Source organism: Papaver somniferum, unplaced genomic scaffold, assembly GCF_003573695.1.
Source record: "Papaver somniferum cultivar HN1 unplaced genomic scaffold, ASM357369v1 unplaced-scaffold_107, whole genome shotgun sequence".
NCBI lineage: Eukaryota > Viridiplantae > Streptophyta > Magnoliopsida > Ranunculales > Papaveraceae > Papaver > Papaver somniferum.
The window spans coordinates 9,008,296-9,080,384 of record NW_020619603.1 but is presented as its reverse complement, the minus strand read 5'-3'; the positions used below and the strand labels follow the sequence as shown (position 1 = coordinate 9,080,384).

General features: G+C 37.4%; 5 protein-coding genes and 1 pseudogene across 5 annotated transcripts; 1 reads left to right on the top strand and 5 right to left on the bottom strand.

Moving 5' to 3' along the window:
- Positions 1-3,757: 3,757 nt before the first annotated feature.
- On the bottom strand, positions 3,758-4,447 carry LOC113328014. The gene has a single exon (XM_026575112.1). It carries the CDS (start codon positions 4,445-4,447, stop codon positions 3,758-3,760), a length of 690 nt encoding a protein of 229 aa, XP_026430897.1.
- A 19,041-nt stretch (positions 4,448-23,488) lies between these two features.
- LOC113328248 lies at positions 23,489-26,856 on the bottom strand. Its single transcript, XM_026575358.1, has 3 exons — positions 26,491-26,856; positions 25,010-25,198; positions 23,489-23,905 (listed from the first exon to the last, which is right to left on the bottom strand). The coding sequence occupies exons 1-3, from the start codon at positions 26,743-26,745 to the stop codon at positions 23,825-23,827; spliced, it is 525 nt and encodes a 174-aa protein (XP_026431143.1). The 5' UTR covers positions 26,746-26,856; the 3' UTR covers positions 23,489-23,824.
- Positions 26,857-35,691: 8,835 nt separating this feature from the next.
- On the top strand, positions 35,692-36,996 carry LOC113328013 (putative F-box protein At1g46984). The gene has a single exon (XM_026575111.1). The coding sequence runs from the start codon at positions 35,692-35,694 to the stop codon at positions 36,994-36,996; it is 1,305 nt and encodes a 434-aa protein (XP_026430896.1).
- Positions 36,997-38,598: 1,602 nt separating this feature from the next.
- Positions 38,599-41,948, bottom strand: LOC113328012 (annotated as a pseudogene).
- Positions 41,949-42,434: 486 nt separating this feature from the next.
- Positions 42,435-42,941, bottom strand: LOC113328011 (fructokinase-2-like). Its single transcript, XM_026575110.1, has 2 exons — positions 42,925-42,941; positions 42,435-42,861 (listed from the first exon to the last, which is right to left on the bottom strand). Exons 1-2 carry the CDS (start codon positions 42,939-42,941, stop codon positions 42,435-42,437), a joined length of 444 nt encoding a protein of 147 aa, XP_026430895.1.
- Positions 42,942-44,221: 1,280 nt separating this feature from the next.
- On the bottom strand, positions 44,222-45,493 carry LOC113327820 (BTB/POZ domain-containing protein At2g24240-like). The gene has a single exon (XM_026574940.1). The coding sequence runs from the start codon at positions 45,491-45,493 to the stop codon at positions 44,222-44,224; it is 1,272 nt and encodes a 423-aa protein (XP_026430725.1).
- Positions 45,494-72,089: the final 26,596 nt, after the last annotated feature.

Here is a 72,089-nt window from a genome sequence, read left to right as displayed (position 1 = left end):
GTCGTCGATCCCGATCCCGAGCCTGAGCAATAGCAATAAGCTCCCGATACCAAGGACCAGGTGGACACTGATCAGGGCGCTCCTGGTGATGGGTAGGCTTGAGCTTGTCTTCTTTCTTTAAAGGCTTTAGATTTTCTCCTTTTGGCCTCTGGGCATTGCCCGAGGGTATAGTAGTAAACATTGTTTAATGGGTTCTCGTGCTTCTTGCGAGACAAAAATATAGCTTTGGAAAGTCCTCAAGTGTGGGAGGCATTATTTTGATATTTCGCATTAACTTCTCTTCCTTCTACATTATGATCTTGGATTGCTTGTCTTTTTTGTTGTTGTTGTATTAAAGGTTTTGGTGTATATTCTTGGTCCAACCATGGGTGACATATCCATGGAGTGGTCAATTCCTTAACTAGATATGTCATCTCTGACAACATTGTGCTTCAAATATAGCAGACCTTCCTTTATTTTTCTTGCTTTTGGGAGTGTTTTAATAGTGTCTGGTTTAGGTTACACTTGCCCTGTAATTGAGTGATCATATGTTTGAGTCACCGACTGTATGTTTGACACAGGTTTTTGGAGGGAGATATCTCGGTCAAGTGATTCTTGCCTTGGCCAAAGGTAAGTACCTTTATGTTGGATATCTCCTATTATGTTAGGACATCATCCGATGTTATGATCGTGATGACATTACCTTAGGGCTTAAATCCGTGCAAGGTAGCTTAGGTTTTTTACCCGCATCATTCTTTGTAGAATGGAATGTGTGGCTAGAACCATGTCATAATCTTGATGGGCTTTTGTTGTAATGAAAAAGATGATGGGATGCACATATGAAGTGAGAAAAGAAAGCGAAAACACGAAATAAAATTTGAAAAAAAAAAATGAAAAATAATATAAAAAAAAAGTAAAATCGGCTAAAAATACACAAAAGGAGTAATTTTATTATCTTCAAAAGAGGGTTTGGTAAAACCCTTAGTACATTTGAGTAAGGTCTGATGACATGTTTTGAAGTAGGGATTAGGCCCTATTCTCATATGTTGACTTTCTGAGCACCAGCCTTCATGGGCTCTGTATTACTCTGGGTTTTTAGCGTGCTATGGGTGCGTTATGGCTTCCCTATTAAGTTTGGGCAGCTTGTGTGCTTCATCGGTGGCCTCGGCGATGGTCACTCGGGTTTGTTCTTGGGTGGGGGTTGGTTCTTCCGACTTTTGATCGCATGGTAGGGTCTCATGCATAGTTTTGCTGCTAAGGTTAGATCGCGTCTGGTGGATCTGTTTGTTGTGTCCACGAGTATTCCTCCTGTGGTGGTTGTTAACCTTTTGAGGGACCAAATCTTGGTTCTCGCTAGGAGTAGCAGGCTTAAGGAGTGCCATCTCATAGGTGAGTTTCCTTCCTCGCGTTGAGGTTTCATTTGTTCGGACTGTTGTCCCAAATGTTGTGATTGCTTCTGTAGCTATGGTAAAAACGATTGGGTTTGTTTCAACCATCGCTCTATGGAGGATCGAACTGGCCCATTGTCGTGTCCATCGTGTGTGGTGTATCCGGTCATGCCTACCGGATATTTGTGCATCTTTGTTTATCCGAGTCATGCAGGTGATTTCTTCGTTGGTGACTCTCCGAATGTGGTTTCTTCGGGTTGTGCTTTCAACCCATTTTTCGAAGTGGTCTCGTATAATGATCCACTGTCCCGTGCCAGTCCAAGGGGGCTCGACGATGTTGAATTCCCTCTTGGTTAAAGGCCAGGGGCTCGGTATGAATCTTGGGAATTCCGAGGGGGTACGCCTTTGTTTGTCGATCTCGTGTTGACCTAGGATTTTTTCTTGGTATAGCCAAAGATGTCTTTGCATTCTAGTCTTGCTAGTTGGGGGGCTGTAGCCCGAGTATCTATCCATTAGGGATAGTAATTCATTCGCGGATGCAATATCTGTGAGTTAGTTGGGTACTCGTGGGATGTTTCGTGAACAAGCCCTCACAAGTTCCTTGGTGTTAATGCTGATTTTTCCGCCTTTATTTGTCTTTGGTTATGCCACATGTCGTTGGGTGCATTAATGTCACCTTCTGCTCATGGTTAGTTCTCAGTTGGCTTTGGTGTTTTCCCATGTTTTTTCATCGGTGCCTTTTTTTGTGTTTTTAGGGGTGGTTCCGACCCCTGATTGCAGGCTAGGTTCGCTGATAGACGCATTTATGTGTCTAATTTGTCCTCAATGTTTCGTATTGTTGGTACTTGTTTTCGTCCTTATTTTGGTGTTTTGTGTATTTTTGGAAAATAAATATTGTTGGAAAAATCGGCTCAAAAAATCACTCGGAACACCCCCGGAAAACACTTGCTATACGGAGCCCAGATTTGGTTAAGGGGCACCCCAAAAAGGCAGCTGCTATTCGCACCCCACAGATGGTTAGGGGGACACCATCTTCTTCATTTGAAACTTAAAAATTGGCGGGAAAAATGTGGCAGCTCTCTGAGAATGTTTCGATCGAAATTTGAAGATGTTCTAGGTGGACTAAAGGGCTAAAACTTCATGGGTAGTTGTGATATGTCATAAAAGAGCTGGTATGGGTGTTTGTTTCGATCAAATTTGGCTGGAAAATCCGTGACAAGGAATCAGGGCAGCCCGTGCATGAGAAGAATAGTTCACGGGTTTTGGAAGATTTATGCGTGTTCTGCTCGTGTTTGATGACTCTAGCAATACTCTGGACCGTGAAGAAGATAAATGAGGAGATTTTGCAGCTGTAGAAACACGTGAGAAGCTAAAACAGGGAAGAAAATATTCCCAAAATATTTTTCTTCACTGCCGAGTTTAATGAAAATTTGTGAGAGTTATGGCGTGATATTTTGATGATGTTGAGTATATATAGGGTGAGGGGATCATAGAGAAGGAGGTCGAGAGTTTGGGGGGCTGAGGAGAGCCAGAGAAGAAGAAAAAATCAAGTTACAGAGCTGCCATTTTTCTGCTGCTGCTGAAGAACGCGAAGAACATAGGACCCACACTGAGCAGTCTTATTTTGCTACAGTTCCAAAGACTGTCGAGGGACAGTCTTATTTTGCTACAGTTTCAGCGACTGTCGCCAGACAGTCTTATTTGTTATAGTGACAGTCTTATTTGTTACTGTCGCAGGACAGTCTTATTTTCCGAGGGTCGTAGTTCTCTGGTTTGTAACAAATATAATTGTTACAAACCCGGTTTTGAATTATTTCTCCCTTTTCATCATTTGTAAACACCCTTTGAGCAATAATAATGATTTTTCAGCGTGTTTCCAACATGATGAGCGGTTAATTCTCCCACAACCAAGGCAATGAGGAAGTTATTTACGCATGAATAATTGGTAACTATTTTATTTTCTCTAATATTTAATTATAATTCACTCAATCACTGCTTTTGCAGAGTTTTAAATTGTTTGCGTAATTTTCTTAATCAGATGTGATTCAATTAGATAGGTTATGCTTTATTTAGATAATCTATGCTTAAGGGATACAATTGATGTTTGAGAATTTGCTTGATTATTAGTGAGTTAAGATATAAAGGACTTAAAAGATAATTAGAGTTTTGGATTATTTATCATCATCATTAATTCATGTGTAATAGTGGAATCAGTGTCTTGGTTGTTTTCTCATACCTCTCGCCCACTTTGTTAATATTTCTGTATATAATTTTATTAAATCTTTAAATTTAATCTTCACAAGTCCGAGAGTTTTAACCTAATTACTACAACATCATTCAAAAAAATATTATCATTCGCATACTCCCTCATCGGGAAGGTTCTGTGATTGTTATAACGGACATGTAAGCGACCCCGAAGTTACTGTGCCACACGAAGCTGGGACGTCACTCGAGCGTTTTGGCTCAGTAGGTATTGCTATGTAGTCGTCGACTTCAGCTAGATTATTGGCATTTCTGGCCCTCCTTGCTTGTGCCTTTGGGTAGTTTACCTTGTTTTCACCATTTTGTACGTCCATATTGTAGCAGTATTTTTCTTCTCCGGAGTCTCCAATAATTTCTGCGACTCCATCTGGCGTGGGGAATCTTAGCCTTTGATGGTAGGTTGAGGCTACTCTTTTGATCCCATGGACCCAAGATCGCCCGATGATAGCTGTGTAAGGTGATAGTACATCCACTACACAGAAAGTAGTTAAGGTGAGGGTTTTTCCCACCCGAATTTCTAATGTTACCTCGCCCCTTGGGCGAGTCGACAAGACGTTAAAGCCAAATATGTTGTAGGTAGAGGGTTTGAGACATTCATCCCTAAGACCCATATGTTTGAATGTTTCATAAAACAAGATTTTAACAGAACTACCTCCGTCAATTAAGATTTTTGCCATTGCCCAAGGAAATGTATTTGGTCTCTCTTCTTTTCCTTCATGTTCGGAAAGTGCAATGGCCTTCGTGACCACTAGTAGGTCGTTGTGGATTTGTCCTCCCTCAGGTGCCTCCGAGGCTGAGAAGCTGATAGGTAATCTCATCCACTCCTCGATCGGGGGTTCTTTAGCTATGCTGAAAACTTCATCACTTTGAAGTTTCGCTTGTGAATTCTTCCTGTAATATTTCCTCCAGATGTGGGGGCTACGATTGTCGAGTGCGATATTGTATTGCACCCTAGATATTGAGCCTCACGAGGGATTTCCACCCGATGTACGGGTGTCCCGGCTGCAAGTGGCACCACCGGTTGCGTAATGTACTCTTGAAGTTTTCCTTCGTCGATCATATATTGCACCATCTTCTTTAAGTCCCGACATGAGTCTGTCGTGTGGCTATGGAATTGATGGAACTCGCAGAAGTCAATTCTGTTTTTAGCCCGCTCCGGCTGCTGACCTATGTTCCATGGATAAGTGATTTTATGTTTTCCGTCAATATGTTTGAGGATTTCGGATATGGGAGTGTTCAGCTTTGTGTAGACTGGGTCTACGAACTTTCCCTTCTTTTGTTGGGCCTGGTCTCGCCCCTTCCATCCCCCAGTCCGATGTTTATCAAATAGAGTTGATCCGTTATTAGATCGCCCCGCTCCTTGGGATGGCACCCGAGGGTTCTGCGGGTCTACCATATTTGCCCCTCTACTAGTTCCTTTCACCGACTTATCGTAAGTACCGTCTTGAAGTTCTTCCAGGGCTATGTAGTCCTCCTGGATTTCTCTTAGCTTCCCCAAATTATTTGGCATGGTTTCGTACATGCGTACGAATATCGGATATGTCTTCCTAAGACTATTTTTGAAGCCCAAAATTGCGTAGGCTTCGGGGACTTTCCCGATCTCAGCACATAGTTTTCTCCATCGGTTTAATAGGGATCGGAGTGACTCATTTGGCCCTCGGGATATTTGGAATAGCGCGTCAACTTCGGGTCGGACTCTGTTATTGTGAATATATCACTAGTGGAAAACAGAAGTTCCGCGACCGTCAGAACAAGTCATATATACGTATTATACGACTACTTCCAACCGTCTCTGTTGGGGTCTCTGATAAAGCGTCGCTGTCTCGTACGACCTTAAGCCGTGGGTCTCAAAATAACGACGTATTTTAATGGTAACGAGGTACAGACCCTTAACCGTGGGTCACATATTTAAATTATAATATAAAAAAAATATAGATTCAGATTTGCTGAAATGGCTGAATGGCTAAATCTGAAAAATCTGACTGCATCAAAGTCAAGTCAGGTCAAATTGAACTCAAGTCAAAGTCAAATCAAATGGAAGTCAAAGTCACAGCAAAGTCAAGTCGAAGTCAAACTGAAATTCAAATTTAACTCAAATTTAAACTCCAATTTAGAATTCAACTTCCATTCTTTCATTCATTGGGTTTAAATTACACATAAGAATGAAATTCTTAGTTCAGAACAACACATGTCCAAGCTAGCTAGTAAGTTCTAACGACATGCTCAACTAATAGACGACGTTCCGACAATGTGTGATAGGCAAGAATCGAAATTTTAAAGCTGCAGAGCTAATTCCAAACCAAAAGAAACATATAAAACATGCCTTGAGAATACCATGCCTCTCACTATGGTGTAAGCTCCAAAGTAACCAGGATATCAATAGAACCTACATATCAAAACACAAGAGTGAAAACATAAATGGAGAAAGCTGGGAATGGAAAAGAAAAGGACTATAAGGGAATTACTTTTGTGGAATGCTTTTGGTATGCAAATACTAATATCAAAGGGGAATAATGTTCAAGCTCGTATCAACAGGCAACAGGTCAATTGGAAGTCTTTCAAGCATACTTTCCTTTTCCAATTCGCACTGTAACCAATTGGAACTTTAAGTGTGCTAAGAGTTTTACATATGACTTCCCTTTCTGCCTTAGACAAAGAATAAGGTGCATGAGGCATCTCTACTTTTCCATTCTAAGGCTGCCTTATCTGTTTGGTATTCCTTTGGTTAAAAAATACAGTGATGTAAACAGAAATAGAATGTCACAATGACATCAAAAGCTAAGCGTAATATTATCAAGAAAGGTTGCATCGAAATACATTTTCCAAGAAAACATTTCATAATGAAGTTCAGAATTTAAGTATGAACACTAAAGTAACCATTGCAAGACAAACACACAACGAAACTCATGTAAGTAATTATCAATCGAAAAAATGCCAACACTCGGGTACCTCTAAGGACTAAAGATTCGCATTCTAACAGAATTATGAACTCACAAAACTTTAATATAATAAAATATGCTTCATAGAATACACCAAACTTGTGCTATTTAGAGCACCAGGTGGGTTGAATAAGGCTACATTGACTAACAAGATGATCAAGTCTAAGTAAGCACCAATAAGGCTCTAGCTAGGTAAAGATGAAGAGGGTCTTTTAGGGACAGAACTTACTGTTTATCATTGAGATTTCTGCTGCTTATGTAGTCTGTTGTCACTTGTCACTCCACAATGTCCGAGTGTCTTCTCCTATTATGAATGCAGATAAAGGTATTATGTGTCCACACTTGTTTATAAATGACAATCTCATGACTCAAATATAATTTCATGAAACATTTTATAATCAATAATCAGATTAAAAACACCAAGTTATTAACATTTCACCTGGCTGTGCCACCATAGACGACAACCATACACACATACATACCAAATTCAGAATGGATAAGTCAGGTACGCAAAGTAAACCAAACTCAAGGATTTATAATCTTCTTAGACTAAATAAAATGCTTGCAAAATAAGAATTATTTGGAATTTCTTCCCTACTCACACAGTATATCAAGAGCCATTTACATGTTAAAAACATCTACCTTAATGCAATATAAAGTCTCTTAATTACTTTCTTCACGGAAAATTTCTCATAAATATCTAAAAGTTCTTGGTTTAAGTCCCGAGCTAATTCATGCTCTAAGTTGTTCAAAAATGTGGGAACGTATCATGAGAAAAATCCCAACAGAGCCGTTTTTCAGAAATTTCAGCACCAACATGCTGTTTTTGCAATGCGATAACTCCTAAATTAATGACCTGAATCAAGCATGATACACCTTTCCCGAAAGCTCTCACAACCCTTTACAACTTCCTAGAAGGAACTCATGCCAAATTAAAAGTGTCAATGCTTCAAAATCACAAGACAAGACTGTGTCAGGTGCTGCCTTCAGGAAAACTCAACTGTGACTACATGTACGTTTCAAGCTATAACTTCTAATTTATAAGTCCAAACATCATGCTGTTTTAACAGATTATAGAGGATATCTAGATAAACATTTCTCGTGAAGAAAGCATTGACAAAATCCCAATAAAAATGTACTGAATCATTTTTGTTCACGCAATTGTAGGTATTAATCATTTTTGTTGCTTTTCACTGCATATAAAAGCATGTATATTTTCCTAGGCGCTCATCCAAAATCGACGAAATATCTTCCGAAAGTTGTTGGATAATTACCTATAACTATCTAGTTCAATTTGAGGCTAACCCATGTCATGATGGAACCTTTATACTTGTTTAAAGACACCATGACATGAGGATAACCCATTTATACAATCATGCTTTTAATAGTAATTCTTTGTGACATTTCAACAAACAATTATAGGACACAGTAGAAATGCGTTTCAGAAATCACACCATCTATAAACCCATATAAGAAAAGTGTCTCTAACTATGTATATAAGCAACTAAACTAGCCTATGTTGCCAAGCCATTCAAGTTAGTTCGAAAAAGGAACCAAGACAAGAAGATTCCATAAAAACCATCTGCACACACAATTCAAGTTAATAATTCTAAAATATATCAAAGAAAACAATAGAGAACAGTTACCTTTATTTTTTTAATATCTTTTAGGCTTTGTATCAAGCACGAGTGACAATATTTGGTGCTTGAGAAGAAGAGCTTACACAATTCAAGTTATTAATTTCGCAGAAGCACCTTCCTAAGATTGTGCTCCCTGAAACCAACAACATGATTGAATAGTTATGATTCGACATGAACCTATAGCACATAACTAGTACAGTAACCACATAGTATAATGACTAAAGAAATTACCTACACAAACATATGACATGAATTTAATTGCTTTCTAATACATGTGACTTCATTCCATATTCTACAAGGCAAAAACATTACAAGAGCTCAACAATTTTGCTTCTTAAGGAGTTCGTGATCTACTACATAACTACCTTGTTCTTTGTTCCACTCATCTTCTCCTCGAACTGTGGTTCGTAGTGAGAGCTTCAGCCACACCACTTCTACGCAGAATAGCCCTGCATTCCCACAAGTTTGAGATACTGACGTCCTTCTCCTCGACAAGGAAAGTGACATAGCAAGAGCCACTGCTTAAACCCTGTGATTAATCTCATTCACATAAGGAACTTCCTCAATAAATGTACGATAAATTGAAGCGACATTACAATCACCATTTAGTGGATCCATTTGCATATAACTCAAACTAAAATTGAAAATTAATCCTTCTCAAGAACAGAAACAAACCCAAAGAATAAAAAATGTATGCATTCCTAATGTATCGATATTACCTTAGCACCTGGATGTTCAACTTCTAGCATCTTCATAAGCAAACTACAGAGAAAATGTTCAGCAACACTAGTATCCAGTACTACACAAACCTAAGTCCTGTAAAATACACAAACTCATTTCAATATTCCACTCCATAAACAAAATCAATTAGCATAATTTTAGTATCAATGAAAATTTGAACTTACCTTAATTTGTAAGACATATAATATATGGCTGGAGCGACTCAGAAAATTTTCTCTCCTACCCGAAAGACTTCCTAGAGAGAATCTAAATATGAATCAAATACAACAGATCCTGAAATTGATACAACAACAGCTCCTAAAAATAATCCACTTTAAGTTTGTTGCCATGGCATCTAAGAATGACCCAACTGCAATCAACAGAAAACAAAACAAAAACAATTCAAAGTCGATTAAAACAACCAAACAGGGGACATTTCAATACACAAACTCATTTCAATATTCAACAACAAAACTCACCCATTTTTAACATGATTATTCTTCCATCATTATAACTAAAAATTGAAATCAAAAACAACAATTAGAAGAAGAAAGAGAGCGATTGCTAAAGAAAATAGACAGGATTGTTCTAGAAACACAATTTATAGATACCCTAACAGTACTCTCAAATAGAAACCCTAATTGCATTTCAAATCTGAATAAAAGTTGTACAAAACGAAACCCACCGAACAAAAAAAAGTAGATCGGTTAGTTACAACCTTAACACAAAGATGAAAAGAAGAAGATGGTTCAAGAACAATTGTTTTCTTCCTATTTGCTTACGTCTGTGGTTCTAAGTTTTATTGGAGAATTCGATGATTTTTTTTGTAAGAGATGAAAAAGATGGTGAAACGGGTTGGGTTTAAGAGAAATGATTTAATTGATTTCTTATGTTTTTTTTTTCAGTTTCGATTTGGTGGTGAGGATAAAGAAGATGGATTAGAGAGGCGCATGAGGAGGAGACCGAGAGAGCAGAAGAAGAAAGAGAAAGTGAGATGAGAAATGGGAGAGAGAGAAAGAGGTATTGATATCCTCGATCAAGTAATAAATATTATCATATGTGAATCTATTTTAATGGGTCGCGGGATCGGCCGCATATTTAGGGCAAAATAGTAATTATTTAGAGACCGCTATTAGTCATCTCGAAATTTTTCCATTTTTTTATCATATCAGAGACCGCTATGTTTGGTCAAGGGTCCAACTACCGTTACTGAGGGTCTCGGATGTGGGTCCTAGAAACCTCATTTTCCACTAGTGTATATTTCTAGAAATAGTTCGGATAGGTGAGCAAACGACTTAACCGATCCTTTAGGTAAGTTGTTGAACCACATCAGGACTTCGTCTCTTAGACTAACCGGAAAACATTTACACAACACCAAACCATAATGATCCCATTAGGTTAGTGTCACGCGATACATCCTCAGAGGCTCGACCGCATCTCCAGTTCCAGTGAACAGGGTTCTGAACGTCGGTAGGGAGCACATCCTTGGAAATGACAATCTCAATAGGTTTTCAGACAAGAGGGATTGTCCCGCTTCTTGCATGAGCTCCGCCAGCTTCTTGTTTTCTAGCTTTCCTGTGGCTTCTTTGTACATAGCCTCGAGCCTACTGAATCGGTCCTGCAACTGATCATCGTTTCGCCTCATTTCGGCCTTCTTCTTTCTTCCCTGAGCCCTCTCGGGAGAGAAAGACAGTTCATGGTTGTGATACCTTGATCGCCCTGAGTCCTTGTCCGATTGTTCAGTATATGATACAATCTTAGAACGAGTTGACTTCGAGGTCTCCCCTCACTTGGGATTAACGGCTGCGAGATTCTCGGCCTCGCGGTTGGTTTTGACTTCGGAGATTCTATTCTTATCCTGTCTGTGCTTGGGATCAACGTCTGACGACCCCTCAGACGGGATATCCTCCTGGTCGAGGACGCCCCTACTTCCCTTGGGAAATCGATCCACCGTATCCTCGTTTGAGGTGTCAAGGATTTTGATTCGCTCATCATCCTGCAAGTTCTCTAAAGGGTTCTCCTCTTCGGGGACCTCCTCAATGGTATCGAGTAGCACCTTCTTATTTGCTTTGCGTTTCAGCCTGCGGTTTCTCCTTTCTAGCCTCCTGTTTCGTTTCTCTAATATTTTTATTCTCTCATCCTGAGCATCTTGTGCTTTCAGGATAGCTACGATGGTAGCCTTGGCATCGCCTAGGTCGGGAGGGTCATCCTTCCTGGTCTCATTATTTGTTGTTTGCCTTGGCAAACGGTCCAACCCTCCTGGTTGGGTTAGATGGACATCATCATTCCTTTCGAAGGGGTCTCCCTCGCCTTCGTAGCTAGAATTGTCAGTTAGTCCTTCCCGATACTGGTCATCGGGCTGTCCCTCTGCTGGGATCTCACTGTTTAGCTGGTCTTTCCTGACTCCATGTCATCTAGTCCCTCTGGATGGGCTCCACCATTTCCTCCTTGGCTCGTGCGAGCAGATCGTCGCGTCACCATTACCTTCCCTGCAGTATATGCAATAATATTTAATTTTTCTTTTTTTTTTCCAGAAAAGTGGGACCCTAGATTTGCAGGTCACGTGCAATTACTAAGTCATAGTTCAGACTGGACAGTTTAGTACAGGAAGACTTTGCAGTAAATTTTGGAGACATGTGAAAATGTCAAAACATTCTCTACTTGCACAAGACGTTAATGATGAAGGAAAGGTGTTTTATCAGTTCCCCTTTTTTCGATAAACATACCTCCCTCATTACGTCATACCTTTTATAGAGAAGAGGCCAAATTATGATGATTTGAGTATATCTTCCTATTTTAGGAAATATTTCTCATCATCTATTAACTTGGATCTTGGGAAAACTTTTGAGTTTGATGGATGATTATGTACTCATTAACCTTTTTTCTTGACTTAAGAGTTAGGTTTCTAAGAAGAAATCTGGGGGTTATTTTGAGTTCATTTAAGGATAAAGGACAAATAGCTCTTTCAACTCTCACATGAAGATATTTTCTTCCATGAAGTCTACTGATTAGCATTCCTCTTTCCGACTCTTTCATGGAGGAGATCTCTTAAGTGCCAAAGTATCAAAAACCCCTCATTTCACTCTGATCTTTAACTCTCCTGAGTACCTTGAGAAAGATATTGGAAGCTGCTGCTAGACGAAAAATTTAAAGGAAAACTAGCAAAAAACTGTAGATCTGTTGATTTTGAGGTTCTTCTAGACTTCTCAGATCGTGTAGACCATATTTGAGTCCGATCTCTACTCATACATCTTAACAGAATTCTACTCAGTAGTATGAAAACCACTTCTCTCATGGAGGTTATGAAATCAATATAGAGTTGTTACTAGGGAGGTAGAATAAATCTTCATACCTCCCTGTTTCTAGCGCCAAAATGTAGTTGCATCTTTTCTGATGACTACACCCAAGTAAGATTTAAGACTAAAAACTACTAAAACATATAAGATTCAAGATGAACAAGATGTAAAGAGCATGAAAAGTAAAGATTAACACGAGCATATAACGTGGTTCGGCCATGAAGACCTATACCCACGGGAAAGAAGATGTTTTCTTTATTGATTATAAGGTCTTACCCTTGAAAGAGCTACAAATCTCACTTGGATTCACTACACCAAAACCATGATTTTCTAACAGTGCAACCTATCACAGTTTATTTTTCAGTCATAAATACACCTGTGATAAGTCCTGCAACAGTTATAACTATTATTAAATTTTGTAATCATGATAATAATTAGGAATATTAAATTCTTTTATTAGTCACAATAATATTTGTTAACAATTTTACAGACAATCACAATTATAATTCAAAGTGATGGTTCCACCCAAATATTTCACCACATCTAAACACAACCCCAAAATTATAAGTCTTTGCATTTTACTTGTCAATAATTTTCCCACATTTGTACAAACTAACAATTAAATTTCATTTCTATAAATCAAAATACTTTTTTTTTCTTTTTAATTTTCCTAATATTAGAAAACAGGATCAAGACCAAGTCAACAAGTCATGACTTTGTAGAAATTTGACTTTGACATATCTGCTTTTTCCGAAGACGATGAAAATTACCAGACTACCCTTATCGGAGTAAGTGCAATAAAAATTCCGAAGATTGTGAAAATGATCAGACTACCCTTATCGGAAATAAGTAAAGTAAATATTACAGACTGTTACAATGACCATATTAACCTTAATAGAAATTAGTGCAATATTGTGAAAATGACCATACTACCCTTATTAAAAATAAGTAAAATTAATATTTCAGACTGAAAATGACCATATTACCCTTAATGGAAATAAATGCAATAAATATCATGGAGACTATAGAAATTACTAAATTATCCTTATCAAAAATAAGTAAAATAAATGTTACAGACTATGAAAATGACCACTTTACCCTTATTGGAAACATACGCAATAAATATTATGGAGACTATGAAAATGACCTGACTACCCTTATTGAAAATAAGTAAAGTAAATATTACAGACTGTGAAAATGACCATATTACCTTATCGGAAATTAGTGCAATAAATATTATTAAGAGTGTGAAATGACCAGACTACCCTTATTAACAATAAGTAAAATTAATATTTCAGACTGTGAAAATGACCATATTACCCTTATTAGAAATTAATGCAACCTTATAAAAAATAAGTCAAGTAAATATTATAGTTTGTGAAAATGACCACTTTACCCTTACTGGAAATAAGGCTAATAAATGTTTTGGAGACTGTGAAAATGACCAAACTACCCTTATCGAAAATAAGTAAAGTAAATATTACAAACTATGAAAATGACCATATTACCCTTAATGGAAATTAGTGCAATAAATATTATGGAGACTGTTAAAATGACCAGACTATCCTTATCAGTAATAAGTAAAGTAAATATTACAAACTGTGAAAATGACCATATTACCCTTAATAGAAATTAGTGCAATACTGTGAAAATGACCATACTACTCTTATTAAAAATAAGTAAAGTTAATATTCCAGACTGTGAAAATGACCATAGTACCCTTACTAGAAATTATTGCAACAAATATCATGGAGACTATAAAAATGACTGAACAACCCTTATCAAAAATAAGCAAAGTAAATATTACAGTCTGTGAAAATGACCATTTTACCTTAGTGGAAATAAGTGCAATAAATGTTATGGAGACTGTGAAAATGACCAGACTAGCCTAATCGAAAATAAGTAAATTAAATATTATAAATTATGAAAATGACCAGACTACCCTTAACGGAAATTATTGCAATTAATATTACGGAGACTGTGAAAATAACAAGACTATCCTTATTGTAAATAAGTAAAGTAAATATTACAAATTGTGAAAATGACCATATTACCCTTATTAGAAATAAGTGCATTAAATATTATGGGGAATGTTAAAATGACCATTTTACCCTTATGGTTGTAAGGGTAAAATGGTCATTTTTCAGTAAGGGTAAAATGGTCTTTTTCACATTCTATAATATTTACTCAACTTATTTCCGATAAGGGTACTCTGGTCATTTTATTCGGCACCATGATATTTATTGCATTAATTTCTAGTAAGGGCACTTGGTCATTTTCACTGTCATTGATATTTACTTTACTTATTTCTGATAAGTGTAGTCTGGTCATTATCACAGTCTCCATAACATTTATTGCACTTTTTTCCCTTAAGGGTAAAATGGTCATTTGACGGACTGTAATATTTACTTTACTCATATCCGATAAGAGTGGTCTGATCATTTTCACAGTCTCCATAATATTTGTTGCACTTTTTTCCAATAAGGGTAGTATGGTCATTTTCACTATCTGTAATATTCACCTTACATATTCCCGATAAGGATAGTCTGGTCATTTTGACAGTGTACATAATATTTATTGCACTTATTTCTAGTAAGGGTAAAATAGTCATTTTCACAATCTCCATAATATTTATTGCACTTATTTCCAGTAAGGGTAGTATGGTCATTTTCACTGTCTGTAATATTCACTTTACTTGTTTCCGATAAAGTTAGTCTGGTCATTTGGACAGTCTCCATAATATTTATTGCACTTATTTCCAGTAAGGGTAAAATAGTCATTTTCACAGTTTGTAACCCATTTTTGGGAATAAAATTCCTCCGAAACTCATATTTTCTAAATTCTGTATTTCGTTTTTTTCCATGATATCGATAAAAGCTTAAACACTCTCACTTCTTCGTTTTATCTCAGAGGCGATAATATCGTGTGATTGTAAGTTTCTTTCTCTTTCTCTAGGGTTCGATCTGATTTAGATTCCATTCTTCATGTTATTAGTGTTAGTTAATGATGTGGTTGTAGCAGATTTAGACACAAACAGAAGATGGCACTCGCAGGAAGATGGATGGTGATTCAATTGATTTGTACCCTGAATTCTTGTTGTTCGGTTGAGCAATCGTCAGCGAGCAAAATTTGAGAAATTGCTTGGCCTGAATTGGGTGTTGTAATTGAATGGAAAATGGTTGTTTGTGTTTGACATTGCAATACTTCAGAGAAGATGAAGAGGACTTGATGGTGTGACCTGGATTTGGAGGGACAGAAAGTATAATGGTGATAGTGTTAATGGATTTCATCCATCGATACGGGAATTGCTGGTATTGGCTCGAGTGGTTTGTACAAAAGAGGAGGATATGGGAGCCAGCTGAAGACAACCTTGGGATGCACAAAAACTGCACTTCAGTTGCTCGCAGAATTGCCTGAAAGAAGGTGGAATCAGTTTTTTAAATTGTTGGCAGTTGGATGCGTGTTGAATGGAAGAAAGATGACAGTATTGCGAGATGGTTTTGGCGGCAGTATTAAGGGAAATACTGATTGTTGCAGCAACTAAGTGGTCTAGTTGAGTAATTACACGGGACGGTGGCGATTTGTCTCTTGTATTTACAGTGGGTTCTTCCTAGAAATGGTCTTGACTGAATGGTGATTTTACAATGGTATCGAACAGTACTTACAAAGGAAATCGATAATCAGGCGTCCATCACCAAACTGGCTGGTGCCCTAGTGGAAAAACGTACTACCATGGGGCATATACCGATATAGACACCAGAGGCAGAGATATATCCACCTGTATCTGCTCCCGTACCTCCAAAACTGAATAAAATGGGTGGTGTTGCTTGCAAAGTGTGATGAACCTCAACAAAGAAAATACAAATAAAAACATACAAGACGGTGAAAGAACTCATTTCTAAGCTTCTTGCTACTTTGGAACTAAGCAGTGACTTCTACTCATTATATCGTTCATAAACAGATTTCCTTGTAGCATCAAATATTGGAAAATTAATATTTATAATTGAGTTATTAGCTAAATTAATGACCTAATTAGTTGGGTTTTGGTGTTAATTTCCTCGGAACTTTGTGTCAAGTTGAAGCCAGCTGACAAGTATCTTTTACTATATAATTAGACCTTATAGTTGACTTTTAGCTAATTTGTCTATATTTTAGTCTGATATATATTCATCAAAATCACATAGTACTGGTTCGCTCGACTTCAATAGACTTGGATATAAATGGTGCGGATTAGATGAAAGTGTCTTAATGTTGGAGATCACTAAAATCGTATGAATTTTTGTCATGCAGTCGAGAAAATGTCTGCATAACATGTTATGCATCTACAAAAGTTGTTGCATAACTTGTTATGCAGTCCAGAAAACGGTTGCACAGCACGTTATGCAGCTACTTTTTCTTAGTATTGAAACCAATAAAAAGGCTGCATAACTTGTCATGCACCTACAATAATATCTACATAACATGTTATGCAGCAGGTTATGCATCCGAAAATATGACTGCATAATGCATTATGCATCGAGAAAATTGTTGCACAATCTTTTATGCATCGAGAAAATAGATGCACAACCTGATATGCATCCGTAAATATGGATGCATACTGCATTATGCATCAATTTTTTATGTACGCACTAAAATCAACCAAAACAATGGTTACATAACTTTTTATAGATGCATAACTTTGTTATCCAAATGCATAATTTGTTATGCAGTGGAGAAAATGGTTGCATAATGGTTATGTATTAAGTTTTCGAAAATTGTGCCTAAAATGATGATCACCTCCGATTTTTTTGTGAAAAACAAAAATTTGATATTCTTATTTGTACTCGTTGCGTAGCTCTCTTAAAAAGATTTTCAACGATATAAAATTTGTAAAATTCCAAGGCGCGGATTTTTAGATATGTTATATCCAAGTTGCATTGCCAATTATACCCCTAATGCATAATCCGTCATGCAGACTTTTTTAATAATTTCATATAATTATGGGTGTAACGGAAATAATTATGGGTGTCACGGTACCTAAAATTAATTGTGGGCCTGACAATGAAAATATTTTTTTTGGAGTTGCGCCTAATTTTCCCTTGTAATATTTACTTTACTTATTTTTGATAAGGGTAATTTGGTCATTTTTACAGTCTCCGTAATATTTATTTCACTAATTTTCAGTAAGGGTAGTATATCATTTTTACCGTTCGTGTGATATTTATTGCACTTATTTCTAATAAGGGTAGTTTGGTCATTTTCACAGTCTCCATAATATTTATTGCACTTATTTTAATAAGGGTAAAATAGTCATTTTCACACTCTATAATATTTACATTACTTATTTTTGGTAAGGTAGTTTGGTCATTTCACTGTCTCTGTGATATTTATTTCTAGTAAGGGTAGTATGGTCATTTTTCACTATCTCTATGATATTTATTGCACTAATTTCTAGTAAAGGTAATATGGTCATTTTCATTGTCTGTACTATTTACTTTATTATTTCCGATAAGGGTAATATCATTTTCACAATCTGGTTATTTTCACTCTAGTTATCTTTGAACATGGGATGTTCAAATCTGATAAATTTCATCTTCAGTTCATCCAAAGGAGAAACTCAGGTCTAACTCTAGTAATCTTCGAACCTGGGATGTTGAAAACTGATATATTTCTTTTGCAGTTCATCCAAACGGAAAACTCAGGTCTAACTCTGGTATTCTTAGAATTCATGATGTTCGAAACTGATATATTTCGTCTTTAGCTCATCTGAACGAGAAACTCGGGTCTAACTCTAGGAATCTTTGAATCTGTGATGTTCAAAACTGATATATTTAGTCTTCACTTCATCTGAACGAGAAACTCAGGTCTAACTCTAGTAATCTTTGAACCTGTGGTGTTCAAAACTGATATATTTCGTCTTCAGTTCATCCGAACGAAAAACCCAGGTCTAACTCTAGTAATCTTTGAACCTGTGATGTTCAAAACTGATATATTTCGTCTCCACTTCATCAGAACGAGAAACTCAGGTCTAACTCTAGCAATCTTTGAACCTCTTATGTTCGAAACTGATATATTTCGTCTTCAATTCATCCAAACGAGGAACCCAGGTGTAACTCTAGTAATCTTTGAACCTGTGATGTTCAAAACTGATATATTTCGTCTTTAGTTCATCCGAACGAGAAACCCAGGTGTAACTCTAGTAATCTTTGAACCCGTGATGTTCGAAACTGATATATTTCATCTTCAGTTCATCCAAACGAGAAACCCAGGTGTAACTCTAGTAATCTTTGGACCTGTAATATTCAAAACTGATATATTTCGTCTTTAAATCATCCGAACGGGAAACCCAGGTCTAACTCTAGTAATCTTTGAACTTGTGATATTCAAAACTGATATATTTCGTCTTCAGTTAATCCGAACGAGAAACCCAGGTGTAACTCTAGTAATCTTTGAACCTGTGATGTTCGAATTTGATATATTTCGTCTTCAGTTCATCCGAACGAGAAATTCAGGTCTAACTCTACTAATCTTTGAACCTGGGATGTTCAAACCTGATAAATTTCATCTTTTGTTCACCCGAATGAGAAACTCAGGTCTAACTCTAGTAATCTTTGAACCTGAGATGTTCGAATCTGATATATTTCGTCTCCAGTTTATCAGAACGAGAAACTCAGGTCTAACTCTAGTAATCTGATATATTTTGTCTTTAGTTCATCCGAACGAGAAACTTAGGTCTAACTCTAGCAATGTTTGAACCTGTGATGTTCGAGTATGATATATTTCGTCTTTAGTTCATCCGAACGAGAAACTCGGGTCAAACTCTAACAATCATTGCACCTGTGATGTTCGTAATATTTCGTCTTCAGTTCATCCAAACGAGAAACTCAGGTCTAACTCTAGCAATCTTTGAACCTGTGGTGTTCGAATCTGATATATTTCTTTTTCAGTTCACTCGAACGAGAAACTCAGATATAACTCTAGCAATCTTTGAACCTGTGAGTTCGGCAATAACCCGTTTTGTTGCTGGATCTTCCTTATTGTTGTTAGGTTTAGGAGTTGTGCACTCCCTTTTTTGTGTTTGGTTATCTCTGTTTACGATTTAACCTTCCATCTCGTCCCTTTAGGATAGGGGTGTCAATGGGTCCGGGTCCTCTCGGGTATCACTAGACCCTGACCCAGACCCTACTTATAAAGGTCTGGTCCGGTTCCTAACGGTTCCGAGTCCGATTCCTAAATTTGTGGATCCAGAACCGGCCCCGTTTAAAAATCCGGGTACCCGTCGGGTCCGGGTACCCATTAGATATTAAGAAAACTATTAAAAAGATCTCAAAAACTTAATATCTTTCTCTTTTTGGCTTGGATCTAAACTATATTTATAAAAATTTATTATTATTTCTTTATTAATGTACTAAATAAAGATGAAGTGTAAAAAAAATAAAAAATGAAAAAAAAATCAAAGCGAAAACTAATAAAATACATGTAATTTTGCTAAATAATTAAAAGAGTGTTGGGTCAGTTCATTTTACCGCAGGTGTATCAACTGTGTGGGGTTAGTTCAACACCAGGCAGTTAATCATTTTGTTGGTTTCTACTTTTCTTTAAAACATCATCATTGGAGTTTATAATTTTGTTGTTTAATCAATAGTTTTTTAGTTCATCATTTTGTAATCGAATCCTAGAACTACAGATTACGTTGGTTAGAACTACAGATTTTAATCTTTGTGTAATTTGAAACCAATGCATCAATGAATGTTAAATTAAAGGATTATTTGTGTGCAAGTTTAATTTGTTTCTCATTTTTATTTGATTTGAAATTGGATTTCATTTGATTCTCAGATGAATTCTAGTTTGAGTTTCATTTGATTCTCATTTGAATTCTAATTTGAGTTTCATTTGTTTCTCATTTGAGTTTCATATTTGTTTAATTTAAAATCTAGTCATATTCAGTCAGGCCAGACAGCCAATCTTTTTTTATTTTAAGATTTAAATCTATGACTGTTTGAAGACAATCATAAAGGTTTGACCGTTATAATCGGTCGTTGATACAAGATTTTCAGTGACCCCCAGAGACACGTCTTAGTTGAAAAAGACGGTCAAATAACGACCCTTTTTTCGACTGACATAGCGAGTCATAGATACTAGTTAACTGACTTGCTTCGTCGGTCGCGAAACGGCTGATTTCCACTAGTGTAGGCTTGTGAACTTATTTTTTCAGATTTGTAAATTGTCTTTTGTGTTTGAGGTGCAGTATGGTTTTGGTCGGGAGTAGGGCTTGTGATACAAGGTAATTTTTGACACATTTATGGGGATTATTGTACAAACAATCCAAGAATGAATGGTTGTGTACTAGTATAATATGAACGACTCAGGTATAATACATATAGTAAGGTTGACTTGGGTGTTTGAGTTGATACCAAAAGCACTATCTAATTTGTTGCAGATGACACAAGTAATATCCCTGGCCAAATACCAATGCGCAACCTGATCCTGCAGCTGTGGATGACATATCAATTTGTTCAGTATATTCAATGGCGTAGGCATCGAGATGCTGCTAAGTGCAGGTATATCTGTTATGTTCCTGTCATTCTAATTTAATTTTTTTTTGGTTTTGGTAATCCGTACTTCACTTTGTATTATTGTTCCAAGTTTATTGTCTTATTGTTCAGGTAGAAATCGGAGTCCTGGTTCTACCGATGTAGAGGTATCAAAATCTCTATTCACACATGGTTGAATTGCTTAAGTTCAAGTGTTGTGTTGTTATTGTATTGAATTCACTTTTTGTTTATTTTTGCAGGTGGATTCAAGGTAAGCATACAACTATCAAGGGACGTAGCTATGGACCTACGTACGAATGAAAACCAATGAGTTTGATCGGTAAGGATTGTAATCGATGAAGTTTGGGGATTATCTGCTAAGGCTTTTATAGATTCACTGTGGTAAGTTTTGGGTCAGGATCTTAGTTTCTCCATGAGTTAGGGTTGTTGGGATTTTTTACATATGATGTAGAGGTACCAAAATCTCTATTCACACATGGTTGAATTGCTTAAGTTCAAGTGTTGTGTTGTTATTGTTTTGAATTCACTTTTTGTTTATTTTTGAAGGTGGATTCAAGGTGAGCATAGAACTGGCAAGGGACGCAACTATGGACCTCCATACGAATGAAAACCAACGAGTTTGATCAAGGATTGTAATTGATGAAGTTTGGGGATTATCTGCTAAGGCTTTTATATATTTACATTAATAAGTTTTGGGTCAGGATATATAAGAGATATCCCTTACACTGAAGTTGCAGTTGTTCTTCCAAATGAAGTCAAATAATTCTTTGTTTTTTCTTTTTTCTTTTCCCTGAATTGTAAATTCTGCATCTAAAAGCACAAATTGCAATTATGTTTCAGGTTTAAATTTATTGTATTGGAAGCCTGTAAACTGAGTCCAGTCCAGATCCATGATGAGGTGTATGGCAGGCCTGTAAACTGAGAGTCCAGGTCCATGACAATGACCTGGGCTGCCAATTTTTTTTAATTGTAATTTGAAGTTTTGTCACGGTTTTAACTGTAACAACAATAGTGAGTAAAAGCAACACATGTCTTCATTCCAGAGTTGTTGCAAATAAGCGTCACAATTTAACCGTTACAGTAGTCGTAACCGAGAGAACGACACGTGTCACCCGTTTATTTGTTGTTAATATTGAGTAACAATTATAATTGTTAGAATAACTATGGCAAGTTTAACACGTGTCGCATCCATAAAATTAGTTCAATTGTGATAGTTACTTGTTGCAACGCTTTTTATTGTGACTATATCTGGATATTGCCACAAATAAAACCTTTACAAAACAACATCACAATTACTAATAACGGCCTATTTAGAATAGTTATTACCATTACAAATTCAATAAGTAACAGGTATAGCGTGTGACAAAATCCTGGAAATGGTGTAGTGATTCCTTACTCTCTCTCTCTCTCTCTCTGTCTGGATCTCTCAGGAATTCTCTGTAGAAAGACCATCTAATAATACATAAGTTGTCCATCTCCTTCTACATGGACTGGTATTTATAGGGAAAATAGGCTCGTGGAGGCCTGGTCATCCGAGATGGTGGAGCTATCGTACATCGCCTTCGCTGCTTCAGACTGATTCTATATTATCCCTCGTAATGGCCTGCTTGGTTCTCCATCCGAGTTGTCTCACTCTCCTCCAGATCGTGTAACCCTTCTTTGGAGAACCTCGTGCTCTATCATCTCTGGGTTATAGTATAAGTCTTCTGATCCCTCCATTACGACGTACATATGCCCACGTCTTTGCCTTTATCCTTCATTAAATGCGGTTCTTCTTTTTAGACTTGACCGTCTGAGCAGATTGGACTACTCCTTACACGCGTCATTCATGTAACGTTGTAGCAGGTGTCTCGATTCAGACAAATTCACCTTTTAGAGTATATTCGATGTTCCTATCTCATCATCTTATTATGGATTAGCCCCTTAGGATGTTGACACGTGGCCATCGGGTATTTTACCCTCACATTCAGGTCCGACGACCGGAAATGACAGGTCCGGTGATCGAATATGACAGGTCCCATTACCGGAAAAAATGGCAGGTCTGGCAATCGGAAATGTCAGGCCCGACTACCAGAAAAGTGCTATTTGTTACATATGAAAGGTAACAAATTTTCTAAGGGAAATAGTGTTAGCAAAATTCTGGAACCAAAAGACACATGTCATATGTTTAGTGGTCATTTTAATAGTAATTGAAAGGGTTAGCAATGGATTAACATAATACCTACATTACAAAGTAAATATGAAGTGTAAAATGTAGATAGTTAGCATAAATATTGTAATGAAATCAAAGTGTTAGCCAATTTAATTTCCCTAATGGATTAAAAGAGTTAGCCAAAATTCTAACACATTATATAACACCGACTACCTGTAACCATTTATCTTAGTGAAATTAGCTCCTATTTTTTGGTAACACTTTTTTTCTATAAGAAAATCCTTGATTTGGTGTAGTAAACCGATGAACATTTGTTGGGCACAAAGCCAATCTTGCTGCAAGGTTCTTGCAAGCAATGGTAGAACTAGGATTCCATGTGGCAAGGGGCAAATAGAAATAAAAATGCTTTGTAGGGGCAATTATGGGATAAAATTTAACGGGGGCGAGGATAAATGAGCCTTGGGTTAAAATCAGGTGCCCTTGGCTCTGCCCCTGGTTGCATGTCCAATGGTTTTGCCTGGTTGGGATGTTTTGGCGGGACTGTCGTGTACATTATTGGAGCAGAGATGATGTTCCACTTATTTGACCAAAGTGTACTTTCATGGACTTTAATCACACTGTCGGGTATATACAACTGACAGTACATAATATGTAGACAAACAATGTAACAAAAAAACAGTGCGACTGTGACATGATAAAAAATTGTCCAAAGTTTTTTCAGGATCAAGCGGTTGGAATGTAAAATTTCTTATCAATTTTGAAGTAATTTTGGTAACCATGTGATCCATCATCACGTTGCTTCAATGCACAACTTTAGTCGATGTTAGGGGTAACATGTTCGAGTCCTCAATGCTCCATCAGGAATTGGAAATGTACATTCAGTTGTTGCCATAGTTGGGTACTCGAAATGATTACTACGCACCGCGTCTGATGCTATCTTCCACTCTTGTAAGTGCATCTGTGAGCACATCGATACCCCAGTCTTTGACATCCCCCTGTACATCACCATGTAAGTATACCATTTTGTTCCTTGTAGCATGAAAGATAAACGAAAGAAAGTATAGAATGCGTTCGTTGGGTTCTAAGCAATTCCTATTTCAGAAATGACATCATCAAGTAACTAGGGCAGAATTTGCTTTCCATCAAAATCCAAAAGACATGATGAAAACAATTCAAGTAAACTCAGTTCCACTTCATGCAACAAGTTACCTTCAAGCAAACATAATTGGAATAGCGAAAAAGAGAGGAGAGCCAGATGTTGCAGCATAATGAAGGGTTTAAGTCCATGAAGGACAACATTGTTGGTTTCATTCTAATTAAAAGCGATTACTAGTGAGCTGACCTACTCTGCAAGATTGGGGGATGCAATTGTGAGAAAACTATTTGGCCTGATCACTGGAAGCTGGACATTTTCAAAATAAAATAGGTGGTGCAGTGAGGATAGCCCTAGCATATATCCATAGAGGTTTGCATTATTGTTACTTGGATCGCTATAAGTTATTCTTTTCTGCTCCAGCAACAAGATCTCTAGTCCAGGTTTCCTCAGCGGGTGTCCTCGTGCACCTCCTGGGTTGCAGAGAACCCTGATCTAAGTTTTTTAATGGGAAATTGATCTCCACAAATATATCATGCTGATCTTAAGTCTTTCTTCTAATGCACATTATCTATCCTGAAAGTATGTAATTGCAGTGATATACAAGCTGACATTGACAAGAAACAGTCACCGAAGGTTGTTGACATTTTCCAAGAGCTTATAGATATAGGAACTGAGTGCAGCAGTCATGATAACCCCTACAGTTTTGTAATTACGTCAATAAGACTTTGAAGTTTTCAGGGGTTCCAAGCATACACAAGACAAATATATAGTAAGTAGTAAGTCAATGTGTCAACGAACCAATATTCTAGTGCTAAAGGCATTGTGAACAAGTTATGATGAAAACTTTACCAACTTTATGTCACTACCAATAAAATAATGCTCATATATCTAAAGACTATTTCTATACTCACAAACAAAGGAACTCAAAATAATAACGAAGAACGTATCAATGTAAAAGTGCTGGAGCTAGAACTTCACAAACAAAGTTGTACAAATGACTCACCATACGAAGTGGTTCATCGGTTCTTAAGCGTGCATTTGGGCGAGCAAGCTTGGATTCGAAAGGAGTCCTTGGCCTCACTTCTTGGATTTCCTCCCATTCTTCAGGACTAAGCATCCTAACTGTCCCTTGACCTTCAGGAGCATTCCTAATTTTGCGCTCAATCCTCTCTTGAGATTTTGATTCGTCATGCTGCCCCAAACGGAAATCAACAAAAATGTTACAGGTAGATCCCAAAAAAATCTTCATTCAACGCAAACAACAACAGAAAAGACGAAATAGAAGAAAAATAAAAGAGTTTATTGTTCAGTCTCCACATAAAGAAGACTAAAGATTCTCCCACCAGTATACAGTGAAAGAAGTGGCATACGGATGTAAGGTTGTCTCTTCCTGTAAGTTCTAGGCTTCTAGCGGTACCCTTCTTCATTTACATGTTGCTTTTCTAAATCTCACTCGTATATGTCATAAGAAACTTGAAAACTTAATTTGACGGAGCTTTCAATATTTACACACTATCATCTATACAAGGTCTAGCTTCTGATATGTCGACATATGCTTCAAAGGTGTCGAGAAGTGTAGAAGCCTCACTATCCACTGATTTTCCCCATTCTAAATGGTCAAAGATCGGATGACCTGGTTACAACTTTCTTTACAGACTAAGGTGTCAGACATTTTTTAGTTTAATCACCTATCAACTGCACAGTTCTACTACTAAATTTCACTATATTATAAGGAAGCAGAACTTAACTCTGGTAAGTTCAATAACAATCATTAAATTCAATATAAGGTTTCTTGCCGAATCTATGTTATTTTACTTTCAATCACCTCCATCAACTTCACACTGCCTTACACATGTCGAGCATCCTTGAATCCATATAATATTGCTCCTCACAGAACTCTCTAGAAAACCTTAAAGTAACTACGAGTCTACAAGTCCTGATTGGCTTCTGGCCCAAAATGTGCACACAAGCTAAGCTGAAAGCCTGAAACCCCCAGATACCCTCCACTGTTGGATGTGGCCACCCACTGGGATGAATCCCTGGTGATCCAACAACATGGATTTGCCAACTCAGCTCACGTGCATGTTTTGAGCAAGCAGAAAATCATTCTGAATCTAAAAGCGTACCAACAATAACAAGTCCAACATAGAAATATGAAATATGTCTAAATGGGTAACTAACTGATAATCTCTACAAAACATTGGCTACAAACTTCAATTTCAACATAAGGTTTCTTGGTGATACTGATGTGTTAAAGAGACATCCTTTCATTGTTCTTTCACATTCTATGGGTTCGGAACAACTGACTTGTTTATTACTTCAAATACATAACAGCAATAACAAGCCAACAAGGGCGACATACAAAATAGACTAAATTGCTAACTTACAAAACATTGGCTACAATAACCGATGTTGTTCTGTAAATCATTAGCTACAGAGTTCAAAAATGCGATAATTTTTTAGGAAAGGGGCATAAATACATACCAACATGAGAACTTTGGCGAATAGAACAACGGCAACAGCAGTAAGAACAACAGGCATTTTAAGTGTATCTAGATAAGCCATTGATTCTGGTACTTCAACTAAGAACTCATCATTCATTTTACTTCGATTCGTTTTATTTTTCTTCTTCTTCCTCATTTCTGATACTGTTTTCTTTAATGTTTCACTTGGTGGATTATGAGATTGTGTATGTATTAGTCTTCGAGATTGGAATAATGAACGACTAATTCGATACATTTAGGGGGAGATTCGGGATTTTGAGATTGAATTTTGGGGAAAATTGGGGGGTTTTAGATTCAATTTCGAGGGAATTGGAATTGTTAGGGTTAGAGATTATGTGGAGTGAAGTTTTCTCTAATTCGGGGGAAGGAAAAGAAAAGAGGAAGATGATATAGATTGAAGAGTCTACTTTACCCTTTTCTATTTGTTAATTTACATGATTTATCAGAAGAGACTGATCTTAAAAGAGGGTAGTTTCGTCAAATCAGTTGTTAACCAGGAAAAGTCAAACCCGTTAACCGCTCCTTGATCTAATTCTAATGTGATTTTGTGCACGCCCTCTAACTTCTTCTTTTTTTTATCAAGGGGCTCCAAAGAGCCCATTAATTTAACTACCTCAAAGATTGATGGTTGAAAGGATACAAGAGGGTGGAGAATTAGCATTCCACCGACTATTTACATGATTTATTTACATGATTGTGCATGGCATGTTGGCACAAAGAATGAGTCAAACTATTAGCACTTTTAGAAACATAAGTAAACTTAACTTCAACAAAGAAATTAGCAATAACAACATCTTTAATCTGCCGAACAACAGAATTGATGCTCCATGGAATGTTTCTACTGTCACCTAAGACAATAGCTGTAACATTAGTTGTATCACCTTCAATTATGATCTTATTAAAGCCAAATCTTTGCTCCAACTCCAGTCCCAATCTGTAAGCTATGGATTCTGCCAACAAAGGAGAGGTAGTATCAAAAGTGATTGCACCACAACTCATAAACAGACCATTCTCATCCCTAGCAGCCGCTCCCGCTGCTCCATTATTTGGGATAAAGGTCGGTACATGCCCTCTAACGAATGTTCACATGATATCACAATTTTATCTTTTGGTATTTACGCTAAGAGAGACGAAATTTAACATGTGTAACAGGAGAATTAATCATCAACTACTTCACGCCAATCAAGCAAAATTTATCTGACGGAGTGTGCTCAAAACTAGATTTCTGAATATTGAACTTCTCGAAAATTAGTTGGAAATTGAGATGAAATGAGAGAAATGATTTCCCTGTAGTTGTTGGAGAAAATTTTTGATGAGGACAAAATCCGAAGGAGGCATGGGGGACGAATCACAAGCCGACACCATTCCTTCCTTATTTGCAAAATCCAGCCAACTCACACTATGATTTTGCACTCCCAAATTACCCCTCCATTAATATTAGAAAAAATCTCGCTAAATATCTAAAAATAATAACTAACCTTAACATAGGTAAATGCAAACCCATCGTTTATGGAAAGAAAAAAACACACTATCTCACGTGATATCTCGCGTAATTATAGGCTCTAATATTGAAAGATACTTTTACCTTAGATTTCAAAACCTAAACTTCATTTCCTATGTACGGTTCTTCAAGCCAGAGGTAAGTTCTTGATCTAATAATTTAATCTAGCACCTTAGCTTTCCCAATTTTATATGTTAAAATTGCATTACTGCATCATTTTTTTAACGACAGATGGAAGCGCAAGAGATGCGTTATTCAATTGAATTGAATGATAATGCTGATCCAAGAGAACTTATGTCGGAGGAAAACTATGTTCGAACAAGCACCGAAGTGAGTATGGTTACAGGAAATCCTATGGAAAATATAATGGGAAAAGCAGGAAATCTTATGGGAAATGATGCATATGAATTTTATAATGCTTATGAAAGGAGAATTGGATTCAGGGTGAGAAAGCAATCGGCTTCAAAAAGAAGAGCAGATAAAAAAGTTATGGGGAGAGTATTTTTTTGTTCGCGTGAAGGCGAAAGGGAAAAACACCCTAGGGGAACACCAACTAAACCTCGAGAGGTGACGCGAACATGTTGTATGGCAAGAATGCAAATTAAGATTAATAGTGATGAAACATATTTTTTTGTGAGTTTTTTGACGGAGCATAACCATGAGCTTTCTTCCCAAGATAAGGTGCATTAGTTGCGATCACAAAGAAAAATACAACCTGCTCAAGATAAAGAGATTGGCTTAGCAGATGAGTTCCAAACTTCCTTAGCATAAGTTCAATAAAAAACAAGATGTTCAGTTGTTTCTAATTCTACTTTACACATAGTACAATGAGGTACTACATCTTTAACTTTACCATAGAGTTTAACATTAGTAGGCAATGCATTTTGTAAACATTTCCATAAAAATAACTTTATTCTCTCTGAAATATTAAGCTTTATTCTTTCAAGTACAAAATAGAAAACTAAGAACACACTCAAATTTCTTGGAAGATTTGAAATTTCTGGGTACTTTCAATCTGAAAGACCGAGCTTGAAAATAGGTTTGTCTCATTTTCTAAACAAAGAAAAATTGGGGTTTTACTGTGAGAATATAGAGTGGAGAGTATTGGAATATATTCTATTCTTAGCCACCGAGGTATCGAGGTGGTCATACACGTGCAAAGAAGATATACAAGACCAAGTCATTATTATGTAATCTAGCTCATGTATTCTAGCTAGACGAATCTGACCTAGTCAAGATAGTTTGTTATGATCCAAGGGTTTCTTGTTTATTATATCATCCTATATATAAGAATCATAAATGTAGTTGTAAATCTAGCTCAATGAGTTAGATATCTCTAATACAGTTCACCCCTCTGAGGTTTATTCGTGGATGTAGGTCAAATTGACCGAACCACGTTATATCTTTTGTCTTCACCATTTCTCTCTATAATCATACCAATCATATTTTATGATGGTACAGAGCAGCAAAAAGATCCATCGCTTCTACTATCTTTTTTCTCTATGTTGATGATCTTTTTTCTTTTTGTTTTTTTATCCCGGTGTTGAATATCAGTTAAACATCATTCTATTTGTGATCTATTGGAGTCTACATGTTGATGTAAGTTATCAATGTTTTGCATAAATTTTTTTTTATAACATCTTCATAGTTTTCTGATCTTGTTTGCTACCGGATTTTATTCAACTGTAATCGTATTCCACAACTCTTTTTTACTAATCTTTAATTATAGTGATGGCTTATTGAACTACATTATTTTTGTCTCTTAGGTCGTTTGTCGAAATCATTTCAGTTACATCTGTTCTTTCCATGAATCAAATCCGTTTTTATAATATGTTCTTATTTGTCATCTTATCAAGATTTTCATTTTCCATACTTACACTTTCCCAGTGACCATGTTGATACCACTAATCCTTTATTTTGATGATATATTTATCCATTCTTTTTGATATATTTAAGATGATCCAATCTTATTTAACCATAAGTTTTTATTGTTGGAGAAAATGAGTTTTAATAAAAAGGTTTTTGGTTTTGATGTGGTTTGATCTTGTTAGAGCATTGCTTGGTCAAACACGCAAGCTTTGATATCTCAATCTTGTTTGTCAAGTTTAGTGATCAAAATTATAAGTCTTAATTTCTAGTCTACTTATAGCTATATCTCGGACTAGGATAGAATGTGTAGTTGAGCTTTAACTTCAAGGCAGTTCATCGATTGAAGGTGAAAAACTACTAAGGGGAGCTTGTGGAACTTCATCAAGAAAGGTATGTGGAGACTGAAACTCATCTATCACTTAGAAGTCTATTCTACTCTATCTCCTACTTGAGAAAAAAGTCGTATTGCTATATAGACTTTAATTTATACACATTTGATATTTCTAGTTGAGTTTAACTCGCTTACATATTTCTCGAAATATGTGTTGGTAAGCTTTCGCTTTAACCAAGTTCACCTTATATTCTTGACAAAAGTCAAAAGATGATCATGTGAAAATCGCCTGGTAACATCTTGTATGATTTATGTGAGACAGTCATTTGATGTAGACTCGGAATATTTCGTATTGATCATTCGATCACTTGAAAATTGATTTGAAGCTAATAGTTTGTGTAAGACAGCTCTTGCCGTCTTCTAAGAATGTTTCAATGCTTGAAATGAGAGTTTAGAACAATTAACATTGATTGGATTATAAGCACAGTATGCGTACTTGCGCATGCGTGATCCAAGACCGGGAACCTAGTATGCATACCCATATGCGTAGTGGTTGGTCAGGTGAATTCCGGGAGCTACAGTATGTGTACCCGTACGCGTACTGGCAAAGTCACTTGAAGCCCGGGAACCTTGGTATGTGTACCCGTACGCGCACCATATTCAACTGAGTTTTGGAAGTGTACCACAGTATGCGTACCCGTTTGCATACTGGAGAACACGGTCCAAGTCCGGCTACTTAGGTATGCGTACCTGTTTGCATTCTTGAGTGGGTTATGTTCTAGAACCGGTTGTGTCATGAACAAATACATTTATATATATTAAGGAATGCAATCTTTTGCAAAGCGCAGCTATGATGTTCATGAATTGATTTGAGTGAATCAAACCGATTTTTCTTCAATTGTGTCTTGTATACTTCTATGAGAATATAAACAATTGAAAAACTCTATAACTAGTTTCATTAGAGTAATTTGAACTAGTTGTGGTTAAGATGAATAAGGTTGATATGAAAGTGTTCGTATGGCTAACTTCGGTTAACTATTGTTAAGCCAACTAAGTGTACACGTTTAGGTACGGTTACCTATATCTAAATGAAGGTACATTTCATTTGTGCGTAACAAGCTAAGTTCGATTTAACAGTTGAATCTAATCAGGTGTTCATCTAATAGTGAATATTGAAAGATTTGTTGCCAAGGTAACATTGATTGCAAACCCTGATTTGAAGACTATATAAGGGAGAACTCTAGCAACTTGGAAACCTAATCCCCACACCTCCTGTGTGATGCTAGTTGCGACCAGAGTCGATTGTCCTTTAACCTAGGTTTTTCCTAAAACCATTATAAGTTAACGACTTAAAGAGTTCATTGGGATTGTGAAGCCAGACCCAACTATTTTCTCTGTAGTTATGTGTTCTGATCTTACTTTATACTATCGTGATTGAGTACTATCTTATCTAAGATTTTCTCGAGATTTATCTCCGATAGGTAAGATAAAAACAAGTCACAAATATCTTCATCTCATCGTTTGTGATTACACAATATCTTGTTTTGCTTCCATACGATTAAGATTATTGTGAGGTGATTAATATTACTAGGTTGTTCTTTTGGAATATAAGTCTGGTATATCAATTGGTTCCTATGCACCTTGATTTATCAAAAGACGGAATAAAAATCATAGGTATTTCTGTGGAAGATAGATTTATCTATTTCAATAGTCTTTTCAGTGTGAGACAGATTTGTTTATCAAGTCTTCGACTTTGGGTCGTAGCAACTCTTAGTTGTGGATGAGATCAGCTAAGAGAATCAAGTGCATAGAGAACTGTTGGGATTCAGAGACGTAAGGATCACAACTGTACCTTGATCAGCGTGAGATTGGTTAGGGCTCAACCACATTCCAGTCTGAAGTTAACTTGTAGTAGGCTAGTGTCTTTAGAGGCTTAATACAGTGTGGTGTTCAAAGTTGGACTAGGTCCCGAGTTTTTTTTTTTGTTTGCATTTGCGGTTTCCTCGTTAACAAAATTCTAGTGTTTGTGTTATTTCTTTTCCGCATTATATTTTCTATATAATTGAAATATCACAGGTTGTGCGTAAGTTCAATCAGTTCTTGAATCTGACCTTTGGGTTGTTGATTGAATTGATTGACACTTGATATTGTTTTTTGATATCGTCCGAGTTGTTTCTTATAATCAGGCTCACGGATTTCTATCTGTTCGATTTGATGATTACATTAAGAAACAGAGTTAAAACTCTTTGATATACTTTTCTGAAGATTGAGTCTGACTATCTATTTGATTCTCTTGAAAGTATATTGGAGTTTGTCCATATAGATTGCTAAACGAAATATTGGTTGTGGTTGTTAGAACCCTGCTATTTTAGATGTAATGACCTAAGGGTCTAAGGATTCTTGATCATTTTGTGAGTAAATAAAATGATCTTATAGTCTCCCATTGTGGAAAACTAAAGAGGAGCTCCATTATATAACCATTTTCTTATTGATATATTGACAAACGAGGGTATATCAGGTGGGGAAAACGATACATGTCCCAACCAATGCAATATGTGCGTATACCATTCACCAAGTCTTGTGTTTACTCAAAATTATTTTTTCAAGTTTTTTATTTAGGAAATTATTTCCAGAAATAATTTATTTAAGAGTTTTATGTATGAGAAAATTGTTTTTCCGTGTTTTAATTGTTTTACAACAAAAAAACTCTTTTTAGAAGAAAACCTAAGCCAACTTGATTTGCAAGTTAATTCTCCTATAAATACAGCTCGAAAATCTCTTTTCAACTTACACCAGAAGCGACTACTTTCTAGTCTTTTTTTCATCATCTTCTTGCTTTGTTTTGGGCGTCGTGTTCACTTCCAATCCCCATTGCTAAGTTCAAGAGTGTGTAACTTGCGTTGTGCTAACTCAAGTTATACCGGGAAGTCTTATGTTGGACACATCTTCGCACGTGGGTGTTTAAAATTGCTCATCTTGAGTACACCCGCAAACTAATGTGTTAAGGACAACTTGTTGAACCTGCAAAGTTGGAAAAGGCGACAATAACAATCGCAACTCGAAACATGATCCTTATAAGAAAGGTACGTTCCGTAAACCAGAATGTAACATTATTAAAATTAAGGGTCCTTGTTGGGTGTGTGGAAATATTGGTCATATGGAAGTTACTGTAGACAATGTAAGGATAAGAGGAATAATGCTAACTTGGTTGAGAAGAACAAAGACGAGTTTTCTGCTGTGGTGTCTGAATTTAATTTGATGACCAATGTGATGGACTGGTACCAAGCATGTCTTTGGGAACACAGACTTGTTCACCTGTAGGGGAAGGCGAGAAACTCTATATGGGTAACTTATCTGCATCAGAGGTTGCAGGAAGTGGAAAGGTCGATCTGAAGCTCTCATATGGAAAGACTCTCACATTAAATGAAGTTTTTTCATGTTCCAGACATCTGCAAAATTATTGTTTCTTATTCTGTTTTAGATGATAAAGGTTTTAAAGTTACAATTGAGTATGGAAAAGTTGTAATAACTAAGGGCAACGATTATGTGGGTAAGGGCTATAATACTGTGGGTCTATATAATCTTAATGTAACCTATCCTGAAGTGAATTGAATGATTTTTCTTCTTATATGTGTGTGTCATTAGATGTTTGGCATGGTATATATACTTGGTCATGTAAACAACAATGCATAAGTTGGGTAGCGTAGGCTGCTTACCCAAATTCACTATAAATCGAGATCATAAGTGTGAAATTTGTGTAGAGTCTAAGGATACTAAGAAATCATTCACTTATAAGAATGTCTAGAGAAAAACTAAACTCTTAGAGTTAATTCATTCAGACCTAGTTGATATGAAATCAGTTCAAACTAGAGGTGGTAAGAAGTGGGTTGTTACTTTTATAGATGATTGTACGAGGTACCATCATGTTTATTTTCTTAGAGAGAAAGATGATTCGTTAGAAGCCTTTAAGATATATAAACGTGGAATTGAGAACCAATTGAATGCTACCATTAAAAACTGTTAGGTTTGACCGTGATGGTGAGTATGGCATACTACGTTAGACTATCATTTTTACTTCTAACACTAAAGATTACATTTAAATTTTGGTATGTTTTGATATTAATGATGGCTTATTAAAATTAATACTTCGCGAAATGAGTAAATTTAATAGTCCAAGCTATTAATTTACCAAAGTTTATTGTAGCTGGTTCCACACCAAACACCCAACAATTCAATGTAGCCCTTTATTATTCCCTTCGGCTGCACTACATCCTACATCACCTCTGATTTAAGCGTGTCAAACGGATTCTTGAATTGTGTTTTAGAAATGTTTGGATTTTAAAAGAAGAAGTGCTTCACTTCTCTAGAATCAAAAGACGGTTTCGAGAGTCAAAAGTAAGCAAAAACCTAACATTTTGCTTATAGAAGTCATTCTTAAATTTTTTTCTAATCTAATTTCTGAATTTTTTGCTTCTCACGATCGAAAAATAACTCTTTAAATAATATCCAATAAATTCTGATCAGGTCCATCCTCACTAACTAATATATATGCAACAATTCCCTTCTCTCAAATCAGTGACTTATGAATCTATCTAGCAACATAATCTCAACCGTTTAATCTTGGTGATCGAAGTTACATATAACAGGCTTAGACAGACTATGGATATACTCTTTCTGCTGGGAGCCCATTTAATGGTCAGAGGATGCATGTCCTGTCAAGCCCAATTTACAGCCCTAGAATAAAATAACACGCGCAGTATCACTAGGGTTGTTAGGTTTTTCTGTACTGTCAGGTAATTCTTTTAACTTATTTTAGAGTTTCCAAAGATCTTTCATTTAGGTTAACCAATTCAATATTTTTGATTATTGTTTATTGAAAAGCAAATATAGCAATGTTAAAAACAAGAGATTTAGCGACTTCTTCATGTGGTAAAGAAAAGTAGCTAGATAGAATTAGCATGTTAGGATTCTCTACGACATTAGCTTCTAGTTTAATAGTCTTCTTTGTTTTTCCATCTTTCCTTATCGTTCAAGTTAGGATTTTTTCGCAAGTTCATTTAAGGGTGTCGATGCTATGGTTCTACATGGTTGCATATATATTCATTAGTGACTGATTTGAGAGAAGGGTATTGTTGCATACATATTAGTGAGAGTGGACCTGATTATGATTAATATATTTTTTTTTTGTTAAACTTGTTCAAATTTTATTATGATCTTTTCTTACAGTAGGGGTCTAAATAATTATGATAGTTATTTCTACATGATTTCTTTACCATTGTATTATCTGGTTGTTTAATGAAGCTTTAAGAGTCAGAGAGGAATAGGATCGACAAACTCAATTGATAACAACCAACAAATACACGGCTCATTGCATAGACCGGTGCGCATGACATTCCATAAAGAGGTTATTGTATTTGTTTCCATATATATTTTTGATTGAATTGAATGGTTGACTTCGAAGGTTATGTTATATTTTCAGAATGAATTGCAACGCCCCTTACGCGACAAGGTCTAAAAAACGTAATGCAGTTGCCAACCCATATGCGACAAGGTCTAAAAAGCGTGATGCAGTTGCCAACCCATACATGACAAGGTTTCAAAAACGTAAAGCAGCTGCCAACCCTCTACCAAGAGTTGAAACAACTCTCCTTGACCTCCCGTATCATATCATCACAGACATACTAGTTAGGCTCCCAGCAGAATGTGTTTTCCGGTGCCAACTAGCGTCTAAATTCCTTGAGATCTTAGTCAGGACTCCTTTCTTTATTCGCACACACCTTGCTCGTCCAACTACTCCTATCATCGCTTTGCAATCTTTTACACAATCTAGTGAACGGGATATGAAGTTTTATTTTACTGATGAGCAGGCTAAAAAGGTTGAGGAAGCGAACTTGAAACTTGATTTGCACTACATGCAGAAAGATGATCCGGTCATGCTTTATAATTCTTATGACGGGTTTTTTTTATTGAAAAACAGCAAAAATTATGGATCGAGATCTATTTTTATCATATGGAATCCTATAACAGAAGAACAAGCAACTGTTACGACGGAAGGTTACTACTTCCACGTATGTGGATTTTATTTCAATCCTCACAACAAGGAATATGAGGTTATTCTTCATCACTGGGTATACAGAGATGGGAACAGTGGAAGGTATGCCTTCGACATACTAAGTGTTGGATCTAAATCAAGGAGAAATATTGGCAAATTCCCGTATGTGCCAAAGAGTGAAAGTCCTCCCACGATCATAAACGGGACATTATATTGGATTGTTGGCAACATTGTTGAGGAGATTAATTGTTCAAATTCCATTATGGCGTTTGAAATCAGAACAAAGAAGTTTTGCACGATGCCACATGGTGGGGCTTTTTGTGATTATCCTTGCCTTCATCCTTATAAAATGCACTTAATAGAGATGGAAGGGAAGTTGGGTTTATGTGTTGTTTCTTCCTCGGATCCTAATAAACTTGTGCTATGGGTTCTAAATCGTGAAACAAATAGCTGGGCCAAAACACATACTGTGACTCTTGCCAAATGCTCTACGCCGAAATATTTGTCATATTGGCCAAATACCTCGGAAGTGGAAGTTCTGCTTAAGAAGGATGGTAAATTGTTAATTAGACATAACCACAGAGTGTTACTTTGGGATTTGGATTCAAATACTGGCAAGATAGTTAAGAAGAGAGGATTTGAGGATGATAATTTTCGACCAGTGGTTCATACTCAGAGTCTAGTCTCCTTGGATACCGATAAATTGATACAGTTAGACTCATCAAGAGGTTAAGTTTTGGTTAATAGTTAAAGAGTTCAAAATACTTTATTTTAAAAAAAAAATTCAAAAGTGAATGTCAATCTCTCTGTTTTTTTTGGATGATAATAATGTATGTTAATCTCAGTACTGAACTTTGGATGCAATTATGTTTTCTTGGGGAACATTTTGTTTATACCTCTCTTTATCACTAAACACTAATGCCTGTCTGGAAATTTACGTGGAAACAGGATTTTTTCCTGCCCGGGGAAGGTGAGGATTTATATATTTCTTGACCAACCTCAGTAATCTTATTTATTAGCTATTCAAATAAGTGTGCGCACGACCATTCTACTGGTTGAGCTTCAGATATTCTGTTGCTGTAACAATCAGCTAATATTCTTGATTTATTAGCTATTCAAATAAGTGTGGGCACGACCATTCTACTGGTTGAGCTTCAGATATCCTGTTGCTGTAATAATGGTTTAATGCTAATATACTTGGCCCCACATCTGACGCTTTCTTCTACTTTAGTAAGTGCATCTGTGAGCACAATGATACCCCAATTCTTCACACACCCCCTGCACATCATCATGAGTATATATATCATAGTACAAGGATGTGATGATTAGGCCCAGAGGTTAAAGGATGTGATCATTAGGCCCTAAGCAATCGTGATTTCGAAAATGATATCATTGACATCCAAAATATAAATATTCTGAAGAAGTCGAGTATACTCAGCTCCCAATCCTTCAAAAAAAAAGAAAAGAAAGAAAACTCAGCTTCCAAAGTTCCACTTTAAAACAGTAACTCTTGCAACAAGTTTCCTTTATGGGAACATAATCAGTATATTGAAAAAGAGAGAGAGGAGAGCCGGATGTTACAGCACAGTGAAGGGTTTGATTCAATTATCCTACTTCGTCTGGATCTTCCTAAACAAAACTACCATTTTTATGTCCATGAAGGAGAACCGAAACTTACTCTGCAGGATTGGAGGATGAGAGGGTGAGAATATCATTTAATTTGATCACTGAAGGAAAGGAAATTTAACAATAAGATAGGTGGTGCAGTGGGGATATCCCTAGCAGACACCTATACAGGATCACTATTAATGGAAAGAAACTAATCTCCTGAACTTAGAAACTAATCTCAGAACTTAAAACGTCTCAAAAAGTAATACTAGCTAGCCATAAATATTACCTACTTTTACCAAGACAACCAAATAATCTTTTGCCAACGTCTAGACAACCAAACTATTAAATGCAGAAAAGCATAAGAGTCAGTATTTTTGCCAACTGAGTTAATATCGTTCACAGTATAAGTTATGAAACTTAACCTACTTCCTTCTTATATAAATACAAGATTTACCAATCTGAGCTTATTCCATTCCCAAGATTACATCAAACCCACTTTGTTTCCTGTACATAAGACTAAAATGTCGACATGTTGTGTTAACAATTGACATATTTGGACTAACCAATAATATTTTATTGATGCATATTTTCATACTTGCGATCAGGAGTTCAAGTTTTGTAAAAAGAATAACTAAAGACTAAAACACCTGAAAAATAAAATAAAACAACATTTTCTAAGGCAAACCGTACAAGACCTTTAAAGGCATAATTGATAAAGCAAACTTCAAAAAGCTCGAGCAAAATCAGAAGCAATATTATGCATGGAAGTATCAAACATTAGCTTCCGGCCAGCATCCTTGTCGGGGAGTCCTGGAATGGCTCCTTTCTTAGTGTTACACAGAGCTCCACAAGCATCAGCCATTCTAAGAGCTTCTCTCAGTCTGCTTTCACTGTTCAACACAATTAGATAATCTTCGGCAGCAGCACTAAGGAATTAACCAATAAAAGCATCACCAGCTCCTGTAGTATCCACCATCTTCACCGCGTAACCTTTCACAGCTCCTTTGAAGTTTTTGGTGAAGTATCTGCAACCCTTCTCCCCATCAGTTACCAACAGCAACTTCACACCGTCGAACCAAAGTGACAAAACATTCTTCTCATCATATGGATCCCCTGGGGTTAAGAATTCTACCTCCTCGTCGCTAACCTTGATAACGTCTGCACTAGTCCAGATAGTCTTGATACCTTCGCGACAGGCTTCAGCAGAAGGCCAGAGAGGCAACCTTACATTAGGATCATAAGAAAGTAAAGCACCCCTTCCTTAGCAGCTTTCATGGCAGCCATGTGTGCTGAACGACAAGGTTCAGTGATTAAGCTAATAGAACCATAGTGGAAGATTTTAGCTTGTTTGATCAAATCCATGTGAAGTTCTGATTCTTTCAGCATCATGTCTGCACTAGGGTTTCTGTAAAACATAAACTCTCTTTCTCCATCTTTTTTCAGCGTAACAAAAGCAAAAGCGGTTCGCGCATCTTTGTCAAAGCATACACCTTCGGTGTTCACTCCATTCGTTTTCAAAACATCAACCAACATGTGTCCAAATTCATCGTCTCCAAACTTGCCGATGAAAGCAGAAGAACCACCAAGTTTTGTAATAGCACAAGCGACGTTGGCAGGAGCACCGCCTGGAGCCTTGACAAAACCAGCTGATTCAGCTAGTGAGACACCAGAAACATCTGGTACGAAATCGATTAACATCTCACCAAAACACACTACGTCCGGCGATGATGACTTCGACATGTTTTCTGTTCATTATAGAAGAGACTAGAAAATTGATTAAGAGAATTTGCTTCTTAGAGAAAAGACTAGAAAATTGGTTAAGAGAATTTGATGATCTGAAATAATAGAATAGAGAGCTAGAGAGAAAAGTTCAGGGAAGTGATTAAACCTGGAATGGTATATGAATCGGCTCCGGATCGTCTGTTACCAATTGCCTTTGTTCCTCTATTCCAACAAATCCACAGTCGCCATGTGTCTCCTATTATAACTAACTCCCTTTACAAATTTGGATGTGAGATACTTGACTAATTTAACGGATTTTTGAAGAGGGAAATTAGGAAATAAAGACTTCTCCCTTAATTATCTAATCCGTCACTTCCGTCCTCCTTCCTTACCCAGCAACATACTCCCCAGTCCGCACCCACAATTTTGCAGTCTGATGTTGGTTCTCTTTTCAGACACCTAAAAAGGAAAATGAATCAAATGTTAGTCATACTGTCCATGACCATTGGTTCTCAATCTCCACTTCTCCATGGGTTTTGTCCTTTGCTTTGTTAATTTGCTAATACAAGTAATACTTTATTACTTTTCTAGGTTTTGCGCACAAATGATTACTAACGTTTTGCAATATCTATGCCAGATCGTAATCCAGATTTCTGCAGACCTTAAGACGCTCCATGTTTTCAACGGTGCCTGAGAGCATTGCTTGTCTACAGTTCAAGACCAGTTATATTTTCCAACGGAGAACTTGCTAAAGGATGTGTAAAAGCAGCAGCAATGCGGTAGACATTATCTGCCTGCAACTTCTGCATATACGTTGCAGTGACTCTTTTAGGATCAAAATGTCATATATAGTAGCTAATATTAGTAATGCACTTCATAGATATCCTATTTTACATAGTTTAACATTCAAATCTTGTTACCTGTTGATGCTCCATGAACAAAAGCAAAACACGACTAATTAGTGGGCTGTAAAGTTGAAGATGATATTGGGGAGTGTACGCTACTGGTGGAGAAAAGATGCAAGGTAAATTAAAGATTTCCTAATTTCTCTCTCAAAGGATATGTTAAATTAGTCAAATATATCAGTCCAAATTTTAGTTATAATAGGAGACACATGGCTATTGGGGATTGGGTGGAACAGAGGAACGGAGGTAATTGGTAACAGACGATCCGGAGCCATATGAATCATAGGATGGGGTTATAGGTAGTATTTAGAGTGATAAAACTTATACGAGTTAGATAAGAATTTGGGATTAGTATCCGGTTATACCTATCCTTAATTGCTCATGCATATTTCTAATAGGAATCTATTACTTGTTAATAAAGTCAGGACGAAAATCCATATTACGTTAGGATTATGCTACAGATGGGTAACTAATAAAGAGTCATGTAGTAATATGGTCTAAGGCCATCGTGTTAAGGTGGCAGTCCATGCCCTATTCCCAATTGGCTCTGCCGAAATATAAAAACAAAGTCTAAGAAACTGCGCGAGGTTCATCTGCGTGTTGATAGTGTTGGTTAGGTTATTGATGTTCATTCTTGATTTCTTCTTGGCTTTTCATTCATCTCTGTATGATCTTGTCATATTAGTTGTTGATCATGCATATTATAATAGGATGGTGGTAATTTTTATGTATTTGGTTGCACAAACGAAAGAAGCACAGTAAGTACCATTTTCCACTGCCTGAACAAAACTTTCTGAAGTGATTGCTCCAAGGGTGTCCAGAAAGAGTAGAAGACTCGATATCCACTGATCTTCCACATTCTATGGAATTAAAGACCCGATAATCAAAGAACCCATGATTGGTTTATTAATTTCTTTACAAAAAGTATCTACGTTCTTTTACTTTAAATCACCTATTACAAGCAATTTTTTGACCTTTCACTAGACTCTACACTATTATGAGCATTTTCTTTTCAAGATAAGGTTTCTTATTGATACAAGGATCGACACTAGACACGACTGCCTATCGAAACTTATAATAATTCTTAAAAATTAACATTGTACTTTGGAATGCTATACACCAAACCATATTTTTTTCATTTTGATAGGAGGAGAAGTTTTTATTAAGATCTAAAGAATATACTCCCAATTTTTAGATATAAACCAGCAGTAGATGACTAAAGAATTGCAAACAATTAAGGAAAAACATTCTCCCACTTTTAACAGTACTAGAAAATTACCAAAGTCAGACTGGCTCAGCCTTGAAAAGCTAATTATCTTCAAAAAGTCTATCACTTGTTCTTTCCGGAGTACCCAAGACACTGCAGGTGGAATCAAACACCAAACTCATGAGCTCATTTACACGCGCAAGTTGTACAGTTAGTGACTGATGCACCATGAACTCGCATAATCAGCATTTTGTCACTTTTGTGGCTACAGCCAAAGGTCCATTTTGCTGGACCAATGCAATAACTGGCACTTAAAATGCAGTTGTGGCACGGACTTCATAGTTCTTATAAATCATTGTAACGGAATCACGGAATATACTAGTCTCAGTATGGAAGATCCAGACACCATAAGGTTGTGGATGAGTCGGCTTTGAAATTGTTTTTGACAGCCGTTTTTAAAACATATTGCTTCAAACCGAAATCAGGAAAAGAAAAACAATTAAGCCATGATAAGGAAATTAAAGAAAAGGCTAGTGGTGTGTTATATATGGATCATAAACCAAATATATGAATAGCTACATTGTTCCCAAATTCACATTTGTAATATTAAGAAAAACTTACTCGATACAGATTATCATAGATCAGATCAGTAATTAAAAAAAATAGAACAAATCTCAATACACATTTAAGTGAACAAGTCAGATATTTTTTTTCTTTTTTTGTGACTTAAACACCCAAGTCAGCACCCAGGATGAGCTTCTGCGCAGCAGCATGGTCTGGGAGTGCTGGAATGGCTCCTTTCACAGTTGTACAGATAGCCCCACAAGCATTAGCCATTTGAAGAGCGTTCTTCAGTTTCAATTCGTTCTCCAGAACTGAAGAATCTTTGGCAGCAGAGTAAAGGAATGAACCAATAAAGGCATCACCAGCTCCAGTAGTATCCACCGTCTTCACCGAGAATCCTTCTACAGTTCCTCTGAAAGTCTTGGTGAAGCATCTGCACCCCTTCTCCCCATCAGTTACCAACAGCAACTTCAAACCATCAAACCAAAGTGATAAAACGTTCTTCTCATCTGATGCATCCCCTTGGGTTAAGAACTCTACCTCCTCGTCACTAACCTTGATAACTTGAAGACCAAAACCAATTACTTCCCTGCAGAGATTTCACATTTAATCATAAACCCATGTATTTCTAATCATTGATAATCTCAGTAACATCTTAATTTCCTCCATCTATCAATTTAATCAATGGCAACAACGACTTATCCTGAAAATTGGTCGACTGGATACGAAGCTTCAGAACCTGGTTACAGAGATTAAGTGAATTGAGAATTCGAAATCTGATTTTTGAAGTTTTAGAACCTGGTTGGTGCATAAGTTCTGAGATTTGAGTTTCTTCTATTTTCACTTCTCGTGATAGATGGGAACCATCTTCTAATGAAGACGAATCTACACTCATGAGTTTTATGAAGAACATATGGTTGAACAAACTTATGATGAGTAATATCCAATTGAAGCTGATAAAGATCATTGAAATCTATACGGACAGCAGCAGTAGTAGAGAGGAGGTGAGGCAGGTTGTCCGTTTATTGGTGAGTGATTGTGATATGTATAACAGGATTTGCAAGGGTAAGTATGTAAAATACAACAGATTTTCTTGACCTAGTCAACAAAAAAGACCAAACATGTGGGTCCTGACGGATTGGCTAACGGTAGTGGCATTTAATAAATTTAAAAAAAAAACGGTGACACTTTATTAAACCCGAAAACCAAAGTGTGGCATTTTGTTAAAATTCCCATAATAAAATAGATAAAGAGAAAAGACTAGAAAAAAGGGAAAAGAACAAAGCGATTAAAGAACGGGTATGATCTGGGGATGGTGTTACGGTGAGTATTTATACTGATAAAACTTATACGAGTTACAAAAGAAATAGGATCAGTATCCGGTTATGATTATCCTTGGATAATACTTCCTTCGATGGGATCCTATTACTTGCTAATAAAGCTGAAGGAAAATCACCGATTTAGGAATCTTAGGGTTCTGTTGCTCTACGTACTAGGCTACTAATGAAGATTCTAAGCAGTCATGTAATTATCAAATTATCATATGGTCTAGCTAGGGCCGTAGGTGCACGCCATGCGCATGATCAGGCCCTGTTCTCCGTTGGGGTGAATGGTTTACATTAACGCGTGCACCAAAAACCCACGCATGCATTCTACCGTTTTTGCAAGGTCTGACATACACGAGCTGCTCATATGAGCATTAAACTGTAGCCACAGTATAAAGTAGGAAAACATGAACTAATAATGTTTGAGATTACAAGCATTATATATCATGATAAGCTGATAAACCAGAACTGTGAATGGGAATGTACGTAAATAAACATCAAACCTCTATATATGATAAAACCAAATCTAAAATCACTTTTGCAACATGTAGCTAAAGAGACACCGCTAATAGCAGCACCACCAAATGTCGAGATGGTGACGGTCTTAGCATGAAACCAGAATGGTTAAATATTGGGGGGACATGGAGTCTCCCACACGTCGAACACATTCTCCTGACTATGAAGAGCCAAAAGTCGATCACAGCCTATTGAGAAGTCGCGAGTTACACCACCAAGACTGGATGTTAAAAGCGAGTACTCAGGTCCAGAAAACACGGAGATACCATCATTGCTGCCCCTGGAATAAAATATATGTCCTGCATGTAATGTTAATTTCGGATAATAAGGATGCGTTTTGTTTTCTCGAGTTATTGGATTCCATCTTATGGTACCAATGGTACTTCTCAAATCTATGAAACCCAGATCTTCGAAATAACCAGCCACACATATGGAATTACTTTCTTCGATTGCAGTTGCACCGTAAATAAAATTTTCTCTTACATGAACTTTGTTGGACCACGACCAAACCCTTGTTTTGATTCTAAAATCTAAAAGACTAATGTGATTGTGGTCTCTCCATGGGAACAATGCAGAAACAAATAAACAGTTGCTTCCATTTAGCCATTGAATCTTATCAGCATCACCAAGAGGACAATCAGAAGGTTCATTGAAAAAATCAGTCTGTTTCCCAGTAACTTGATCCCACATTCCAATTCCGCCAGTACAACTAGCAAATATCTTACTACTAGAGTTAAAACATAAACTTCCAGCAGTTTGGCCTTTAAACTCATACCTATGCATTAGATCACCTGTCGATGAACTGAAAAGACCCATTCCTCCAACTCTATCCCCTGATCTTTTGGAAGCACTGACGACAATATTCTCCGAATCGATCCACCCAATATCATTAACTTTTCGATGATCCAGAATCAACGGTGCATGTTCTTCAAGCATCCAATTGTACACATGAACAAAGCTGCCATGAGCAACAGCACAACCTCCATTAGGACCTGCCCTTATTGCAGTACAATGGTGAGGAGCGCGACCCTTGACCGTACTTGTTAGGTTTAACTGGTAACCGTCAAATCTGCCCCACTTTGCAGTTCTAACGTTTTCTAAAAGACCATAAAATAAAGCTTCCTTGTACAGCAATTTTTCAGGTATGTTAGGAGGTAGATGAAGCTCACCTGTTCTTAAGAGATTAAGAAGAACAGAGAAACATTCAGGGTCTCGATCGATGAAGTATTCATCATTGACTTCTCTAGGTTGAAGGTTCCATTGATCATCAAACGTAGCTCCAAACATGGAACTTCTGCCTGCGTTCGCAAGTGTTGTTGCAGTTGTTTCGAAGAGTTTGCCTCCAACATTGAACCTCACCTTGTCAGTTTGCATTCTCATATTTCTTTCCAGTAAGAAGTACTTCTTCACGGATTATAGATAGAGTTGGGGACTGATTAATTAGCATGGCTTGTTTGCATTCTAACTCATGATCAGCCATTTATAGAAAAGAAAGGAGAAATGAAAAGTCAAAAAACTCGGTGCGAATTCGTGCACACTCCTTAACAAGTGTATATTTCACATTTTAATTTGTACCCTTGATTTAATTTAGGGAGTTATGTAATGAGGGTCGTAATTCTAACCATAAGAGGATAATGGGACTATCAATTAAATAACAACCAATCAAAAAATTATGTGAAATATACACTCGTTAGAGGAGTGTGAACAAATTTGGACTCAAAAAAATCTTAGAAATTTGAGAATTGATTCGTAACTGTGCATTATTATAGTTATTACAATTCAATGTTTCTAGATGATTATTGACTTAGAGTTGTATACTGCACATGAATGTGTCATGGAATGTTAACAGTTTCATGTATTATGCATGCTAGGCCGGGCTAAGGGGACCAAGGGGTGCTGGCACTGTATTGGAGTACCTCATGTCCTTTGGAGTGACTGTCATCTAAGGTCTGATTAGTCTCGATGCCTTTGTGTGATGACGGATAGAAGATAAGCTGGTATTCTAACCCATAAGCTACTTACAGAAAAAAGTAAATAAAATAAAATAAATAAAAGAAAGGAAAAATGAAAAGTCAAAAAAAAAAAACAAAAACACAATGGTTGCGTACAAACAAAAATTCTTTACAAACCGAGCTGAAAAAACCAGTTTAAAAGCGCTAGACACAAACCCACCTCTTGCACGTCTCCTGATGGTGCGGGCCGACTGGGATCCACAAAAAAGAAAAAAAATATGCGCCCGACGGCTTTGAGCTGGTTTGGTTTTCTCGATCCGTGAAGAAGGACTGGGTTGCATATATGCATGGGAATTTGGGGATATTTTATTACAAAAAGTTTGAAAATCATACACCAAAACATTCATTAAAAGTTGAACACATGTATGTTCCATGTACATAAGTTTACGCATGCTATGCCGGGCTAATGGGTGGTGAGCAATCAGAAATTTTTGGTATACCGTCTTCCTTTGAGCATCCACAGTGGGCGAGTATAATCAAAAATTTGGGATGAGATCGTAACACAGTGGGACGGAGTAAAGATCAAATCCCAACTAAAGATCAAATTCCGGACCAAATATGGTCGCGACCAAATCCCAAATTCTAATATAGTCGGGCGTAAATTTAAAATACGCTTGTTGCTGGGCGTAAATTTAAAGTACGCTTGTTAACGGGCGGAGATTTAAATTACGCCCGATGAAAATTCAAATTAAATAAAAAAGAATGAGGCGGACTTTTAAAGTCCGCCTGATGAAATTTTACTAAAAATGGGGCGGACTTTTAAAGTCCGCCTGATGAAATTTTAAGAAAAAAAAATGGCGGACTTTTAAAGTCCGCCTGACGAAATTTTAATCATGTACCGTTGCGTCACAACACGGACTAAACCCAAAATTTGGTCTTTTTTTTGATCTTTGATCTTTGGTTTTGATCGCACCACTGCAGTTGCTCTTTGGACACCCTAAAAACAACCCCTCACAAATCAAATATGATGGCCCACCAAATCTGACCCCCTGCTAATTCTCCTGGAACCCATTTTTGTGTTAGAGTGTTATTTTAGGGTTGTTTTTTGAGCCGTATTCTCAGAAGGGCTGATTCGCAATGTCATGTTAACTTTGGCCTGCCCAACGGACACCCAAACTCTTTTTTCTTTTTTTTTTTTTTCTTTAGGGCTGTTTTTCATTTCCTCTCCAAATAGTGTTATGAGCGTTTCCTCGTCTCGTTAAGTATTCTCTCCAAACATGTTAGATGAGTCAGCATGAATGTATACGTGGCAGAAATGTACACCTGTCAAACATAGTATCTAAAATACCCTCTTCCTTTTTATACTGTTAATTAAATCCGAAGCCCATTTTTCCTAGAAACACAAAAATACACCGATTCACTTCCCGATTCACTTCAGCGCTGCCATTGTTATTCCCCCTTTCCGCCTCCGCCTCCTGTCCAAATAATTTATCACAACCTTTCTCCTCGACACTCAACACCATTGATATGTTCTCGAATTTTTTTTCCATTCTCTGAAATTTCAGAAAGCTCAAATTATAGGGTTCCGACAAATTTCGATTCAAAAACTAATAATTAATATCAAAAATCAAATCAAAGGCTCAAATCGTTTGTAAAGAAAAATTCGAATGACAAACGGTTGGAAATCAGGTCGTGCTTGTACTGTTGGTGATGAAGAATAGACAACGAGGGGTGGTGGTGAACGCGAACCGGTAGTGGCTATGAATCTGGTGATGCAAGTAGGTGTAACAAAGGGATCCTGTTTTGGAAGTATTAGAAATAAGGATGAACTTTGTATTGAGTGTAAGATGAAAATGGCCGATTCTGTTTTAGAAGGAGAAGGATTAATGGCTCATCTTTATTGGATGGATTAATTAAACTGGCAAGCATGATTGTGTTGGGAATATAGTGTAGTGGACCAGTGATAGTACCTATGTTTCTAATTAGAAATTCATAATTATTTATGTTTGTACCCAAAATTATTTTTGGACACGAAACACGATTAAATTGATGATTTGGTGTGTATTTAGGGTTGGGGGCGAACTGAAGAACAAATAAATGAGACACAGGTTTTTACGTGGTTCGGCATGGTTTGTCTACATCCACGGGTGAATTTCTTTGGGAGTATTGTTTTATTAATTAATAATAGAATTACAGTCTATTTCTTTTTCCTATGAGCTAGTCTCCTTTTTTATATTGGCTACCCCCTATCATGTATCAGGGCATCTCTATTTATATAGTTTTAATAACTAATTTCGAGATAGACTTAAATGACATTAATATGCCCTGCAATCAATTCTGCATGAAACTGCTGGAATTAACTCTGCATGCCTTCATCTTGAATTCTGCGTGAAACTTCTGGAATTAACTCTGCATGCCTTCATCTTCAATTCTGCATGAAACTGTTTGCACGCTTCTTTGAATAAATTCTGCATGAATAATGGCTGGCAGTATGGGTGGACGCTGGCTGCATGGGTAGAGACTGGCTGGCAGTGAGGCATAGCACTTAACTGGGAATTGGTTGGCATCACCGTTGGCAACAAGACTAAAAATTGGATGGAGGTGCGACGTGCAACCTGACTTTGACAGTTGACCGAATGTTGACTTTGACCATTGACCGGTCATTGTAATACTGGGTAGGCTGGTGGGCTGCTTCGGTTGACTGGTGGCAGCTGAATAGTGGCCCAAAACAATATTCTGGCCCACTATGTGGTATTTTTACTCATGGTACAGAAAAATTAATTAATAATTAGTTTGATCCGTGAAATTACCATGGAACAAGAAGATGAAGCTGATGTTTTTGTTGGTGGCGCCGTTGTGGGGTGGGAGATTAGAAGGCATGGTCTTATGAACGTAAATCTCCACCGCTAATTGTTTGATATTAGCCACCACCGTCAGATTATATTAGTGTCAGCACAGGTTATGATCTAGTCACACTAGAATGTCAACGATCTCCACAAACCAAGGAATCTGTTCAACGAACCACAACCAAGTTTGGTCACCAACTATCTCCGACTAATATCTAGGATCTTCATGTAATTTCGTTTTACAGTTTTTGAATGATGTAATTGTGTGGGTAAAATACCCAATGGCCACGTGTCAGCATCTTAAGGGATGGGCATATGATGAGATGATAAGGAAGAATTACCGAATCATCCTCCAAAAAGGAGTTTTGTCTCAGTCGAGGAAACTGCACCAGCGCCACATGAATGACGCGTGTAGATAAAGGTCTAATCTGCTCAGACGGTCAAGTCTAAAAAGCAAGACCGCATTTAATGAAGGATAAGAACAGAGACGTGGGTAGTTCCGCATCGTGATGAGAGACTCGGTGATCCATACTGCGACCCAGAGGCGATAGGCACCAGGTTCTCCACAGAAGGCCAGCACGATCCAGGGAAGGCGAGACAACTCGGAGGGAGAACCCAACAAGCCATCGTAAAGAGCAATATGGATGTCAGCCCAAGGAAACCAGAGCGAGGGAAGATAGCTCACCGAGCTCGGACGACCACGCCACCACGAGTTTAGTTAGGCTATAAATACCAGTCCATGTACCAGGAGATGGACAACCTATGTAACATTTAGATGATCTTTCTACAGAGAATTCCTGGGAGAGATCTAGACAGAGAGAAAGTGAGAAATCTAGAAGAGATCTGTAACACTTTCAAGGGTAAGACCTTATAATCAATAAGAAAACATCTTCTTCTCTGTGGACGTAGGTCTTCATGGCCGAACCACGTTATATGCTTGTGTTTATCTTTACTTTTCATGCTATTTACATGTTGTTCATCTTTGATATTGTATGTTTAAGTAGTTTTTAGTCTTTAATTTCACTTGGGTGTAGTAGTCAGAAAATATGCAACTACATTTTGGCGCTAGAAACAGGGAGGTATGAAGATCTAATCTACCTCCCTAGTAACAACACTATAGTTTTCACCATCTCCATAAGAGATGTTTCTGTTGAGATGAATGAGTAAAGCTCAGACTCAAACTCGATCTTCACGATCTGGGTAGTCTAGAAGAACCTCAGGATTAACAGATCTGTGTCTTTCATGAAATTTTTTCAAAAGATTTTTTCGTTATTATAAAGATTTTTCATCTTCCTCAAGAAGCTCAAGAGAGTTGTAGATCGGAGTAAATATGGAGTTTCAAACACTTCGGTGCTCAAACGATCTCCTCCATGAAAGAGTTGGGAAGATTTGCAAGTCAGTAAACTACATAAGGAAGAAATCACCTTATGAGAGTTGAAAAGACAACTTTTTTGTGATGTTCATCATCAAACTCAACAAAATCCAAGATCTCCTTCTTAAGAAGCCAAATCTAAGTCAAGGGGAAGGATTAATGAGTACATAATCGTTCATCAAACTCTAAGTTTGTTTAGAATCAAAAATCAAAAGATGATAAGATATGTTTCCTAGAATGAGAAAACGTACTCAATCATCCTGATAAGATTCTTTTCCTAAAAAAGGGAGGTGTAATGGTGGAGTTATTTCCTCGAAAAGAGAGGACTGGAAAAACATCTTTCCCTCTGTCATCAATACCTCACTCTTGAAAGGAATGTTTCGACATTTTCATATGTTTCCAAAATTTACTGCAAAGTCTTCCTGTACTAAACTGTCTAGTCTGAACTATAGCTTAGTAATTGCACGTGACTTGCAAACTTAGGGTCCCACTTTTCTAGAGAAAAGACAAATTAAGTATTATTGCATATGTTGCAGGGAAGGTAATGGTTACGAGACGATCTTCTCGTACGAGCCAAGGTGAAAATGGTGGAACCCAAACAGAAGGACTTGACGATGTAGAGCAAGGAGAAGCTCTGATCCCAGGCGAGGGAGATCCCGATGGCCAGTGTCGAGGAGAGATAACTGACGGTTCTAACTCCGAAGGCGAGGTAAACCCCTTCGATAAGAACGATGATAGCCATCTTGTTCAACCAGGAGGGTTGAACCACTTACCACAACGAGTATCTAACTCAAAGGTCAAGAAAAGTAATTCTTCTGACCTCGACGATGCTAACACTACAAGTGTGATCGTACAAAAATCTCAAGAAGTTCTGAATGAGAGAACGATGAAACCCAAAGGGCGTAGCAGAAGGCTAAAACGAAAAGCCAAGAGGAGAATAACGCTTTCCACTATACATGAGGCCCCAGAGGAGGAAAACTCCTTTGAGCAACTACAAGGTGACCAATGCGGTACCTCAAAGGCGGTGGTAACGAGCCAGTTCCCTAGGTGGAGTCAAGGCATACTTGAACGCGAAGCTAGTTCATCCGAAGGGACCCCAGACGTCAATCCCAAACGAAGGCGAAAAGGGAGTCAAACCGGCGGAACCCAGCTCGACTGCGAGGCCAAGAATCTCGCAGTACCCAAACAACTAGAGAACTCGATGGTAGCAAAAGGAATATGTCCTAAAACTACGTTTTATCCTAACCTGCAAGTGCACAGGATCTAAAGTAGAAAGTGAATAAGCAGGGGTTTGTCCACAGGGACTTGGAGGGAGCTATTGTTGTTTTCCTAAATTTCCTAACTAATTTCCTAAACTAAGTGACAGTGGGAATGAAGGGGTATGGAGATGGATGAGAATTCCCTTCACCTAGCTAGTTCACCTAGGTTAAGTTTTTGTCATATGGCTAGTTAACTAACCTTACAGCCTTAGCTAACCCCTAGTATTGGCTGTCTGTTTAAGGCACCACAGGTCAACTAGGCAGTGGATTACTAACTAATGTAGCTGATTAACCCCTTAGAACCACCACTGACCCCTAGCATTAGTGGTCTTCTTACAGCACCACTAATCACAAGTCAGTTGGGCTTTTAGGAATTAACTAGCCTAAGCTATTTTGAGTTCAACAAAAACTATCCTAATGGCTAACCATCATGGTTCAAGGGTCCTCTCACCCTAGTGGTGGATTTAGAACATAAATAACATTTGAAGATAACAATAGATTGAATTAGGCAGTAATTGAACTTGGAATTGAAAGTGAAACAAAGAACTGAACATAAAAAAAAAACTACACAGTTGGAGAACTGGCTAGTCCAATTCTCCCAATTTTGACACTGGCTAGTCCAGCATGCCCTCTACAACACAACATACATCCTATTTATACCCAAATTTTAGGGTTTACAATTTTCCCCCAAATTGGCAGTTGAAATTAGGGTTCGACTTTACCTAATTTGATGGCACAATCTCTCCCCCATGCGTCGACCCATTCTTCCTCTGACTCTCCTGCTCCATTCCCATGTGTCAATTGCTACTCTAGACTCGCCTAATCGATTGATTTTTCTTCTAGGGTTTCAGAGAAAGGTGAGAAGAAATATCAATCAAATAGGGGTCTAGAAAGAGGGGGTGATGATGGTAGTGATGGGTTTAGGTTTAGGGTTGGTTTGGTGGCGTAGGGAGTGGTGGTGGCGAGGTCAGAGCAGGTGGAGAAGGTGGTGGTGGTTCTGCACAGGGTATGGAGGAGGAGAGGTCGATGGAAGAAGGGGATGTTTGGTAGGGGTATATGGCTCGGATGTTATGGTGTTGAGTGGTTTCAGCGAGGGAAGATGTTATGCGATCTGCGTCGTAGGATGAGAAGATGGTAGGTAGATCTGACGGCGATGCGGAGGCAAACGATGAGCGACCGTCGGATGAAGGGATACAACGAAACGAACGGCACTTGGTGGAGTTAGGTACTGTAGTGTAAAGCGGAGATATCAAACTTTGATGCACAGCAAGGGAGCGACCGTAGGATGCTTCTGAGAACTGTTCTGACGGCTGAAAACGCGAGCAGATATGGATTTGGGTTTTAGACTTTTGGGTATAGAATATGGGTTTGAGAAATGAGTTTGGGCTTGGGAAATCTTGAGCCCACTTCTTCTTTAAGAACAAATCTTCCTTCTTGAGCCCATTTCTAGTCTTTTGGGTTTATGCGCACCATTCTTTGCGGCTTCCTTGCGTAATTTCTTCCGGCTTTTCACTACTTTTATGCTCTTTTCGCTCCGCAATTCATCCAAACTTTATTTATTACCTAAAAATGCAAAATTAGTTAATAAAAATATTTATTCTTGAAAACAAAGAAAATACAGAATATGGGATAAAATGTAGAATTAATGCACAAAAGATGAGTTAAATGCCAACAAAAAGATATAGAAATATGCACTTTTTAGGACTCATCAAATACCCCCAAACCTGAATTTTACTTGTCCTCAAGTAAAACAAAACTAAGGAAATCCTACCTATACCACTGTCGCTGGTCTCTCGAATGCATTTAGCGTACGCACTAAGCCTTTTAAACCACTAAGTGTCCCTAGTGGACGAGTGAAGTCTCGTGAAGGTTTGCTTAGAACGTACCTACAAAGTTCTAGGTCAAAATATAAGCTCATATTCCATCAAATGTGACATGTGCAAGACAGTTTAAGCTCACAGCAAAATGGAGATGTCAATCTAGCTATCAAAGGCACAATCCTAGCACTGATAACAAAAAAAAGACATGTGATAAGAGTGTAAAGTGTATCTACACATGTGTAAAGAAAGATCTGAAGTTATGACTACTAATCACCAAGAGATAGTTTCTCAGGCTAAGAACCAAGGTCGAAATCTAGTTAGCTGTCCGGACTTTACGAGAATTGTGAATGAGTTGGAGGTATTTCATAATTACTCGCGTTGTACATCAATGGCATACACCCTTCCTTGCTTATTACAATAAAACACAAAAGATGACTCTTTACATGACTCTTATTTACATTGACCACTCTCTTTTATTTTTGGAACAAGAGAGGATGGAATTGAAAAATACTTGATTTTTTTTTTTTTTTTTTTTTTTTTTTTTTTACATAGAAACACTTTTGATACATATACAAAAGGAAACAAAAGATTACATGACACTTTGCAAGAGGTAGCCCTTTTTGATGCACCCAGTTAAATTCGATGGTTGTTTTTCTTAATGTAACCTCCACCTTCTATCCCAACCAACCAAAGAACAAGCTAGTCAAGTTTCGTTCAGTATTCTAAAGTGATTGGCAATCGTGACTTCCTATCAAACACCTTGAAGATCGAGGCTATACATGTATTGGTAGATCGTGCGCGTGCAAATTTCTTATCACAATGTGAATTGTGCTAGAATCAGGGTGCCTAAATATCTAGACTAAGACTCCTAAAAATTACATATATGCACAAGAGTCAACATTTCAAGGTAAATGAGCTCCATTTTTATGATTTTTCATTTTTTAATTTTTTGAATTTTTTTTTTGATTTTTTCAAAAGAAGAAGGAGTTCGTTTTCAATTATAGCATATTATCAAAGTATCTACTTTTCACCCCCAAACCTAAACTAAACATTGTCCTCAATGTTTCAAAATATGAACAAAATTATAATAAAACATATGAAGAGGATCATGTTGAGTAGAGAAAAAGGAAAGAGAATACCCGATTTCGGCGAAAGAAATAAACGAACTTCATTATTCATGGTTAGAATCCAACGTATTTCAGCCGCGATCGCCATGGGGTAGTAAGATATAAAGAAAAAGAAACTAAAAACTACCTACCGGATTATGTACAAAAAATTCACTATATACATAAAGTCTAAAGAGTTGAGGATCAACCCAAAAGACAAAGTGTTGAAACATAGAAAGTTTCAAAACACTAAAATTGGACTGAAATGAGAGCGAGAGTGAAAAACCGGATGAATCACCCCTAAACCTAAATTGTTCAACAGATTTACTTTTAAGCACAAAATCTTTTAATTTTAGGGGTTCAGGATTCAAAAGGTCTAACTCATAATGGACTGTTTTCGGGATGGGCAAAGAAATGCATTCCAACTGTGGCTCTTTAAAAGTGTTATATTTTGAAGCAAAATAGTCCAAGAGGACTTGGGAGGCACACAGTTCCAATCCTAGATTGGGAATTTTCAGAAAAGTTGGTTTAAAATTTTTGTTGCAAACCAAATCTAGGTTGGGTGGAATAATCTCGATTTGAGATTTAGGTAAGAAAGTGGGTACATCTAAATTATTTTCATGGGTACGGTCAATAGTACCAACACATACTTTTCCTAAATCAGAAACAGGTAAAACATGCTCACATTCATCGAACAAAACATCAAGACCTAAATCAGTATCATGATTGTTCGAAGTACTCAAATCATCACCGGAAGAAATAACATTTTGTGACTTAGGCAAGGAATCAGACACATCAAATTCGTCCTCATGCATAATAAAATTAGTGTCTACAGAAGATTCAACTATTCCTATGTCATGTTCATCTTCACAGAAGAATTGTACAAGCCCCATATTAGAATCAAAATCATATGAATTACAATGAGTATCAGAAGAAACAACATTCATGAAGGTTGAGGCTGAGAAGCCATATGTTATTGAACCAAAAGGTTCCACAATATTTTCAGCAAAAACATGTTCTTCTAACATATCATTATCATCATAATCATCATCATGGTAACATGCATATTGATCCTCATTAAAAGTGGTGGTGTCCTTAGTCGATTCATGTTCCTCTAAATCAGGTTCATATTCAATATCATTTAGATGAATGGGACTGGACACTTCATTAGGGACAACATGCATTTCCTCATGAATTTCCTCCTTTTGTAGTTGAAGCAAAATCTGATCTAACTTCGCCTGAATGCGTGACATAGTTCTATCAGAATTTTGCTCACCGAGTCTGATAGCTTCTACGGTGGAGTCTAAATTCATGGGAGTACAAAATTCTTCATGTTCAAATTGTGGTGAATGGTACATGTGTGCATGGTCATTAGGGTTTACAAAATATTGATCACAACCTTCGAAAGGTTGATTATGGTCCCAATGACTAGCAGCCTCACAATTTGTGGGCATTTCATAATTTGGATTTTCATGGTATCCCCTAGATTTCCTAAATTCATGCAAAACATAGCAATATTCATCAGGGTGGTCTAAACCACCACAAAAGGTACAAACATGCATATTAGGTTGGCTAGGTTGATACATGGGTGAATAGTTATACGGGTTTGCATATTGAGGCTCATGACCTTGAAAAGGTCCATAATTATAATCCCTATAACTATTGACATCATGGTCTGTGGGAGGCTCATAAGGTGAATCTTGCCCGTAAGCATCTCTAATAGATTTATTCCCAGAGGCAGACCAAAATCCAGACATGTCTTTGTTTTATGAAATAATCACACAAATCACAAAAAAGTAAGGCCCAAGGGAGATGATAAAAATTTGGTTTAATTTGGGAGCAATTTTGGTTTTTTGAAATTAGGAGCAATTTTTTTTTTTTTTTTTTTTTTTTGGGTTGGGTTTTGAAGCCCAAATTTTAGTTTAAAGAAACTACAAGCCTAACAAACAACTAAATTACAAGCCCAAATAAAGAAAGAAATAAAAATATAACTAAAATTATTACAATCCCAAATAAAAAAAAATAAAAAATAAAAGAAATAAATTAAAATTAAAATAATTATTACATGCCCAAAAAGATAATTACAATTACAAACCAAAAAAAATTACAAGCCCAAAAAATTGGGTTTGGGTTTAGGCTTACCTTTTTGGAGGGAAGCCCAGTTGGGCTTTTATCCCTTTTCTTAAGTTGCACAAGCCCAGTTGGGCTTTGGATCTTCCTAAACTTTTGTTGGAGAGGCCCAGTTGGGCTTTGGCTTTCCTTAGGCTTTACAACAGAAGCCCAGTTGGGTCAACCCAACAGCACCAGGCAGCTTGGAGAAGGCAGCACCAGCAGTCTTTTGTTTAACTCAAGCCCACAGAACTGACTATGTAGCAACTTCAACAGCTGCAGTTTTTGGTTCTCAGTGCTGCTAGCAACAGCTTCTCAAGTCCATTAACAGCTCCTCAAGTACCTGCAACAGATAGAGTTAATTAGTTCTTGCAACAACTCAAAATTGGCTCAACAGAGATAGCCAACATAGCACAGAAACAATGGTTCAGTGCACAACAATGGGAATGAACATAGAAATTGCAGAGATTGCAGTTCTTAGGAACCAATTTGAACTGGTGCAAAGTGACTATTGCATAGCCATGAAGAACAAGATTCAGGTGCAGTGCAGCTACGTTACACTATGATACAATCTGAGTTGTAACTGAGATGCTGCTGTAAGCAAGAAAAGAAATGGAGAACAGGACAAGATGCAGTGATGAAGTGATGAAAAGTATGCAAGTTATGCAGTGAGAGCAATGAACAAGAGGATGACAATAATGCTTATGACAGTTAGGTAACAGTAATGCAAACTAAGCTAAGATGAAGTACAATAAACTAGCAAACTAACAACAATTAATGATAATGCAGTTAAAGCTACAGGCTTACACTAAGTTTCACCAAGAATGCAAGATGCAATGATGCTATGAATATGCAGTATATGCAAGAAGATGCACTAGCTAACAATGCAATATATGCAAGATGACAGTGCAAGAAGGGAATGATGGTTATGGACAGCAAGCAAGAATGCAAGAAAAACAAGGAGACAACACAGCGCCGCTACCGAGTCCCCGGCAGCGGCACCAAAAACTTGGTAGCAAAAGGAATATGTCCTAAAACTACGTTTTATCCTAACCTGCAAGTGCACAGGATCTAAAGTAGAAAGTGAATAAGCAGGGGTTTGTCCACAGGGACTTGGAGGGAGCTATTGTTGTTTTAAATTTCCTAACTAATTTCCTAAACTAAGTGACAGTGGGAATGAAGGTGTATGGAGATGGATGAGAATTACCTTCACCTAGCTAGTTCACCTAGGTTAAGTTTTTGTCATATGGCTAGTTAACTAACCTTACAGCCTTAGCTAACCCCTAGTATTGGCTGTCTGTTTAAGGCACCACAGGTCAACTAGGCAGTGGATTACTAACTAATGTAGCTGATTAACCCCTTAGAACCACCACTGACCCCTAGCATTAGTGGTCTTCTTACAGCACCACTAATCACAAGTCAGTTGGGCTTTTAGGAATCTAACTAGCCTAAGCTATTTTGAGTTCAACAAAAATATCCTAATGGCTAACCATCATGGTTCAAGGGTCCTCTCACCCTAGTGGTGGATTTAGAACATAAATAACATTTGAAGATAACAATAGATTGAATTAGGCAGTAATTGAACTTGGAATTGAAAGTGAAACAAAGAACTGAACATAAAAAAAAACTACACAGTTGGAGAACTGGCTAGTCCAATTCTCCCAATTTTGACACTGGCTAGTCCAGCATGCCCTCTACAACACAACATACATCCTATTTATACCCAAATTTTAGGGTTTACAATTTTCCCCCAAATTGGCAGTTGAAATTAGGGTTCGACTTTACCTAATTTGATGGCACAATCTCTCCCCCATGCGTCGACCCATTCTTCCTCTGACTCTCCTGCTCCATTCCCATGTGTCAATTGCTACTCTAGACTCGCCTAATCGATTGATTTTTCTTCTAGGGTTTCAGAGAAAGGTGAGAAGAAATATCAATCAAATAGGGGGCTAGAAAGAGGGGGTGATGATGGTAGTGATGGGTTTAGGTTTAGGGTTGGTTTGGTGGCGTAGGGAGTGGTGGTGGCGAGGTCAGAGCAGGTGGAGAAGGTGGTGGTGGTTCTGCACAGGGTATGGAGGAGGAGAGGTCGATGGAAGAAGGGGAAGGGGATGTTTGGTAGGGGTATATGGCTCGGATGTTATGGTGTTGAGTGGTTTCAGCGAGGGAAGATATTATGTGATCTGCGCCGTAGGATGAGAAGATGGTAGGTAGATCTGACGGCGATGCGGAGGCAAACGATGAGCGACCGTCGGATGAAGGGATACAACGAAACGAACGGCACTTGGTGGAGTTAGGTACTGTAGTGTAAAGCGGAGATATCAAACTTTGATGCACAGCAAGGGAGCGACCGTAGGATGCTTCTGAGAACTGTTCTGACGGCTGAAAACGCGAGCGGATATGGATTTGGGTTTTAGACTTTTGGGTATAGAATATGGGTTTGAGAAATGAGTTTGGGCTTGGGAAATCTTGAGCCCACTTCTTCTTTAAGAACAAATCTTCCTTCTTGAGCCCATTTCTAGTCTTTTGGGTTTATGCGCACCATTCTTTGCGGCTTCCTTGCGTAATTTCTTCCGGCTTTTCACTACTTTTCTGCTCTTTTCGCTCCGCAATTCATCCAAACTTTATTTATTACCTAAAAATGCAAAATTAGTTAATAAAAATATTTATTCTTGAAAACAAAGAAAATACAGAATATGGGATAAAATGTAGAATTAATGCACAAAATGAGTTAAATGCCAACAAAAAGATATAGAAATATGCACTTTTTAGGACTCATCAAATACCCCCAAACCTGAATTTTACTTGTCCTCAAGTAAAACAAAACTAAGGAAATCCTACCTATACCACTGTCGCTGGTCTCTCGAATGCATTTAGCGTATGCACTAAGCCTTTTAAACCACTAAGTGTCCCTAGTGGACGAGTGAAGTCTCGTGAAGGTTTGCTTAGAACGTACCTACAAAGTTCTAGGTCAAAATATAAGCTCATATTCCATCAAATGTGACATGTGCAAGACAGTTTAAGCTCACAGCAAAATGGAGATGTCAATCTAGCTATCAAAGGCACAATCCTAGCACTGATAACAAAAAAAAGACATGTGATAAGAGTGTAAAGTGTATCTACACATGTGTAAAGAAAGATCTGAAGTTATGACTACTAATCACCAAGAGATAGTTTCTCAGGCTAAGAACCAAGGTCGAAATCTAGCTAGCTGTCCGGACTTTACGAGAATTGTGAATGAGTTGGAGGTATTTCACAATTACTCGCGTTGTACATCAATGGCATACACCCTTCCTTGCTTATTACAATAAAACACAAAAGATGACTCTTTACATGACTCTTATTTACATTGACCACTCTCTTTTATTTTTGGAACAAGAGAGGATGGAATTGAAAAATACTTGATTTTTTTTTTTTTTTTTTTACATAGAAACACTTTTGATACATATACAAAAGGAAACAAAAGATTACATGACACTTTGCAAGAGGTAGCCCTTTTTGATGCACCCAGTTAAATTCGATGGTTGTTTTTCTTAATGTAACCTCCACCTTCTATCCCAACCAACCAAAGAACAAGCTAGTCAAGTTTCGTTCAGTATTCTAAAGTGATTGGCAATCGTGACTTCCTATCAAACACCTTGAAGATCGAGGCTATACATGTATTGGTAGATCGTGCGCGTGCAAATTTCTTATCACAATGTGAATTGTGCTAGAATCAGGGTGCCTAAATATCTAGACTAAGACTCCTAAAAATTACATATATGCACAAGAGTCAACATTTCAAGGTAAATGAGCTCCATTTTTATGATTTTTCATTTTTTAATTTTTTGAATTTTTTTTTTGATTTTTTCAAAAGAAGAAGGAGTTCGTTTTCAATTATAGCATATTATCAAAGTATCTACTTTTCACCCCCAAACCTAAACTAAACATTGTCCTCAATGTTTCAAAATATGAACAAAATTATAATACATATGAAGAGGATCATGTTGAGTAGAGAAAGGAAAGAGAATACCCGATTTCGGCGAAAGAAATAAACGAACTTCATTATTCATGGTTAGAATCCAACGTATTTCAGCCGCGATCGCCATGGGGTAGTAAGATATAAAGAAAAAAAACTAAAAACTACCTACCGGATTATGTACAAAAAATTCACTATATACATAAAGTCTAAAGAGTTGAGGATCAACCCAAAAGACAAAGTGTTGAAACATAGAAAGTTTCAAAACACTAAAATTGGACTGAAATGAGAGCGAGAGTGAAAAACCGGATGAATCACCCCTAAATTGTTCAACAGATTTACTTTTAAGCACAAAATCTTTTAATTTTAGGGGTTCAGGATTCAAAAGGTCTAACTCATAATGGACTGTTTTCGGGATGGGCAAAGAAATGCATTCCAACTGTGGCTCTTTAAAAGTGTTATATTTTGAAGCAAAATAGTCCAAGAGGACTTGGGAGGCACACAGTTCCAATCCTAGATTGGGAATTTTCAGAAAAGTTGGTTTAAAATTTTTGTTGCAAACCAAATCTAGGTTGGGTGGAATAATCTCGATTTGAGATTTAGGTAAGAAAGTGGGTACATCTAAATTATTTTCATGGGTACGGTCAATAGTACCAACACATACTTTTCCTAAATCAGAAACAGGTAAAACATGCTCACATTCATCGAACAAAACATCAAGACCTAAATCAGTATCATGATTGTTCGAAGTACTCAAATCATCACCGGAAGAAATAACATTTTGTGACTTAGGCAAGGAATCAGACACATCAAATTCGTCCTCATGCATAATAAAATTAGTGTCTACAGAAGATTCAACTATTCCTATGTCATGTTCATCTTCACAGAAGAATTGTACAAGCCCCATATTAGAATCAAAATCATATGAATTACAATGAGTATCAGAAGAAACAACATTCATGAAGGTTGAGGCTGAGAAGCCATATGTTATTGAACCAAAAGGTTCCACAATATTTTCAGCAAAAACATGTTCTTCTAACATATCATTATCATCATAATCATCATCATGGTAACATGCATATTGATCCTCATTAAAAGTGGTGGTGTCCTTAGTCGATTCATGTTCCTCTAAATCAGGTTCATATTCAATATCATTTAGATGAATGGGACTGGACACTTCATTAGGGACAACATGCATTTCCTCATGAATTTCCTCCTTTTGTAGTTGAAGCAAAATCTGATCTAACTTCGCCTGAATGCGTGACATAGTTCTATCAGAATTTTGCTCACCGAGTCTGAGCTTCTACGGTGGAGTCTAAATTCATGGGAGTACAAAATTCTTCATGTTCAAATTGTGGTGAATGGTACATGTGTGCATGGTCATTAGGGTTTACAAAATATTGATCACAACCTTCGAAAGGTTGATTATGGTCCCAATGACTAGCAGCCTCACAATTTGTGGGCATTTCATAATTTGGATTTTCATGGTATCCCCTAGATTTCCTAAATTCATGCAAAACATAGCAATATTCATCAGGGTGGTCTAAACCACCACAAAAGGTACAAACATGCATATTAGGTTGGCTAGGTTGATACATGGGTGAATAGTTATACGGGTTTGCATATTGAGGCTCATGACCTTGAAAAGGTCCATAATTATAATCCCTATAACTATTGACATCATGGTCTGTGGGAGGCTCATAAGGTGAATCTTGCCCGTAAGCATCTCTAATAGATTTATTCCCAGAGGCAGACCAAAATCCAGACATGTCTTTGTTTTATGAAATAATCACACAAATCACAAAAAAGTAAGGCCCAAGGGAGATGATAAAAATTTGGTTTAATTTGGGAGCATTTTGGTTTTTTGAAATTAGGAGCAATTTTTTTTTTTTTTTTTTTTTTTGGGTTGGGTTTTGAAGCCCAAATTTTAGTTTAAAAGAAACTACAAGCCTAACAAACAACTAAATTACAAGCCCAAATAAAGAAAGAAAAAAAAATATAACTAAAATTATTACAATCCCAAATAAAAAAAAATAAAAAATAAAAGAAATAAATTAAAATTAAAATAATTATTACATGCCCAAAAAGATAATTACAATTACAAACCAAAAAAAATTACAAGCCCAAAAAATTGGGTTTGGGTTTAGGCTTACCTTTTTGGAGGGAAGCCCAGTTGGGCTTTTATCCCTTTTCTTAAGTTGCACAAGCCCAGTTGGGCTTTGGATCTTCCTAAACTTTTGTTGGAGAGGCCCAGTTGGGCTTTGGCTTTCCTTAGGCTTTACAACAGAAGCCCAGTTGGGTCAACCCAACAGCACCAGGCAGCTTGGAGAAGGCAGCACCAGCAGTCTTTTGTTTAACTCAAGCCCACAGAACTGACTATGTAGCAACTTCAACAGCTGCAGTTTTTGGTTCTCTGTGCGCTAGCAACAGCTTCTCAAGTCCATTAACAGCTCCTCAAGTACCTGCAACAGATAGAGTTAATTAGTTCTTGCAACAACTCAAAATTGGCTCAACAGAGATAGCCAACATAGCACAGAAACAATGGTTCAGTGCACAACAATGGGAATGAACATAGAAATTGCAGAGATTGCAGTTCTTAGGAACCAATTTGAACTGGTGCAAAGTGACTATTGCATAGCCATGAAGAACAAGATTCAGGTGCAGTGCAGCTACGTTACACTATGATACAATCTGAGTTGTAACTGAGATGCTGCTGTAAGCAAGAAAAGAAATGGAGAACAGGACAAGATGCAGTGATGAAGTGATGAAAAGTATGCAAGTTATGCAGTGAGAGCAATGAACAAGAGGATGACAATAATGCTTATGACAGTTAGGTAACAGTAATGCAAACTAAGCTAAGATGAAGTACAATAAACTAGCAAACTAACAACAATTAATGATAATGCAGTTAAAGCTACAGGCTTACACTAAGTTTCACCAAGAATGCAAGATGCAATGATGCTATGAATATGCAGTATATGCAAGAAGATGCACTAGCTAACAATGCAATATATGCAAGATGACAGTGCAAGAAGGGAATGATGGTTATGGACAGCAAGCAAGAATGCAAGAAAAACAAGGAGACAACACAGCGCCGCTACCGAGTCCCCGGCAGCGGCACCAAAAACTTGGTAGCAAAAGGAATATGTCCTAAAACTACGTTTTATCCTAACCTGCAAGTGCACAGGATCTAAAGTAGAAAGTGAATAAGCAGGGGTTTGTCCACAGGGACTTGGAGGGAGCTATTGTTGTTTTCCTAAATTTCCTAACTAATTTCCTAAACTAAGTGACAGTGGGAATGAAGGTGTATGGAGATGGATGAGAATTACCTTCACCTAGCTAGTTCACCTAGGTTAAGTTTTTGTCATATGGCTAGTTAACTAACCTTACAGCCTTAGCTAACCCCTAGTATTGGCTGTCTGTTTAAGGCACCACAGGTCAACTAGGCAGTGGATTACTAACTAATGTAGCTGATTAACCCCTTAGAACCACCACTGACCCCTAGCATTAGTGGTCTTCTTACAGCACCACTAATCACAAGTCAGTTGGGCTTTTAGGAATCTAACTAGCCTAAGCTATTTTGAGTTCAACAAAAACTATCCTAATGGCTAACCATCATGGTTCAAGGGTCCTCTCACCCTAGTGGTGGATTTAGAACATAAATAACATTTGAAGATAACAATAGATTGAATTAGGCAGTAATTGAACTTGGAATTGAAAGTGAAACAAAGAACTGAACATAAAAAAAAACTACACAGTTGGAGAACTGGCTAGTCCAATTCTCCCAATTTTGACACTGGCTAGTCCAGCATGCCCTCTACAACACAACATACATCCTATTTATACCCAAATTTTAGGGTTTACAATTTTCCCCCAAATTGGCAGTTGAAATTAGGGTTCGACTTTACCTAATTTGATGGCACAATCTCTCCCCCATGCGTCGACCCATTCTTCCTCTGACTCTCCTGCTCCATTCCCATGTGTCAATTGCTACTCTAGACTCGCCTAATCGATTGATTTTTCTTCTAGGGTTTCAGAGAAAGGTGAGAAGAAATATCAATCAAATAGGGGGATAGAAAGAGGGGGTGATGATGGTAGTGATGGGTTTAGGTTTAGGGTTGGTTTGGTGGCGTAGGGAGTGGTGGTGGCGAGGTCAGAGCAGGTGGAGAAGGTGGTGGTGGTTCTGCACAGGGTATGGAGGAGGAGAGGTCGATGGAAGAAGGGGAAGGGATGTTTGGTAGGGGTATATGGCTCGGATGTTATGGTGTTGAGTTTTCAGCGAGGGAATATGTTAGCGATCTGCGCCGTAGGATGAGAAGATGGTAGGTAGATCTGACGGCGATGCGGAGGCAAACGATGAGCGACCGTCGGATGAAGGGATACAACGAAACGAACGGCACTTGGTGGAGTTAGGTACTGTAGTGTAAAGCGGAGATATCAAACTTTGATGCACAGCAAGGGAGCGACCGTAGGATGCTTCTGAGAACTGTTCTGACGGCTGAAAACGCGAGCGGATATGGATTTGGGTTTTAGGCTTTTGGGTATAGAATATGGGTTTGAGAAATGAGTTTGGGCTTGGGAAATCTTGAGCCCACTTCTTCTTTAAGAACAAATCTTCCTTCTTGAGCCCATTTCTAGTCTTTTGGGTTTATGCGCACCATTCTTTGCGGCTTCCTTGCGTAATTTCTTCCGGCTTTTCACTACTTTTCTGCTCTTTTCGCTCCGCAATTCATCCAAACTTTATTTATTACCTAAAAATGCAAAATTAGTTAATAAAAATATTTATTCTTGAAAACAAAGAAAATACAGAATATGGGATAAAATGTAGAATTAATGCACAAAAGATGAGTTAAATGCCAACAAAAAGATATAGAAATATGCACTTTTTAGGACTCATCAAATACCCCCAAACCTGAATTTTACTTGTCCTCAAGTAAAACAAAACTAAGGAAATCCTACCTATACCACTGTCGCTGGTCTCTCGAATGCATTTAGCGTATGCACTAAGCCTTTTAAACCACTAAGTGTCCCTAGTGGACGAGTGAAGTCTCGTGAAGGTTTGCTTAGAACGTACCTACAAAGTTCTAGGTCAAAATATAAGCTCATATTCCATCAAATGTGACATGTGCAAGACAGTTTAAGCTCACAGCAAAATGGAGATGTCAATCTAGCTATCAAAGGCACAATCCTAGCACTGATAACAAAAAAAAGACATGTGATAAGAGTGTAAAGTGTATCTACACATGTGTAAAGAAAGATCTGAAGTTATGACTACTAATCACCAAGAGATAGTTTCTCAGGCTAAGAACCAAGGTCGAAATCTAGCTAGCTGTCCGGACTTTACGAGAATTGTGAATGAGTTGGAGGTATTTCACAATTACTCGCGTTGTACATCAATGGCATACACCCTTCCTTGCTTATTACAATAAAACACAAAAGATGACTCTTTACATGACTCTTATTTACATTGACCACTCTCTTTTATTTTGGAACAAGAGAGGATGGAATTGAAAAATACTTGATTTTTTTTTTTTTTTTATTACATAGAAACACTTTTGATACATATACAAAAGGAAACAAAAGATTACATGACACTTTGCAAGAGGTAGCCCTTTTTGATGCACCCAGTTAAATTCGATGGTTGTTTTTCTTAATGTAACCTCCACCTTCTATCCCAACCAACCAAAGAACAAGCTAGTCAAGTTTCGTTCAGTATTCTAAAGTGATTGGCAATCGTGACTTCCTATCAAACACCTTGAAGATCGAGGCTATACATGTATTGGTAGATCGTGCGCGTGCAAATTTCTTATCACAATGTGAATTGTGCTAGAATCAGGGTGCCTAAATATCTAGACTAAGACTCCTAAAAATTACATATATGCACAAGAGTCAACATTTCAAGGTAAATGAGCTCCATTTTTATGATTTTTCATTTTTTAATTTTTTTGAATTTTTTTTTGATTTTTTCAAAAGAAGAAGGAGTTCGTTTTCAATTATAGCATATTATCAAAGTATCTACTTTTCACCCCCAAACCTAAACTAAACATTGTCCTCAATGTTTCAAAATATGAACAAAATTATAATAAAACATATGAAGAGGATCATGTTGAGTAGAGAAAAAGGAAAGAGAATACCCGATTTCGGCGAAAGAAATAAACGAACTTCATTATTCATGGTTAGAATCCAACGTATTTCAGCCGCGATCGCCATGGGGTAGTAAGATATAAAGAAAAAGAAACTAAAAACTACCTACCGGATTATGTACAAAAAATTCACTATATACATAAAGTCTAAAGAGTTGAGGATCAACCCAAAAGACAAAGTGTTGAAACATAGAAAGTTTCAAAACACTAAAATTGGACTGAAATGAGAGCGAGAGTGAAAAACCGGATGAATCACCCCTAAACCTAAATTGTTCAACAGATTTACTTTTAAGCACAAAATCTTTTAATTTTAGGGGTTCAGGATTCAAAAGGTCTAACTCATAATGGACTGTTTTCGGGATGGGCAAAGAAATGCATTCCAACTGTGGCTCTTTAAAAGTGTTATATTTTGAAGCAAAATAGTCCAAGAGGACTTGGGAGGCACACAGTTCCAATCCTAGATTGGGAATTTTCAGAAAAGTTGGTTTAAAATTTTTGTTGCAAACCAAATCTAGGTTGGGTGGAATAATCTCGATTTGAGATTTAGGTAAGAAAGTGGGTACATCTAAATTATTTTCATGGGTACGGTCAATAGTACCAACACATACTTTTCCTAAATCAGAAACAGGTAAAACATGCTCACATTCATCGAACAAAACATCAAGACCTAAATCAGTATCATGATTGTTCGAAGTACTCAAATCATCACCGGAAGAAATAACATTTTGTGACTTAGGCAAGGAATCAGACACATCAAATTCGTCCTCATGCATAATAAAATTAGTGTCTACAGAAGATTCAACTATTCCTATGTCATGTTCATCTTCACAGAAGAATTGTACAAGCCCCATATTAGAATCAAAATCATATGAATTACAATGAGTATCAGAAGAAACAACATTCATGAAGGTTGAGGCTGAGAAGCCATATGTTATTGAACCAAAAGGTTCCACAATATTTTCAGCAAAAACATGTTCTTCTAACATATCATTATCATCATAATCATCATCATGGTAACATGCATATTGATCCTCATTAAAAGTGGTGGTGTCCTTAGTCGATTCATGTTCCTCTAAATCAGGTTCATATTCAATATCATTTAGATGAATGGGACTGGACACTTCATTAGGGACAACATGCATTTCCTCATGAATTTCCTCCTTTTGTAGTTGAAGCAAAATCTGATCTAACTTCGCCTGAATGCGTGACATAGTTCTATCAGAATTTTGCTCACCGAGTCTGATAGCTTCTACGGTGGAGTCTAAATTCATGGGAGTACAAAATTCTTCATGTTCAAATTGTGGTGAATGGTACATGTGTGCATGGTCATTAGGGTTTACAAAATATTGATCACAACCTTCGAAAGGTTGATTATGGTCCCAATGACTAGCAGCCTCACAATTTGTGGGCATTTCATAATTTGGATTTTCATGGTATCCCCTAGATTTCCTAAATTCATGCAAAACATAGCAATATTCATCAGGGTGGTCTAAACCACCACAAAAGGTACAAACATGCATATTAGGTTGGCTAGGTTGATACATGGGTGAATAGTTATACGGGTTTGCATATTGAGGCTCATGACCTTGAAAAGGTCCATAATTATAATCCCTATAACTATTGACATCATGGTCTGTGGGAGGCTCATAAGGTGAATCTTGCCCGTAAGCATCTCTAATAGATTTATTCCCAGAGGCAGACCAAAATCCAGACATGTCTTTGTTTTATGAAATAATCACACAAATCACAAAAAAGTAAGGCCCAAGGGAGATGATAAAAATTTGGTTTAATTTGGGAGCAATTTTGGTTTTTTGAAATTAGGAGCAATTTTTTTTTTTTTTTTTTTTTTTGGGGGTTGGGTTTTGAAGCCCAAATTTTAGTTTAAAAGAAACTACAAGCCTAACAAACAACTAAATTACAAGCCCAAATAAAGAAAGAAATAAAAATAACTAAAATTATTACAATCCCAAATAAAAAAAAATAAAAAATAAAAAAATAAATTAAAATTAAAATAATTATTACATGCCCAAAAAGATAATTACAATTACAAACCAAAAAAATTACAAGCCCAAAAAATTGGGTTTGGGTTTAGGCTTACCTTTTGGAGGGAAGCCCAGTTGGGCTTTTATCCCTTTTCTTAAGTTGCACAAGCCCAGTTGGGCTTTGGATCTTCCTAAACTTTTGTTGGAGAGGCCCAGTTGGGCTTTGGCTTTCCTTAGGCTTTACAACAGAAGCCCAGTTGGGTCAACCCAACAGCACCAGGCAGCTTGGAGAAGGCAGCACCAGCAGTCTTTTGTTTAACTCAAGCCCACAGAACTGACTATGTAGCAACTTCAACAGCTGCAGTTTTTGGTTCTCAGTGCTGCTAGCAACAGCTTCTCAAGTCCATTAACTCCTCAAGTACCTGCAACAGATAGAGTTAATTAGTTCTTGCAACAACTCAAAATTGGCTCAACAGAGATAGCCAACATAGCACAGAAACAATGGTTCAGTGCACAACAATGGGAATGAACATAGAAATTGCAGAGATTGCAGTTCTTAGGAACCAATTTGAACTGGTGCAAAGTGACTATTGCATAGCCATGAAGAACAAGATTCAGGTGCAGTGCAGCTACGTTACACTATGATACAATCTGAGTTGTAACTGAGATGCTGCTGTAAGCAAGAAAAGAAATGGAGAACAGGACAAGATGCAGTGATGAAGTGATGAAAAGTATGCAAGTTATGCAGTGAGAGCAATGAACAAGAGGATGACAATAATGCTTATGACAGTTAGGTAACAGTAATGCAAACTAAGCTAAGATGAAGTACAATAAACTAGCAAACTAACAACAATTAATGATAATGCAGTTAAAGCTACAGGCTTACACTAAGTTTCACCAAGAATGCAAGATGCAATGATGCTATGAATATGCATATGCAAGAAGATGCACTAGCTAACAATGCAATATATGCAAGATGACAGTGCAAGAAGGGAATGATGGTTATGGACAGCAAGCAAGAATGCAAGAAAAACAAGGAGACAACACAGCGCCGCTACCGAGTCCCCGGCAGCGGCACCAAAAACTTGGTAGCAAAAGGAATATGTCCTAAAACTACGTTTTATCCTAACCTGCAAGTGCACAGGATCTAAAGTAGAAAGTGAATAAGCAGGGTTTGTCCACAGGGACTTGGAGGGAGCTATTGTTGTTTTCCTAAATTTCCTAACTAATTTCCTAAACTAAGTGACAGTGGGAATGAAGGTGTATGGAGATGGATGAGAATTACCTTCACCTAGCTAGTTCACCTAGGTTAAGTTTTTGTCATATGGCTAGTTAACTAACCTTACAGCCTTAGCTAACCCCTAGTATTGGCTGTCTGTTTAAGGCACCACAGGTCAACTAGGCAGTGGATTACTAACTAATGTAGCTGATTAACCCCTTAGAACCACCACTGACCCCTAGCATTAGTGGTCTTCTTACAGCACCACTAATCACAAGTCAGTTGGGCTTTTAGGAATCTAACTAGCCTAAGCTATTTTGAGTTCAACAAAAACTATCCTAATGGCTAACCATCATGGTTCAAGGGTCCTCTCACCCTAGTGGTGGATTTAGAACATAAATAACATTTGAAGATAACAATAGATTGAATTAGGCAGTAATTGAACTTGGAATTGAAAGTGAAACAAAGAACTGAACATAAAAAAAAACTACACAGTTGGAGAACTGGCTAGTCCAATTCTCCCAATTTTGACACTGGCTAGTCCAGCATGCCCTCTACAACACAACATACATCCTATTTATACCCAAATTTTAGGGTTTACAATTTTCCCCCAAATTGGCAGTTGAATTAGGGTTCGACTTTACCTAATTTGATGGCACAATCTCTCCCCCATGCGTCGACCCATTCTTCCTCTGACTCTCCTGCTCCATTCCCATGTGTCAATTGCTACTCTAGACTCGCCTAATCGATTGATTTTTCTTCTAGGGTTTCAGAGAAAGGTGAGAAGAAATATCAATCAAATAGGGGGATAGAAAGAGGGGGTGATGATGGTAGTGATGGGTTTAGGTTTAGGGTTGGTTTGGTGGCGTAGGGAGTGGTGGTGGCGAGGTCAGAGCAGGTGGAGAAGGTGGTGGTGGTTCTGCACAGGGTATGGAGGAGGAGAGGTCGATGGAAGAAGGGGAAGGGGATGTTTGGTAGGGGTATATGGCTCGGATGTTATGGTGTTGAGTGGTTTCAGCGAGGGAATATGTTATGCGATCTGCGCCGTAGGATGAGAAGATGGTAGGTAGATCTGACGGCGATGCGGAGGCAAACGATGAGCGACCGTCGGATGAAGGGATACAACGAAACGAACGGCACTTGGTGGAGTTAGGTACTGTAGTGTAAAGCGGAGATATCAAACTTTGATGCACAGCAAGGGAGCGACCGTAGGATGCTTCTGAGAACTGTTCTGACGGCTGAAAACGCGAGCGGATATGGATTTGGGTTTTAGGCTTTTGGGTATAGAATATGGGTTTGAGAAATGAGTTTGGGCTTGGGAAATCTTGAGCCCACTTCTTCTTTAAGAACAAATCTTCCTTCTTGAGCCCATTTCTAGTCTTTTGGGTTTATGCGCACCATTCTTTGCGGCTTCCTTGCGTAATTTCTTCCGGCTTTTCACTACTTTTCTGCTCTTTTCGCTCCGCAATTCATCCAAACTTTATTTATTACCTAAAAATGCAAAATTAGTTAATAAAAATATTTATTCTTGAAACAAAGAAAATACAGAATATGGGATAAAATGTAGAATTAATGCACAAAAGATGAGTTAAATGCCAACAAAAAGATATAGAAATATGCACTTTTTAGGACTCATCAAATACCCCCAAACCTGAATTTTACTTGTCCTCAAGTAAAACAAAACTAAGGAAATCCTACCTATACCACTGTCGCTGGTCTCTCGAATGCATTTAGCGTATGCACTAAGCCTTTTAAACCACTAAGTGTCCCTAGTGGACGAGTGAAGTCTCGTGAAGGTTTGCTTAGAACGTACCTACAAAGTTCTAGGTCAAAATATAAGCTCATATTCCATCAAATGTGACATGTGCAAGACAGTTTAAGCTCACAGCAAAATGGAGATGTCAATCTAGCTATCAAAGGCACAATCCTAGCACTGATAACAAAAAAAAGACATGTGATAAGAGTGTAAAGTGTATCTACACATGTGTAAAGAAAGATCTGAAGTTATGACTACTAATCACCAAGAGATAGTTTCTCAGGCTAAGAACCAAGGTCGAAATCTAGCTAGCTGTCCGGACTTTACGAGAATTGTGAATGAGTTGGAGGTATTTCACAATTACTCGCGTTGTACATCAATGGCATACACCCTTCCTTGCTTATTACAATAAAACACAAAAGATGACTCTTTACATGACTCTTATTTACATTGACCA

Excerpts from the sequence above, each read along its gene's own strand:
- LOC113328014 (XM_026575112.1), bottom strand. The coding sequence starts at position 4,447 with ATGAGATTACCTATCAGCTTCTCAGCCTCGGAGGCACCTGAGGGAGGA.
- LOC113328248 (XM_026575358.1), bottom strand. The coding sequence starts at position 26,745 with ATGTATCGAATTAGTCGTTCATTATTCCAATCTCGAAGACTAATACAT. Across the intron at positions 25,199-26,490 it reads TCGCCAAAGTTCTCATGTTG|CATGACGAATCAAAATCTCA; the intron begins GTATGTATTTAT and ends CGTTTGGGGCAG. Across the intron at positions 23,906-25,009 it reads CCGATGAACCACTTCGTATG|GGGGATGTCAAAGACTGGGG; the intron begins GTGAGTCATTTG and ends GGTGATGTACAG.
- LOC113328013 (XM_026575111.1), top strand. The coding sequence starts at position 35,692 with ATGAATTGCAACGCCCCTTACGCGACAAGGTCTAAAAAACGTAATGCA.
- LOC113327820 (XM_026574940.1), bottom strand. The coding sequence starts at position 45,493 with ATGAGAATGCAAACTGACAAGGTGAGGTTCAATGTTGGAGGCAAACTC.